At 39.5% G+C, this 72,089-nt stretch overlaps 2 protein-coding genes, 1 long non-coding RNA gene and 1 pseudogene across 3 annotated transcripts; 3 read left to right on the forward strand and 1 right to left on the reverse strand.

The window, feature by feature from the left end:
* Positions 1-4,660: 4,660 nt before the first annotated feature.
* LOC104431986 (disease resistance protein RUN1-like) lies at positions 4,661-14,466 on the forward strand. Its single transcript, XM_039303326.1, has 8 exons — positions 4,661-5,440; positions 5,563-6,649; positions 8,341-8,676; positions 8,771-10,266; positions 11,293-12,268; positions 12,363-12,513; positions 12,962-13,148; positions 13,220-14,466. Exons 1-4 carry the CDS (start codon positions 4,899-4,901, stop codon positions 10,109-10,111), a joined length of 3,306 nt encoding a protein of 1,101 aa, XP_039159260.1. The 5' UTR covers positions 4,661-4,898; the 3' UTR covers positions 10,112-10,266; positions 11,293-12,268; positions 12,363-12,513; positions 12,962-13,148; positions 13,220-14,466.
* Positions 14,467-19,360: 4,894 nt separating this feature from the next.
* On the forward strand, positions 19,361-20,238 carry LOC104430412 (early nodulin-like protein 1). Its single transcript, XM_010043147.2, has 2 exons — positions 19,361-19,544; positions 19,883-20,238. Exons 1-2 carry the CDS (start codon positions 19,361-19,363, stop codon positions 20,236-20,238), a joined length of 540 nt encoding a protein of 179 aa, XP_010041449.2.
* A 6,659-nt stretch (positions 20,239-26,897) lies between these two features.
* Positions 26,898-27,647, reverse strand: LOC120286949. Its single transcript, XR_005545629.1, has 2 exons — positions 27,570-27,647; positions 26,898-27,418 (listed from the first exon to the last, which is right to left on the reverse strand). It is a non-coding gene; the product is annotated as an uncharacterized LOC120286949 (long non-coding RNA).
* A 35,156-nt stretch (positions 27,648-62,803) lies between these two features.
* LOC104438827 lies at positions 62,804-64,967 on the forward strand (annotated as a pseudogene).
* The last annotated feature ends 7,122 nt before the right edge of the window (positions 64,968-72,089 follow it).

Raw genomic sequence — 72,089 nt, forward strand, 5'->3', positions numbered from 1 at the left:
TCTGGACCTTTGGAATAGCAAGATCATGCTAACTAGGAGAAAAGAAGGGATGGCATTTTGATATGGGACATTTAAATTGAAGACAACCGCATGTACATGTGGTTCTGATGTGAGATATGAATGAAGTGACTATGTAAAATGGACTATTTGTTATGTCACCAAGATGAATGCAGAGCTAGACGTTGTGATTGCTTTGTGAGAGTTTTAGTGTCAAGACAACTCTGAAAAGATGGAGAGTCCTCACTGGCACATTATGGCACGATTCAATACTAATCGACTTGGTGGACAAAAAGTTGATCTAATGATATAGTATCGATTTGCAGGAGTTGTTAATGCCTTTCTTATTCATAGTTTTTCAATTTGTTGAAGTAGCTATTTGAATTGACGCAATTCATGAAGGTTGCTATTATGTTAATAATTGTTCTTGACGGTTCAGGTAGCTTGAGACTCTGGAATTTTATTTATAGAACTTCCAATTTGTTGAAGGATTGACACTTCACAGAAATTTTCTTATGAACTTGAGGAAAATATCATCCAGAGATCGTGTGATTCCTTATGCCGAAGATTGAACATCATAACATTGGAAACAAAGGGCGCATTTGCAGAGTTTCAGGATTTGGCATAAACTAAGTCCATATTCGATGGTTTGAAATTCTTTTGCTCTAGAGAGAATGCATTTTGATAGCTAGTATAGCAAAAAGCTATTTGTCATCGATTCAAAGGTCTTTTTGGTTGTCGCACTTATGATAAAATCAAATTCCTTCCCCCCAATCATGAGATTGTTAGCATTAGTTAATTAAGTGTAGAAGTATAGACCAGTATATTCATTCGCATTACTTGGCGTTCTAAATTTGTACACGTATCTTTGGTCTTGAACTCCATGGCCAATTTAAGTTATTGTTTCTGCAATTAAAATTGAACTCCATGCTCAGTGTCCGTTGCTCTTCCAATTCTACAGGAAAGGAAAAGAAAGGCAATTTACAGTTTTCTTTTTACTTTTTCCCGTTTGTTGCAATAGAATAGAACAGACATAGACAAACAGCTGGAAAAAAAAATCAAAGAAGAAAGGGATGATCACGAAGTGAATAAAAGGATCCAAGTTGATATATCCGTAGAACGTGGACAGAGATTCAGGGCTTGTGGAGCTATCTCCCGGCAAGCAATGCAGCTTCCATGACAACAAAGAGGACGTCTACAACATCTCGACTTGGCATTTGCTTCCTTTAAATGTCTGGCCTGCCAAGTTCTTGAAGTTGGTCATGCAGTTCAGTAAGTTTTGGCTGCAATCTTGGCTCGAATAGTCATCTGCACAACACTGGCCAGGTCTCAATTTCACAACTCCAATATATTTGTGTGGATAACGCAACCTGCTCTATGAATAAAAGATCAAATTGAACAATCAAACTATTATTTCTTCATCATTGCCATCGCTTTGCATATTTGACGAGCCAAAGTATTTGAGGAAGTCATTGTCGATCCATGAGAAAGAGAAAATCTAGACATGCTCTTTTGTGATAAAAGCAAATGTTGATGTTATTGCCAACATGAGCGCATTTGCTCCCCCCACAATCTCCACCCCCAGACCTCAGACAGTGATTAAAGTTGGCTCATGAATGAAGAGATGGTTTAGTGACATTATGGAACGACAGAGCCCTGGCAGGCATATTAATCTTACTCATCTCTCTCCTTTCTTTTGGTCCCTTAGTCCTTTACACCATTTTCTCTATATCCGCTTCATAATATACATTTTCAGGAATGTGAATCCAGGCATATATACATGAGTAAAGCTATTGTTCACCAATGAAAAAAGCTACCACATTCATCCTTGTTAAATATGTACATGCAAATGAGCGGGGCTAATGACTAGTTATATCAATCAATTTGATGAAGAAAAGTTGAAAGAAATGATGTCGAAACTAATTGTTTTGGCTTGAGTGCAGACATCATGCTTCATGCAGCAAGCATCGAGATAGTCGCAGGATTTCTCCCCTGGGCATCAGCAGCATAGAAGCCCACAATAGTTGCCATATTCATTTCCAATAATAATTTCTTTTTTTGTTCAATAGTAATTGATCAACTACGGAAAAACTTCAAATTAATTGATAATCCTTCGTCACATTATGCACATAAAAAGTGAATTTTTTTTTTCTAGAAAAGAGTAAATATCAGTAGACAGCTGAGCAGAGCTTGAATTTTATGGCCTTTGAAGGTTCGTGATCCTACGCTACGCATCAAAAGATTATGTTGGGGATGTCAAAATTGATATGAAGGAAGAGTCCCTAATAAAGTTCTATGCTGAATAAAAATGTGGGAACGCCTATGTTATAGAGAGTGATCAATGTCGTCAAGGAATCACATAGTTGAATCTTGAATGACCGGTTCTTTATTTTTGATAGATATAGGCATCGAAAAGATCATGATAGATTGTTAAAAAGCTGGAAGTCCAGATGATTAACCTAGGACATGTCATAAGTAGTAGGTGGAAAAATTTAATACTTCATCAATGATAAACTTCTCTAATTATCTTTATCGATTTTGATGGTAATTTAGCAGAACACGGTAATAGCTAATTAACCTCAAAATCAAGAAGACATGGAAAGCAGAACCACTGAGTCCGAAGGAAATCGGGTGTTGGGAACAAAAGAGCAAATCAGGTACGGATACAAGAAAAGCCACCGAAAGACATCGTCAAGATATAAAGCCATGCGAGTAAGATTCTCTACTATGCTTTTTCTGGTCTCTACTTTGGCCAAACAAAACGTCATTTCATGCCCCCTCCATGTGGGATTGGTACGAGTATCCAACTTTGAGCTATGTGCATTGCAAAAATTATGCCATGTCTTAAAATTTTTACATAAAAAATGAGGTGGCTTATGGTTTTATTGGAAAATTGTCCTGAGGTGAACTCAGAGTGAAATTCGTTCTGAAAGTAGATATCATTTGTCATCCGTTGTCATTAGACACATGGCAATGATAACACGAAAAAATTATAATGAGCAACTTAAGACGTACTTATTTAAAAATGCAGTATAAATATGACACATAAATAAAATATGTCACCCAATTAGCATGCATAATTTATGATTGACGAAAGCTCACACTTACTATTACAATTGTTTTTCTCATAAGACACGTAAAAACACTTGGAGGAAAGAGAACTCTTTTTTATTTCTTTCCCCCACAGATAAGCTAACTCTTTCTTCTTCACCCGCAAACTTTGAAAGAACCTAAGCTTTCATGGATGACTTCAATAGCTCTTCATCTTCATGTACGTCTCCCAAATAGTTCCCTACTATTTATCCTTACTATTTCCTACACAGTAACCTCAACAAGTAAATGTTGATTTTTAATAATTTTTTTCGTTGAAGACAAGAATTACCGTATCCCTCATCAAATTTTGCGCATGCTGCACGGAAATTGAATAGGAGAGAATAAAGGGTACTTGGCAAATCTTCAGGTTGACGATTCGGGGAGTCTATTGATTGGTGTGGATGCTTTATCTTTTTCGCTTTTGAACAGCTGGAGGACACCGGCATCTTTCACATTGATGCCAGAAAAAAGAGATTCATACTGCATAGAAATTGAATAGGAGAGAATAAAAGGATACTTGGCAAATCTTCAGGTTGACAATTCGGGCAATCTATTGATTGATGTGGGTGCTTTATCTTTTGCGCTTTTGAACAGCTGGAGGACACTAGCATCTTTCACATTGATGCCACAAAAAAGAGATTCATGCTGCATAGAAATTGAATAGGAGAGAATAAAGGGTACTCGACAAATCTTCAGGTTGACGATTCGGGGAATCTATTGATTGACGTGGGTGCTTTATCTTTTTTTGCTTTTGAATAGGTGGAGGACACTAGCATCTTTCACATTGATGCCACAAAACAAGAGATTCATGAATTTGTATACTAAAAAAGAAGAGTCTCATTTAAAAAAAAAAAAAACTTAAATTTTGGATTTAATCTCAAATCGATTCCGAACTTTTTTTATAAAAAAAACTCAAATTTTATGTCCACCCTCAAATCTGTCATGAACTTTTCTTCTATTTTAGAAAAAAATCCTAAATTTGAGGTCCAATCTCAATGTATCCCAAACTTTTCGTTTGTCTTAGAAAATCCTAAAACCAAATTTAGTCCCAAATCTACCACGCATTTTGTTTTGTCTAAACAAATTAGTACACATGTAACAAGTTCATTAAAAAATTAATTTTTTAATCATGAAAACTTCAAATTAGTATATTTATGACAAATTTACCTTATATTTATTTTCGTTAAATTTTATTATTAAATTATTGAGTTAGATGAAACGTGACAACCGATAGAAGTACCAATTTTGATTTTACCCTCTTTCTATACCAAAAATATCAACTTTTATTTTTAATTAATTTAATTCAAATTTAATACTTTTATTTTTCGAAATTATTTTTTAATCTCATTTATTTATTTTTTCGATTAAAAAATCCTCCTAGAGTACACCCCACTCTCTTTTTTTCCTTCGTTCATTTCCCAGCCTTAAATTTATTTTTCTTTTCCTTTCCACCACCACCGGATTCCCTTCTTCCAAATTTAAAAGTCACGCCAGCACTACTGATGGCCAATCAGAGTCTCCCTTTTTTTTTTATAATTATTTTAGAGTTTCTTATCAAAAACCGCAGCTCCTTTACCTCCTCCTCCACGCCGCTCGCCGCACGACCCTTCCTCTCGATCCTTCTCCTCCTTCTCGCCGCACGACCCCCTTCCTCTCGATGCCTTGCCTCTTGCTTTCCCCCCTTCCTCTCTACCAGCTACGCGATAAATGTGGCGCAGAGAGAATCCACTAATTATTTCCTACTCAAACCTATCCTCAATAGTCGAGCCTCCGTGAGAGTAAGAGAGAGACAAAGAACGTGCTCTGCAATGGAAGAACGACAATTCAAGCGAGCAAAATTCACTGAAGCTTCAAGTTCGTCCACCTCTGTGACTGAAAACAATTACTACGTATTCCTAAGCTTTCGAGGTCCCGATACTCGCAAAAGCTTCGTCGATCACCTCTACCATAAACTCCAAGATGTGGGCCTGCCATTCCATCCAAAGTTTGTGTTCAGAGATGATGAGGACCTCTCCTTCGGCGAGAATATTGGTGAAAATCTCATCAGTGCAATCGAGCACTCTAAGGTTTCAATCCCAGTCATCTCAGAAAATTATGCTGCTAGCGAATGGTGCCTCCGCGAGCTCATTCATATAATGGAGTGCAAGGAAAGCAGAGGACAAATAGTCTTGGCCGTGCTTTACAAGGTGAAACCCTATGAGGTCCGAGAACTGAAGGGAGCCTTTGGAGAGGCCTTCGAATCCGAATCCCGTAAGGATCGTTTTGATGAGCAGGTCAAGCAACAAGGGCCGATGGCTCTCAGAAAAGCACTGGATCTTAGAGTATTCGAATCGGAGAAATTTGCTAATGGGTACGTCTTTTGCCTTCTTTTGATTGCTCCTCATTGGAAGAAGAATTTTTCTATTTATCATCCTCAATCCTTGTTTTGTGGAGCCATTAATAAGTTCTCGTGTGTTGTGTGTTGTTTGATAGGTGTGAAGGGGAATTAATAAAAGAACTCGTACGAGTAATAATGGACGAGCAGCAAGATGATTTCCTACCACCTCTTTCTAGGAACTTGTTTGGAATTGATGATCGTGTGGCTGAGGTAATGAAATTGGTGGAAACTGATCCTTCTGAAACTCGAATTATTGGGATTTGTGGGATTGGCGGCATTGGTAAGACAACTTTGGCCGAAAACATCTATTATAAGCTTGCCAATAGATTTGAGCGTCGCAGTCGCAGCTTTCTTAAGGATATTAGAGAAACAATTAATCGCAATGGCATGGAGCGTATCCAAAATCTACTAATCTCAGATATAACAGGAAATCATGAAAGTCGTGTACTTGATTCTATGAGAGGGATTGTAAACGTCCGATTAAGTTGTGAAAACAAGAAGGTACTTATTGTTCTTGACGATGTGGGTCATCGAGAGCATGTAGATAAATTGATTGGAGGTTGTAATTTCAAATCGGGAAGTAAAATCATTATTACATGTCGAGATAAGGCCCTTTTGAAGTCTGAATATAAATGTTATGAACTTGAAGAAATGAATAGCAAAGACTCTATGCTTCTGTTTAGCTGGTATGCATTTGAAGCGAAACAACCTCCAACAGACTTCACGGATCTTTCTAGTGTTATTATTGCCACCACAGGAGGGCTTCCTTTAGCTCTCGAGATTATAGGTTCATATCTCAATGGAAAAGATGAAGCCATATGGACAGAGGCGCTGGAAAAATTGAGGAAGGTTCCTCATATTGATGTACAAGAAAAGTTGAAGCTAAGTTACGATTCATTGGAAAATCAGGAAAAACGAATGTTTCTAGACATAGCCTGCTTTTTTATTGGAATTGACAAAAGAATTGTCACCTACCTATGGAAGGATCTCAATTTGTACCCAGCTTCTGGATTGGCAAGAATGATTCAACTTTCATTAATAAAATATGGTGATAAGAATGAGCTGAGAATGCATGATCAATTAAGAGATCTGGGTAGAAATATAGCCCGTTCAGAAGATAAGGAGCCTTGGAATCGGAGCAGACTATGGGATGAGGAAGCCATGAACGTTTCAAGACGTGAGGTAACAATTATGTTTGCCTTTGGCCTCTCACACATTATCTAATGGTGGTCCCTCAAATTATTATTGTTACTGTTCCTTTTCCTTGTATCTATGACCATTCTCAGCATCCTATTAGCATTTTCTCAGTAAAAGCTACATCCAATTTTGGCTTCTAGTTCATGAATTTTGCACTGGCGATTACGATGCTCCGAAAAGGGTTATTAAATTTGTGTACTATCAACTCTTATCTATTATGCTCTTTTGTCGTTTTCACATCAATTTCTGGCAACAACATAACGCTATTCTACCCAGCATCCATAATATATACTTGTGTTCATATTGGTGCTGTGCACAAATCTAATCATAGGTATTTTGAGCACATAATTCAACATTAACGAATGTTGTGCAAAATCAAACAACAGTAAAAATTATGACAGAAGAAACTAACTAACAACGCATATGATTTTGTAGATATTCATACAAGATAATTTTCAAAAAAAAAAAGAAAAGACTGAAAAGCAAATATAGATGTTTAGAAATTAAATGTTGTAGGAAGTAAGTGACGAATAGTGAAAGGTGAAAGAAATTGTGTTCTCCTCATTTTATATTTGGTATGATACAATATCCACTTCTATTATGTAATGAGCAAGCCTTTTTTGGTATGGATTAATTAAGCCTTTATTCACACTTACCAACAAAGAGGAGACAAATATCTTATTGTTAGACATTAGCGAAGAAAAAAATAGATAATTAACTTATCAAATAAGATAACTGGAGAGCAAAAAAATAAATGTTAGAACGCAAAATATATATATTATGAAGGATAGAATGGCAAAAAAAGCACTAACAAATTCCTAAGATCAGGTTGAATTTTATGACTGATTGGGGCAAATTCAATGATGACTAAATGAGTGGTGCGCTCATCTTAGAGAAAATTACTCAATCGGTTCTAAATCTATAGTGCGAATGTCTACTTTGTCATAAACTTATCAATTTTGCCATTTTAGTTTTAAACATTTGCACAAAATTCCAATGCAGTTATTTCAATCAATTTTTGCCATGATCCAATCATTTACTATTGTCTTACATAGCACACCACCACGTCAGTAATTATCTGCAAAAATTAGCCGAAATGACCATATTAGAATTTTATGCAAAGGAGGTTTTAAGACTAAATTGCAAAATTGATAAGTTTATGATTGATTAGATAATTTCTTCCTAGTCAAGGAGTAGTTGTTGAGCTTTGAGCTTGAATATCCAAAAATGAAAACTTAAGTTCAATAGACTAAATTCTTGGTTCCTTCCAGCCATATCCCAAAACCAAAAATATTTTATGGACGGGAAGGGAATGAGTTGCCATCCTTTATGAATGCATACTTTTGTTTTTGAAATGTGTAACAGTTCTCACATATGTCAAAGGGATACCATATTTAGTTAGTCTTCAATACTATGTATGTTACAAAATTTAATTTCAAAATCTATAAGAAAACTATATTAATTTCATATAGGAATTTCACATAAAACATCAAAAATTGTAGCATATGAGTAAAGATCAACATATTACATGATCATGTAATTGTAGAAGATTAGATATATTTCTTTTTTCCTATAAGTGTAGACAAAATGCATCGGCCACAATAACATGCAGAGTATACTAACAAAAGGAGGTTTGATGGTATTTGTAATCCTCAATTTTATTTTATATTTTGCAGGAAAAAAATGAAAATATTAAGGCACTACGCCTGGACAAAAGGGGCTCCAAAGAGTTCATGGAGCGAGAGAGCTTCAGAAAAATGCCTAACTTGGAGTTCCTTCACATAAAGGATGTGGATTTTGATGGAGATTTCAAAAGATCACTTGCTAATTTAAGATGGCTAAAGTGGGAGAAATGTCCCAACTCTTTCAAGGCAACCGACGTTCATTTGGAGAAATTAGTCATATTGGATTTATCAAGTGATGGTTTTTGGACTAGAAGCTATATTAGTGAATATTGGAGAGGATGGAGTTCAATTAAGTTAAAGATAAAAAATGCTTTTAGTTCAATTAAGGTAAAGATAAAAAATACTTTTTCTCTTGTTACATTTGATGATAAATGATTGCATATCTAACTGCTAATCTTGGAATATGTTTCTTTCTTTGTAGATGGAGAGGTTGAAAGTTCTCGATCTTTCATGGTGCTCGCAATTAGAGATAACCCCTAAACTCTCAGCGTTTAAAAATTTAGAGATGCTAATCCTGGAATATTGTGTTGGATTGAAGGAAATCCACCCTTCCATTGGAGATGTCAAGTGTCTCGTTTCCTTGAACTTGAGCCATTGTAGAAATCTCAAGAAGTTACCTGAACAACTTAGCGAATTAGAAAATTTGGAGGAACTTATCGTAGACGAGACTGGGATAAAAGAAATCCCTCCATGTATAGGATGTCTGAAACAACTGAAGAGGCTTAGTGCCATAAACTGTAGGCAGCTTATTGAAATTCTCGCCTCTTCAATTGAAAAGCCGGAAGAGTTGGTTGAGTTGGACTTGTACGGAACAAGGGTTAAGGAATTACCCGAATTCATTGGGGAATTAAAAAAATTGAAAATTCTGAGGATTGAGATTGGCAATGTAAAAAGGTTACCGAGATCCATCGGAAAATCACAAAGCCTCCAAGAGTTATATGCCAGCATGTGTAAGCTGGAAGGACAATTTTTTGTTGATAAAGGTGGATTGTCTTCTCTAAAGATCCTTCATATAAACTACACAGAATTTTCTAGCTTGCCGGAAAACTTACATCAGCTTTCTTCTCTCGAGCACCTCCATTTAAGTAGCTGTTATAAGCTTGAGTCACTCCCAAAACCTCCTTTTAGCTTATCATACCTGGAGCTCACCTGTCGGAGCAAGGAGCTGCCATCGCTCTCTCACTTGAAGAATCTAAAGGAGCTCTTCCTTTGGTATTGCATGTCTCTTCAAAGCATCCCAGAGCTTCCCTCCTGCATACAGACGCTTTACGTTTATCAATGTCCCAAAGTGGAAAGGTTGGCAAATCTTTCCGATTTGGAATTTTTGTCGAGATTAGTGCTCATAGTTTGCAATGGACTGAAGCAATTGGATGGATTGGAAGCTTTAAAATCCCTAAGAGTGTTGCAACTATCCCAATATGCCAGATTTGGTGTAGATCTAGATAATCTCCAAGATAATCTCCAAGATAATCTCCATGCGATACGAGGCCTTGAAAAATTGGGATCTTTGGAATGGTTGGAGATTCGTAGGCGCAAGCACATTCAAGTACTGGACCTTTCAAAGTCAGAGCATCTGAAGACGTTGATTGTTAGGGATTGCAAAAGCTTAGTTGAAATTCGTTGCCCTAGTAAATTCCTGGAGCTCTTTGATAGGCGTGGGTGCGAGTCACTCAAGAAATTACCCGACTTTTTACCACACAATGGGCTATGGTCGGATCTTCGTCAGTTCGATGATGGATTCTACGACTGGAGGGGTTGGTAATAAGAAGAGGAGGAGGGCGGAAAGTGAGCACAGAGATAAGGGGAAGAGATTGAGGTCCAGCATCATCTGGTGGTTTGTTTCTGTCTTCTTTGATGGACGACGATGGGACGACTTCTAACCTCACCCACTCACCGATTGCTTGTGATTCCTGTTAGGTGCAGAGATCTATTCGGTTATTCTCTTATGCCAGTTTGCTATGGTGTAATCAGATGACTATAGCAGCTTTCGATTAGGTTTCGTGTCAATGGTGGTGAATTTTCCTTATGTTATCTGAGTAGTCGTAGAGCATGTATAGTAGGATTATCGGGACTTATGAGCCTATTACAAGTTTAGGTTGATTTTATCACCCTGTCTAGGTAGCGTGGAAATTGACTGCAGAGTTGTCGGTAACTATGTGAACAAACTTGAGGTTGAACGGAAAGATTACCTTGATTTATGAGGCTCTACTTTCACAGCCATTTCTTTCCTGTTCTTGAATCTTGAAGCACCTTGAGGGGTGATGAGAAGTGGAAAGATGAACAATCTCCTGTGAACCATTTGTTTATGCCTATGATCCAAAGTAGCATTTTCTCCATGAGTATGTGGAAATTCCTTCTCATAAGATTCTTTGAGGATGTCCTTACTCATCCTAGTTAGCTAATAACGTAGTGAAATAGTGTTGAAGGCTACTAATTTCACACTAAAAAGGATGCTAGTGTCCGAATTGTTGTGATTTGTTGTGATGGTGATATTGCTTGTTCATTTTGTCCTTACTTTTTCTTCGCTAGCTTTCTAGTTTAATGAAATTGCTCCTTATCTCCTTCTGACCGTGGGAAAATGCAAAAGCTTGAGCTGCGATAATAGTGGTCCATTGGTTTCTTCTTTCACTAGGAGTTATCGGGCTCTGATATTGTGGTGTGCTTGGAAGAACTTTTGCTTTTAAATTTCATCTATACTATTGTTTTTAGCATTTGCAATGTGTCTTTTGTTCAATTCTCAGTGCTTCAAACCTTAGAAAACATAAAACTTTGCATTTTATGGCTAATAATAACAAAGTAATTCTTGTCTTGCTGACAAGGTCACTTTGATTTCTAATGTTGAAACAGAAACACCATTAAATTTGTTTCTTTTGCCATGGTTGGTTTTCATTCTGTCATCCTCTGTATGGATCCTCTATAATGTGGTGGTCTTGCTTTTTGAAGGTTACAAACTCTATGCTAGTTGATTGTTGCCCACACCGATGCAAAATTTAGAGTACAGAGCTGACTGAATGACGGCAAGTGGCTTAAGTTACCTAAAGATTTCAGTTCACAAAAAGGTGTCAAAGAATGATGTTGAGTTGTGCTTGAGAAATATCTGGTCACTGGCCAGTTCAACTATGAATTTGAGGATTGCGTCTCTAGCAGGGATGGGTTGTGTTTGATGCAGGCGTGGAGACTGTTTTGGCCAACTTATTGTCTGTTCCTTAGCTTTTCGACGTTTTTCTTCTCATGTCGAGCAAGAAGGTTGGTCCACGATTGAGTCGTGCCCTCAATTGCTGGTGCTGCATTGTTCCGTTGTGGAGTCTCCCCGATTCACCTGCAAAAACTCCATCTGTGCTATTTGGGAAGCTTGATTGTGGAATGGTAAGGAAGAAGATCAATCTTTGGAGCTTAGTTTGGAGGACTTAGACGTTGCCGCCATAAAATAAGTGACATTTGTTTTGTCCAATTTGATTGTTTCAGATAATTATGTCACTATTCAAATCTACTTTTGTTGAACAAGTATACTCTTTTTTTACATTAATACATAAAAGGTAGTTTGGGGTGTTCATCCGCAAGTTTAAGAGTTGAAGCACACTGGTTGGTAGATGAGTTACTCATTTGGTGTTAATTTTTATCCCTAGTAGTTTGGTGCAGTATGTTGTGATTGACTTATCGTGATGAAGTTATTGTAACTCTTGGGATTTGACCAAGTAAAAATGAAATTCTGGGGCCCACGAAAAGAAAAAAAAACAAACGGGAAGGTTGAAAAGTCAACTAAACAACGGAAGTGGATGTTGGCTTGAGGGGAGAAAAAAGAGACGCTCAGCTCCCTCTTAAACTGAGAGCTCATGTAGAAAGAAAATGAAGAGAAGGGAGAAAGAAAAGATCTGATTCTGGAGATCACTAACGTCTCCAACTAAACAAAAAATAGCAGGTATAGTGACATTTTCTGGATTACCTACTTCCATAAGGATTTTTTGGACGGGGCTTTTCTTTGACACGTTATCATTTCCTTGTCTTAATTCCAGCAACTGGAGGGAGTTGTTTGAGCAAAGTAAATTCCATGCTTCAGTTTTATTTGGCTCGTGATCCTGATATGAATAAAAAAGATCAGATTGCCTCCAAAAGGATACTTGATGTCTTTAGTCAAATAGTACAAGATTCTTCATTCTCAATGTGGTATGAATCTATGCTTGTTTAAATAAAGCAATACTTCTCTCCAACTTCTATGAAGTAGAGAAATTCATTGTCTGATAGATTCTGGAAATTGCTCATGCATATGTGATATTGATTGCATTTTATTAATTCGTTATTTAGTCCTGGAAGTAGGTAGTGAAGGTACCATAAACGTGTTCTGCATTAGCATTTTCTCAAAGCCAGGGCACTAATGTCAAGATGATGAATCTCCATGGATCTGTATCAAACTTTGCTTGTCGCTTAATATGCCAATGTGAAGTTTGCTTTCTCTGAAGGCAGATACATGGCCTTGATCAAGTTGAAAGTATTATCATCGACAGTCAAAACCCAGTACAAATCATGAAGCCATTCTTTCCTTGTTTTTCTTCATGCCTTTAATTATCATCTTGCAATTTCGTAGCTTAACATCATTCGCAATTTATTACTTCAGTCCAGTCATTGTTTGGTTATGACAATGTCCACACCCCAGAGGCTTTAAAAGAATAGAGGATTTCCACTGCATCGTGGATAACAGTGTGAGATCCAAACCAGAAGTATGGAGGAAGTCCTTAAATCAACCGTGTTGCTTTCATGTTTTTGGGATAAACATGACAAATAATCGATGGGTGGCTAGAAAGGTGAGTTGCTTAAGTCCTTTAATGTTTGAGAGTTGATCTCGATCTAATTGCCATCTTTTCTTGATCTACAGCTCAAATCCAAATGTTTTGTTACAGCTGGCGATGAACAGAATTGTAAAGTCACTCTTGCAATGATTGTGGTTTCAGCCAGAAATATGCACTATTTTTGGCTTGGCTGATGGTAGGGACAAAAAATCTGTTGAGCTCGAGTACTTCCTTGCTGTTTATGGCAATGAAAAGAAGTGGGAGGAGCTGTCCATGTGATTTTTATTTTTGTGGAGAGCTTAAATGAAATTGCATCAGAAACAAGCATTTCCAACTACAAGTGTAATCTTGACATAAGAATAGCTCATTGGCAATGTTAGGGGTGCAAATTGACTTGGAAGATACCAGTCATGTTCTTTTATTGTCATTTGCACAATAGTTAATGTGTGTATCTGAATCCTGATGAGAGAAATCATCTATTATTTTCACCTACACAGAGAATACCAGAATGATGGTGAACACATGTGCCCCATTTAGAATTATGAAAATTATTTGCATGACAACAGCACGATAGAGATCGGATTCTCGAGATCATCCGTGTTTGCTGTATAGCAGTTGAGAGTACCTACATCACATTAGTATTTTCAGTTTGGCATGGGGCTTTTCATGTCGATGTCTTATTGTTTTCCTCTTATTTCAAGGACTCTTGAGGAAATTGGTTGACCACGTGAATGTGATGCTTCAGCATCATCTGGCTTGTGATCCTGTGGAAAAGAAAATAGATAAGAATGCCTTTGAAGTACATGACATTGCATGTCATTATATGTCATTAGTCACGGAGTAAGACTCTTCATCCTTGACATGACATGAATATGTTCTTATGCATATGTGAGTATTACCTTTTTCCAAGTTCTATTAAAGTTGGTTTCCTAGAGCATAGGATGTTTATTATGTGATTCTTTCATTAATTCATGCATAATAAAACAGAACTTCATTCATTGTTAGAAAAAGTTCAACCCAAAAGCTTAAAGTATTAGTTAGAGGTAGACTGCATATATATAACACCTATTGATACCCTTTATTTCAACCGATGTGGAATAACACTTCTAAGGATTGATTGATCATAGCAACTACTCAAGTGTGTGTGGTTTCAATTGCATTTTTTGTGGCTTATGTCCACTTGTTCCGTCATGGATTAATAAGCCACTAGAGGCACCATCATAAGATTATTACTTTTCTCAAATCCAGGACACTGATGTCGAGATGATGAATATCCAAGGATCTATATTCCACTTTGTTTGTCGATTGAAGTGCTAATACATAGATTGCTCAATCTGATGGTGGAGTTATGGCCTTGATTCTGTCAAAAGTAACATCCTGTGCGGTGGAAATCTGGTGGGAATTATGTTGCGCTCTTTCTTATTTTTTATCATGCCTATATTTGTCTCACATGTTCATACCATCAATGTCTTTACATATTGAATTTGCATCCTTCTGTTTGTTCTTCATTTGGTGATGACAATTTCGCATGCTCCTGATGCTTTAAATGACCAGGAGCTTCAGTGTAATTTTGGCAAGTGGTGTGAGATCCGAACCAAATATCTGGGATATGGATGCAAGAGGGACATTTGATTGCATTGCGTCGTGCTTTATGAATGGGAGCTGTCCATGATAGTAACGAAAACAGGTGCTTTACTTCATTGCTGTGACGTTAGAGAACTAATCTGGATCCATGAACGCCCATCTTTTCTTGAACTATTACTTAATCAGATTAGAATACTTTGTTACAAATGCCACTGCAGCATAACAAAATTAGGAGTTTGACCTGCCAAATATGAGAGGACTGCCGAAATGACCAACTATAGTCCCAGCTAGAAATGTCTACTATTTCAGTTGTAATGTTACCCGGTAACTTCTCTATCTTTTTATTTTTTCTTGAAGGATGCTAATTTTCCTCAAAACTTTGGTTATGTGACTTATGAATTTTTCATAACTATCATGATTTTGGCTCTTAAATTGTGCTTTATGATATTTATAAACATGCACATAAAGATTGCAATTAATCTCGTGTAACTAAGACTAACAATACCTACTGGTTAATAGTTTTCCCACAAGATCCTAATCCTCCTCAATTAGCCATATGTACCCAACAATACTTATCATCAGCACCTCCTCATTCTTAAGCACAAAAATCCTTTTTCTTCTGCCGATCGTTGCTGTGTACATAAGAAGTAAGTATTTTCAGTGCAAATATTCAGGGAAAATTACGTAAAAAAGCAAAAAAGAATACGAAAGAGGGAGTAGGAAGCGGCATTGGAAGCTACTCTTTCCTTATATACGGTCAATAAACTAGCCGACCTACTCATTTTCATGAGTCTCCCGCGTTCTGTTCTAAAGTCTAAAAACTCAATAGATGCAACGGAAGGCAGAGAGAATTGCAGAGCACACCACATGGAGATAACCGCTTCAGGATCATAGCAATTTCGATGGAGTAGCTACGACTTTCTACAAAATGGTTTTTAACCCATTGAGGATAAAGCTTTGTAATTGTTGTAATGGATTCGTTTGTTCGGAAATCTCAATGGAGTAGCTAAGACTTTATTGACGATGTAGGATTTGCTGTGAGGTTCAAGGAGAAATTTGTCCAAAAATCCCAAACTTATTGCAATCATGAACTTTTCAACTTAGTTAATTTAGTCATAAAGCTTTCACTTTTTGCCAATTAAGTCCATCCAGCTAAGTATGACCCCAAATTGCTAATGTGAATGGCTAGCATTAATGTGACGCTTTTTAAACAATATTTTAATAATGTATTTTTTTAATGATTTTTTCTTCTTTTTTAAAAACTTTTTTTTTTTTTTTTTTTTTGGGGGGGGGGGTTGGGTTTGATCTAGCCGACAAGAGTTACCAACCAACCCTCACTAATATAGGTGAGGGGTTGGTCCCAGGTGAGGGTAGCAACCTCTTAGGGTTGGCGAGGGCTGCCAAGCCCTCACTTGGCCAAGGGCATCATGGCCCTCACTGTTTCTAGGCGAGGACTCACGCGCCCTCACCTAGAGCCGGTGAGGGGCAATCGGCCCTAGCCTGTGGCTGGTGAGGATCATTGGCCCTTGCCTGTGGCAGATGAGGGTTGGTAATAGGCTCATAGGCACGACACAAGGGCATTTTCCCATGTTTTTTTCATGTCGCTTATTATATCGTTAGCTTTTATTTGTTATTTTTATTGGCCCACATTGGTCTGCCCGCCCACCTGGTGGAATTCCGAGTAAACTGCAAACATTTTAATATATGTGGATTTTCTAATCATTATTAAAGCATAATTGAGGGGTCAATTTCCTGAGCAAAATCGTCAGTGGGAAAACCAAATAAAAAATTATGGAGGATTAAATCCGACCGACCTTCCAGGAATATGATATGCCATAGACCAAGACTTGTGGAGACCATTCCCGTGTATAAATTCTGGACCAATCTCTTCCCGAGCCATACAAGACATCATCTGTTTGCATAAAATCACACAGAGAGAAACTTCAGCAATCAGCAGATCATCCATGGGACACGGTCACAGTCACGGTGGCCACCACGGTCATCATCATGGCCATCATGGTCATGGTGGTCATGGTGGTCATGGTCACAGCCACGGTGATAGTCATGGTCATGGTCACAGACATGGCCACGGCCATGGCCACAGACATGGCCACGGTCATGGTGGTCATGGCCACGGCCCGCCAGCTCCAGCGCCAGCTCCAGCTCCACTGCTCCCACCTCCTCGGGTGATCTACCCGATATTGGTGCCTCGTCCTGTATTTCCTCCTCCTCCTCCTCCCCGCTTCCGTCTCTGTTAGCATCTTCGACTGAAGCTCGTGATTCTAAGTGACTACTTCTCTCAAGTTGTATCACAACTGATGCAGCTCTCATTGTCTATGTCTGCTGTCGTGTAATTGCAATCTACAAAGTGCTGTCATGATGTGTGAGTAAAACAAGTCTACTCTTATGTGTCATCACGGCTAACAGCTATCGCCTCATTGTAATTTTGTGTTGCTAGCTATTGGCATTATGGGATTTCGATTCCTTTTATTCGGTCGGTTCGAGTGATGGCTCTTATTTGTGTATATATAACGCTGTGATCTTAGAAAAGATGTGGCTTATCATGTTTTCCCTTCTCTGATTTTTCTTGGGAAAATTAGCAAAAAAGTCTTAAACTTAAATTGTGTCGATTCAATCCTACAATTATTTTTTTTTGCTATTCAGTCTTAAACATTTTGCAATTATACTAATTCAATCTATCTAGCCAAATTTGGCCGACCGGTGCTAATGTAGACACCGACAGATAAATTTTTTAATAGTTTTTTTTTTCCAAATTTTTAATTAAATTTTTTTATATTTTCTTCTTTTTTTTCTCCCCCTTCCTCCTTCTTCCAACAATTGGCCAAGGGGAGGGCCGGTTGCCGAACTTAGGCAGCCGACCAATGGCAAGCTCACCCTCCTACTAGCGAAGCTCACCTTCGTCGGATCTAGCAAGGACAATCCTCGCCAATGGATCAACAAGCTCGACCTCGCCAGATTTGGGCCATGACGAGCTTACCTGACCACTAGCTAGGCTCATCCTTATCAGATCTAGCAAGGCCTTGCCTCATTGATGCTTGCCCAGATTCGATGAGGGCAAGCCTCACCGTCATTGGGCAAGCTATAGAGAGAGATAGGGATGGGGGATCCAAATAAGAATCAAAACAAGGATTTCTTCGCTGCCATGAGCTCAAGACTATCCATATTTGACAATGCTATCCATAGATCCGTTGACAGGTACTCCTCACTCCTTCTTTGTCTTCTTTGTGTCTTGCGTAGTGATAGGGCGAGCCTTGCCAATGGCTGGGTGAGCTCACCCTCCCCCAGTGACGGCGAGGCAAGCTTGCCACTAGCCGGCCACCTGAGTTTGGCGACCAACCCTTCCCTCTAGCTAGTCACCAAAAGGAGGAAGGAGGGGGGAGGAAGAAACAAAAAGATAAGATAAAGAAAACTAATAAAAAAATTATTAAAAAATTGCCCATCAATGTCGACTGGTGTCAATGTCAGTGCCGACCAGCTAAATTTAGTTGAATGAACTGAATTGACATAATTGCAAAAGATTTAAGAATTAATTGGCAAAAAAATAAGTTTAAGAGTGAATTGACTTAATTGCAATAAGTTTAGGATTTTTTTTTGGGTAATTTTTTTTTTTCTCTTATAAGCTGTTGAAAGAACCCTAATCAACGGCAATTCCTTTTTCTCCCGGTAAAATGGATAGCAGTTCTAGCGGCTAGATAGATCAATGTCCTTTCTCGAAAAGTAGAAAAGCTTTGATAGGCATTTTTTTTTTTTGGTTGGTTTTGATAGGCAATTTGAGGACTCATAAAAGTAATTTAAATTCGACTCATAAATGTATATTTGTCAAGGAATATATTGCTTAAACCTTCTGCTTACCCACCAAATTGAATCAAAGAAAACTGAACTAGATTATTATTTTTTTTTCTCATTGAAGTCCATTAGTTTCCTGGTCAAAGAGATGGTTCGACCACATCATTAATGAAACTTTAAATTAAGCAATAAATGAGTCACCAAATTCGGGAATGGTGAACTTTTCTTATCAATAAGAGATGCCGGATTAAGTTTAGAAAAAGGTTAAAGACTTCTTCTCTCCGCTTTTGCTGCCAAAACATTCTCAAAACCCGCTGGTCAAAGAGATTATTTAAATTGCATTATCTAGTCAGCCTTGCACCAGTGACAGCCTTTATTTCAGGTAGATATGTCTCCCTATACTTGAATCAACTTCACGTTTTTTATGTCAATAAGTCCTCTAATCCTAGGTCATAAGATTGTTTAAGCTATCAAACTAAGTAATTACCCTAAGTAATATGGTCCATCATGCGGTTCAGAAATTATTCAGTAACCTAAGTAATTGCCCTAAATAACACCTGAATTCAATGAAGAGAGATGTATTCTTTCTCCAAAAGCCATCGGCATGGAGGCAGCGACTCTCTTCCTGGATTTAAGACGAAACTCTCGGTCAAGTGGTCCCACCACGTGTCATTCGTGTACACCTTCCGTCGCTCCATACCAAGGGGCTTGAACGGCTACATAGAGCCAGTAACCCTAGTAATATCAACTCTCGTCGTTGCTCTGCGTTAGCACATCTGATCTTTTTCTTTCTCTAACTCAATTCAAGCATTGCCAGTTCTCTCATTTGCGCAGCAATGGCTCCTTCGAAAGCGTCTGTGTTGTCAGTTTTGGTCTCCATGGTGATTTTTCTAAGTACCAATGTAGAAGCAAGGGAATTCATGGTTGGAGGCAAAGAGAATTCGTGGGAAGTTCCTTCGTCTCCTTCGCAGCTCAATCAGTGGGCTCAGAGTAACCGGTTCAAAGTTGGAGATGTTCTGAGTCTGTATCATCTGATTCTTTTGATCTTTTTCTCGCATATAGGTTTTTCGTTAAATACGGTAGATAATGGTAATTATATGTTCTTTATAAATATTATTGTGTTTTCTGTTGGTCTAACATTGTCTTTTTGTAACGCCCACAGGGTAAGCAAAGAGGGACAGTTTAATTTTTCAGTTTTTCATCTTTTGTATTGCATTTTCCGGTCATTTTAATCAGTCTTTCAGTTTTTTGTACTTTCATAATGATTGAGATCCTTCTACAGGGACACCCAAAATTCATATAAGCTTATGTGCTGGTTTTGTCGAAAGCCGGGTTCCTGAAATCTCTCTCTTGCGCAGTTTTCAAATATGATAAGAATGCCGATTCAGTGTTGGAAGCAACGAAGGAGGGTTACGAGAGCTGCAATACCTTGAAGCCGCTCAAAGAGTACAAAGATGGCGAGACAAAGTTGAATTTGGAGCGCTCTGGACCTTACTACTTCATTAGTGGAACCTGGGGACACTGTCAGAATGGACAGAAGCTCGAGGTTGTGGTCATGTCCGAAAAGCACCAGTCCAGGGGCATCACCTCTGCGCCGACGGAAGCGCCTGCTCCAGTGCCCCATGCCAGCAACAGCGTTGCCGGTTTACATGATGGCTTTTGGATTGTCGTGGTTGGGCTGGGAAGTTTGATAGTGGGGTTGCTTATGGCTTGAGATTAAGTGTATTTGGGAGGGAGCATAAATCCAGATCTTTGTTGAACTTGTGTGTTAAAAAGTATAATTACTTAGGTTATCTCTGAACTGCATCTTGGACCATAGTATTGTGAAATTAATGTATGCTTCTCCTATTTTGGGTAGTATAGGACCCAATTTGCATGGTTAGATTCTCCAATATGTTCAATGATATACTTGAGTGTCTCTTACTGCGTTATGCTTCTATGGCTTCTTTTTTTCCTTCCAAATACGATTGACAAACAGAGATAAATCGACTCTCTAAGTCTGAATTTGACTACAAGAGAATCATTCCAGGTAGAAATTTATGAATTACTGCCCATCTTAAGATTTAAGATTTTAGTACCAACTCAGCCACCCCGGACGTAAATTATCTTGTGACCTTTGGATTAGAGGATTCCTGACATAAAAAGAAGGTTCAGTTAATTTAAGTAAAGGGAGACGTATCTACCTAAAAAATAAAGGCTGTAACAGCTACAAGGTTGACTAGCTAATGCGGTTTAAATGATCTCTTTGGCCGAGGGGGTTTAAGGATCTTTTGGCAACAAGAGCGGCGAGAGAAAGTCTTTAATTCTTTTTCTAAACTTAATTAGGAATCTCTTAATCGATAAGAAACGTTCGCTGATCCCGAATTTGGTGACTTATTTATCGCTTGAACCATATTGTTTACCTCTTCTCATCGGTTCGTCGACATCAATTAATTCAATATTTCATTAATGATGCGGTTGAACCATCTGTTTGACCTGCGAATTTATGGACCTTTATGAGAAAAAGCAAAAACGTCAATTAGTTTAATTGTATAATGTGCATCTCTCTTGCTCCAAAAGCCCTTTATTGGGTGAATTTGTCTTTTTTCACTAGCCATGTTATTCAACGTTTAATTAAATCAATGAAAGAAGATCATTAGAGAAATAGGGTTATTAAGTACCACTAATTCAGATAGGTTTAGTCAGATTTAACACTGATAACCTAGTCAACAAAATTCGATTGCCTCTGACCGTATATTGACCTGCTGCCTTTGTCGGCTTCTTCATTTTCTCCGGTTGAGTAAGACCTTTTTTTTTTTTTTTTTTTTTTTTTTGATTCTACTCTACTCTTACTCTAACTCTCACTCTCAGACTTTTACCCTACCTCTTTGTAGGGTGTGAGAGTCAAAATCCACACTTGAAACTAAATCATCCTCACCCCAACCTCCTGTGAAGGTGGGGATTCAAACCCCCCACCTCCCCCTTCTATGTTGGAGGGTGGCCATTAGAGCAACAGACCTTAATAAGTGCGAAATGGCAAAAGTTGCATTTCGTTTGGAATTTCCAAGGTGTTTTTTAGGTATGGATCTAGAACAGATCTACTTATGTTGATTGATGCAGTTGGATTTGTTAGTAAAATCGACGGTGCTTAACGTAACCAAACTTCTCTGCTGCAAATAAGTTGCTTCTCAACATTATTATCAAAAGCATTACATTTTTTAGTAACTTGATCCTCGAGAGAATTACCAAAAAATTCTTAGACCTATTGCAAGTGTACTAATTTAGTCATAAACTTTTTTTTTAACAAATTTAGTCCTAAACCTTTATAATTATGTTAATTCAGTCCATCCGGCCAACATTGACTAGCGGGCGTTGATATGGACGCAGCCGGGGACAAATGGACGACGAACGCCGATGTGGCAATTTTTTAATATATTTTTATTTTTTTTGAATATTTAGATATTTTTTGAATTTTTGAATTATTTTTTTCTTTTTTTTTTGCCCCCACCTTCTCCTTCCTCTGGCTGGCCAAAGGTGAGGGTCGGCAAGGCTGCCGTCGCTAGATTTTGCGAGGTCGACCCTTGCCTTGGCTGGGTGAGGCCTTGCCAGATTTGGCGAGGGCCGAGCTCACCGAATTTGGTGGGGCCTCGCCCTCGCCGATGGTCGGTGAGGTCAACCTCCGGCTGGTCAGGGGAATGAGAAGATGGAAAAAAAAAAGAATTCAAAAAAATTTTAAAATTTTGAAGAACATATATATTTAAAAAATGCCATGTCAGCGTTCGCCGGACGGCGGACGTCCACGTCAACATCGGCCGGCTAATTTTGGTCGGATGGACTGAATTGGCACAATTGTAAAAGGTTTAGAATTAAATTGGCTCAAAAAATTTTATGACTGAATTGACACAATTGCAATAGGTTTATGACTTTTTTGGTAATACTCCCGTTGATCCCTCACTTGTCATCCTCAGCTAAACAATCTAGTTCAGTTTTCTTCGATTCAATTTCATGCGTAAGCAAAAGGTGTAAGCGATGTATTACTTGAAATATTTACTACGCGCATCTATTGCAAGAACACAATGTTAAATACATCATTTAGATCCGCTACTTGAACCAACCAAAAATGGAAAAAAGGAATTTGCACATCGAACAGACAAACTTAGTTCACTATCCGCAAAGATTCACTGTGAGTAATGTGAATTTGAACATTGAATGGACCTAATATTTTCCGCTGGCGGTTATTGCGAATAATTGTCCACTAAATCTATGCATATTATATAAAAAGACTCAGAATCAAGTCGTCTATGGCTTTTGTAAATCCTTTTAACTTAGTTTTTTTAGAGCGTTTATGGGTCCAGCCATTCAAAATCACAACCCCACCATTACTTTTACTAACTGCTACGCGTCCTTCTTCTGCCGTGCATCCATACGGTTCGAGGAAACTCTATGTAATTTGTCCACATGATTCTTTGAAAAGTGGCACCTACTGTCCACATCAAAACTTCTACTACTTGTGAGGAAAGACATTGATTTAATCGATCGAGATGTATAATCTATATAGATTGGAAAGTAAAATGGCATTGAACTCGAGCGGAGATTCATTTGCAAGTAACATAAATTCAGTGCAAATATGAGACTAACACATCTAATGGCACTTGCAAGACCGCCAGGAGTTTTGTGAATCCAAATCCACTATCACACCTACGCACACAACTATGATGAGGTGAGAGCTTTGACATCCAATGCAAAGAAGGCAAACATCTCTATGCTCTGACCCAATGATAAGGAAATTCAAGAGGAGAAAGCAAGTGAATTAGGTCATGAAAAACACATAATAAAAGACCGCAAGGACAATCCCCTTGTGTTCTTGAGGTTACTTCGTCACTCGTACACACGCTTCACATATAACATCACATAAAAGTAACTTGAGGGAGCTTTATTCTTTCTATGAGCAAGATAGTAGCAGCGGCCAAACTCTTCACTTGGTAGAGGCTAACGGCGATGTGGTGGGCGGGTGACCGCGGGAGGACAGATTCGACGAACCACCGTAGGTGGAGGCGGTGGCGGCTGAACTTTTGTATATCTATTTGAGATTAGAATTGGCTTTCGAGGGCCAGGCACGCTTCCAGCGGAGGCAGACCTGTCATAGATCGATGTCGATGACTGTGACCATGACAAGGACATGTGTTCATGTCCATGTCCGTGGCCGTGTCCCTCTTTGTGGACGCGTATTTGGCGGTGTTCCTCTTTGTGGACGAGGACGTGGCTGTGCTTCTCTTTATGGCCGGGTCTGTGGCCGTGGCTGTGTTCCTCTCTTTGGACGAGTACGCGGCTGTGCCTCTCTTTATGGCTGTGTCCGTGGCCGTGGCTGTGGCTGTGTTCCTCTTTGTGGACAAGTACGTGGCTGTGCCGCTCTTTATGGCTGTGGCCGTGTACCTCTTTGTGGACTAGTGCGAGGCCATGCCGCTCTTTGTGACTGTGCCCCTCTTTGTGGCCTTGCCCGTGGCCGTGTCCCTCTTTGTGGCCTTGCCCCTGTCCCTGTTTCTGGCCATGCGCGAGGCCATGACCATGCCGGGAGCCTTGATGGCCGCTGTGACGATGACTTGCTCCCGGGCTTATGATCTGCAGGTTTTCCTTGCGGGGATGAATGTTAATTTGGAGATTCATTGCGATTGTGTTTATGGCGATGAAGGAAGTGAAGGCAAGAAGGCCAGTCCTTATAGGAGAAAAGCTTCCGCAAGACGAAGTTACTAAGAGGGCCCCCTTTAGCATTCTGTGATGGCGTTAGAAAGTCTTGGTCAAGTGCATTATTTTCTTGGACGGTGGGGTTGGGACATTTCTATCGCGACGAATCTTCGTCCTTCGTTAATTTTATATTTATCTCTTTTATTAGTCCAATTGACTTATTTTGCTTGGAGATAACGCTCAATTAGCTCTTAAGGGAAAGATTATACATGTCTATATCTTCAATAGAAATATTAGTATCACCTCACAATTTCATTTTTCGTTTGCATCCATCACAACTACTGCTGGCCCATATACATACCTTATTATAGAGAGTTTTAAGCATCTCAATTTCTTGCGCATTTCTAACTTCACGTTATCCTTAATTCTATGAAATTAAATCAAGTCATTGAACTAAATACTCATAAGGGATTACATCTCATCTTGGCCAATCCAACTTAAGATTTATTCACTCCTTAACCTAACCTCCAAATCAAATTGACAAAGCAGCCATTTGTTCATCACACGTTCAGTATAGGAATATGTCTCGAGTATGAAGTCGTCGAATTCCGACCCGATCAGGGGTTTCAACCGTGGACGGGAAGGGAGACCGCGATGGTCTTTAATTGAAGGAGAAAAGCTTGTCCACTAAGAAAGGGAAAAGAGAAGATGCTGCTCAGAAAATGGGACGAAAAGGGAGAAAGGACAGAGTAGCCATCATGATGGTGTCTATTCATGACCGGCACTCAATTATCTCCTCGCTTTTACCCTTCTGCGAAATTGCTCTCTAAATACGAAGAAAGAGCTCCGAAGGCCGCAAGAAAAGAGATTGAAGAGTCCTGTCGAGAGTTTCTCAGAAAGGTTTTTGTTTAATTAATTGCTCGGTTGCTTATTTTTGGAAACCACAGCCATATGTTTTTGTGAAGTTTCAAAATTTTATCTAAGGCTATGCTGATGGGCCAATTAGATCAAATCAAATGGAGGGGATTGCTCGATTTACGATACCGGATCGATGGTGACCCAGAAATAGGACAAAGGGTTGGGCCACATCATTGTCATTGAATTTTTCTTTTGGGTAAAACCCCTCCTTCCACGAAACTTGCGGGCCACTTTGCTTTATGTAGTGCTCACAACGAGTCATGCGACAGCGACATAACTTGCTGGGCAAGTTGGAAAGATTGCGCGTTTGCCTCAAATTGATAACCGAGTGATTTGTATGAAATGCTTTTAATTCAGTAAATTAATTTGATTTGCGCAGCCGACAAAACCATGGTGAGGCTGGCCTCGCCTAGGGGAAAAAAGGAAAATGAAGAAGAAGAGAATTCGAAAAGAATTGTTAAAAATTATCATCGAAACGGTCGGCCAATCAAAATTAGTCGGATGAACTGAATTGACACAATTTCAAAAGGTTAAAATTGAATTATTTGAAAAAAAAAAAGTTAAAGGATTTTTTTGGTCATTCTCCCAAAACAAGAACCATGGGAACAACTGCTTGTGAACTTGGTAGTTAATATGAAATCAGCCTGCTTGCTCATTAAAGTCCTTCTAAGTTATTAGAGGCTCAAATTATAGAAATTCACTAGGTGTGGACAAATTATTCTCCCTGAGCATGATCAAAACTCACTAAATTAGGATGGGTTCTGCAAAACTACAGGTCAAGAGTCTGTTGCTGCCCATGCCTCCAATGTATACGTTTTAGCTGTGTAATTTATCTAACTCTTATCAGTCAAATGAAAGAGATAATCAGACCATACTTCTTAGCGGATGTTAAGAGCTCTTTAACAAGAAAAGAGAGCGAATTTTCAGTAAGGATTTCCGGAAATGACAAGTTTAAAGCAAACGATCTGATCGTACAAGCGCAACATTTGTAATTACAAATGAGCAGAACAAAGGATACTGCAAAAACATTTGTAATGTCACCAATACCTGCTAAACCATCTTACAATGATGATTTCTGCAGCCATTACGTATTCTGCATAGATGGTGTTTTTCCAAATGCACAGGCCCATCAAATAAGATCAAACGAAAACCAGCATGCTTTCTTTTACATGAACTAGCGTGAATAGACATGTAGAACCAAGTCGTTCTTGCTTCAGTACACTCTTGAAGGGAAGAGTATTGTTTCTCGCTATGGACAGTTTAGCAGTTTATCTATTTTGGCTTAGTGCAAGGCGAGTGAGAATCGAGGGATTCTCATTTTCTTGTATTAATGAGGCAAACTTTCCAATATGTGTCCATTCTCACCGTACTGTTCTCATTGCATTATTCTGATTGCTAGGTCTTACCTAACATCTTACCTAACATCTTAGACGCATTACTTTTTCGCTTCTTTAATGCTCCAGAATTTCGCACACTAGCTTAGTAGTCTAGTTCAATTTGATTCGATTAATTTTGATACCGATGGAATATAGGCTGAAGCTATATATCAATTGATATATATATGATTCTATGAAAAGTGACACCTGCTATATAGATTGAAACTTCTAATGCTTGTGAATAAAAGACATTTATCTTATTGATCAAGATATATAATCTTAAGAATCGAGAAATTCAATCGACGGTTGATGAAAATAAATGGGATTAAACTTTTGTGAGATTCATTACCGAGTAAGGGAAAAGAATTCAGCATTCACTTGAAAATAGCACATCTAATTGCATTTGCGTTACCCCATAAGTAGGAACCCAAATTCATTTATAGTACGTTTGTATCGATGCGAATAAGTACAATGAGGTGAGAGCTATGACATCCAACGCAAAGAACAGCTACACCTTTACGCTCTGACATCCAACGCAAAGAACGACTACACCTTTACGCTCTGACTCAGTGAAAAGAAAACAAAAGAGAAGAAAGCAAGAGTCAGGTTAGAAAAACACATGCTACAAGAACACAGGGACAACCCGCCTTGTCTTCTTGGGGGTAAGACAAGAGACTTCTTCACACACACTCACACTCTTCATATATAACATTACATAAAGTAACTCAAGGGAGCTTTATTCGTGCTACTACCAGATAGTAGCAGTGGCCGAAGTCATCATTCAGTCGAGGCTAACAGCCACCTGGCGGGCAGAAGACGACTGGAGGATGGACTGGATAAACCACCGGAGGTGGCGATAGAGAACCGGTGTATCAGGTCATCGGCCATTGGACAGGAAGGCTCCCATCGAGGAATCGGAATCCACTTGACGTCACTCTCCTGCGAGATGAACGATGCGTGAGGCATATATTTTTCAAAAAGGATGAGGAAGAAGACGAAGAGACTGAAACTGAGCCAAAGGAGTAATTCTGAAGATACGCTACCCTATGTGTGGCCATATTTCATGAAGGTAACAAAAAAGGGGCCTTACCTGGAAATCAACGTCATATGTAAATATAACCTCCTTCCTTTCTTCGACCTCTTGAGGGTTTGTAGAGCTAGTAACCACTGTTGGATTATAATGTCTCAAGTTGCTGTTTTCTGTTTTGTTCTTTTTTTTTACTCTGTTTTCTGTTCTGTTTTCTGCTCTGTTTTACTCTGTTTTTTTTTATTAAAAAACAACCAAGTTAAATTTAGTTATTTATTTAGTGTTTTTGTTATTTTCTAGGAAGTTAATAGCACGTTTGTGTGCAGTTATGTGTTGCACGTACGTGAGCAGTTTTTGCTTTGTTTAAGTTGTTTTGTACTTGACGGTTTCCTTAAGAACAGACGTATGCAAGTTTGTGTTCTATTTCTCTGCGCTTCTCTTCCTCGTATGAAAAATATAGCTTCTGGTTTTCTATTTTCTTGTTTACTGTTTTGATCAGTAACAACAGTGGTATTAGAGCATGTATGATCTTGAGGGGCTATGAAGTGAAGCAAGTATCGAAGTGTAAAGAAGTTAAAGGGTGATGGAGACAGGGTCGAGTGGTTTCTCTGCGATGGCTTCTCTAGTATTTACTGGAGAGAATTATCAAGCATGGGCTGTTAAGATGACAGCATTTTTGGAGGGTCATGATCTGTGGGAAGCTGTGGAGGATGATTATGAAGTTGCTCCACTTCCAGATAATCCGACCATGAATCAAATCAAACTTCATAAAGAGAGAACCACAAGAAAAGCCAAGGCAAAATCTTGCCTCGTATGCTGTCTCGCCTACCATCTTTACCAGAATTATGAAGTGTGACTCTGCAAAGGCCATATGGGACTTCTTGAAGGAAGAATATGAAGGAGATGAGAAGATAAGAGGTATGAAGGTGCTGAATCTCTTGAGGGAGTTTGAGAGACAGCAGATGAAGGATTCGAGTCGGTGAAGGAGTACTCGATAGGTTGGTTGGGATAGCTGATAAAATCGAGTTTTAGAACCGACTTGAAGGATGAAAGGCTTGTTCAGTAAGATTCTGGTGTCTCTTCCAGAGAAGTTCGAAGCCACCATAGCGTCTCTAGAAAATACAAGAGACTTACCTGATATAAAGCTTGCAGAATTGTTGAATGCTTTGCAGGCGCAGGAGCACAGAAGACTGATGAGAAGAGAAGAGTTTGTAGAGGGTGCGCTGCAAGCTAGAGTGAAGTCAAATGATGGAGGCAAAGGGAAGAAATGGATTCAGTCCAGAGAAAATGCCGGTGACTCCAAGTTTGTAGCAAAAGAAGGAAATTCTGGTGGGTCTAGCAAATGGAAGATGAACAAAAAGCCTTGTCAATACTGTGGTGGAACTAATCATGAGTTTTTTAGATGTTGGAGAAAGCTCGATGCTAGATGCGAGAAGATGTCACAAGTTGGGTCACATGGAAGCCATCTGCAAAGAAAAAAATTACCAGCAAGCAGGAAAAGCCCAGGTAGCCGTGAATGAAACTGAGGAAGAGCACTTATTTGTAGCTTCTTTTTCTGAATCTTCTGTTGGGAATGATGCATGGCTGGTGGATAGTGGCTGTACCAATCATATGACTGGCAATTCGAAGCTGTTTAGGAGTCTAGACAGTCGATCGGGTCCAGAGTCAGAATTGGCAATGGACAGTATATCGAAGTGCAAGGGAAGGGTACAGTGGCTATTGAAGGAAATCAGGAGGTGAAGCTGATAAGTGATGTTCTCTTTGTGCCAAATATTGACCATAATCTGTTAAGTGTTGGTCAATTAGTTGAGAAGGGCTATAAAGTGAAGTTCGAAGGAAGGAATGTCTTATTAATAATGCGAGATAGCAAAGAAGTGCTAAGAATTCCAATGGAGGACAAGAGTTTCATGTTCAAGCCACAAGAGATGCAACAAATGGCTTTAAAATGCAAAGAAGAAAATGCAGAGATATGGCATAAAAGACTTGGGCATGTTCACAGGAAGAGCATGTTGTTTATGCAGAGAAATAGCTTGGCAGATGACTTGCCAAGTTTCGAGGAGGAATTTCCACAGTGCAAAACTTGTCTTCTTGGCAAGCAAGCCAGATTTCCTTTCAAAGGAGGATTTGGAGAGCATGTGAGAAGCTGCAATTAGTCCACACAGATTTATGTGGACCTATGTCTGAGTCTTCTCTCAATGGTAGCAGGTATTTCATTACCTTCACTGATGATATGACTAGGATGAGTTGGATTTATTTTCTGCAAGCCAAGTCTGAAGTTGCTGATGTGTTTGTGAAGTTTAAATCCCTAGTTGGGAATCAGAGTGGGAAGAAAATTAAAATGCTCAGGTCTGATAATGGTTACGAGTATACTTTGCTCACAAGTTTAAGTTGAATTGTGAGCAAGCGAGAATTGTGCAGCAGTTCTTTGCTCCCTATTCACCTCAAAGAATGGGGTCGGTGAGAGGAAAAATAGAAGTATTATGGAGATGGCCGATGTATGATGCAGGAGAAGATGTTGCCTAAGAAGTTTTGGGCCGAGGCGGCTAATACCGCATGTTCTTGTTGAACAGATTGCCCACAAAGGCCTTAGAGAGGTCAACACCTTTTGAAGTCTGGTATGGTGTTAAACCTTTCGTGAAAAATTTGAAGGTTTTTGGGTGTTTGTGTTACACTCATGTTCCTGAGGTCAAGAGGGACAAGCTAGATAAGAAGGCAGAGCTTGGAATCTTCATCGGGTACAGTCTCTAATCAAAGGCTTACAGAATTTTTCACCCTATAACAGAGAAGGTGACTGTAAGCAGAGATGTTGTTTTTCTAGAGGAAGATGAGTGGAATTGGATGGAAGGAAAGAGTGCAGAACAGCAACAGTTCGAAAAACAACCTGCAACAGATGTAGAAGTTGATAAAGTTATAGATGGATTGGAAGACAGTGTTGATGATTTACCAGTGAGAGGCACAAGGTCACTTGCTGAAATCTATGAAAGAAGCAATGTGGCAATGCTCGAACCATCTAACTTTGTGGAAGCTAAGGAGGATCAGAGGTGGATTGCAGCAATGCAGGAGGAGATTTCAATGATCCAGAAAAACCACACATGGGAGCTTGTTGAGAGACCATCTGATAAGAATGTGATTGGGGTTAAGTGGGTGTTTAGAACAAAACTTAATCCTGATGGTTATGTTAATAAACACAAAGCTAGACTGGTGGTGAAAAGCTATGCACAAATATGGGGAGTAGACTATTCTGAAACATTTGCTTCTGTTGCACGACTTGATACAATAAGGTTACTGTTAGCTATTGCAGCAGAGAATGGGTGGCCTATATTTTAGTTAGATGTCAAGTCTGCATTTCTGAATGGAGAGCTTGAGGAGGAGATTTTTGTTGAACAACCTGAAGGTTTTAGTATCAAAGGGCAAGAAGAGAGTGTATACAGGTTGAAGAAAGCTCTATATGGACTGAGCGAGGCTCCAAGAGCTTGGTATGGGAAGATAGATCGATATTTACAGGATTTTGGTTTTGTGAAAAGCTTAAGTGAGTTCACTCTTTATGTCAAGAAGGTGAATCACAGTGTTGTAACTTTGTCACTTTATGTAGATGATCTATTAGTGACGGGAATGATATGGAATTGATAGAGAAGGTGAAGCAAGATCTATTTGCAGTTTTTGAGATGTCAGACTTGGGAAAGATGACTTATTTTTTGGGTTTGGAAGTCAAACAGGCTTCATATGAGATCTTCATCTGTCAGAAAAAAATACATGAAGGAAATTCTAAAGAAGTTTCAGATGGAAGATTGTCGAAGTGTAAGCACTCCTATGGCTGCTAAAGAAAAATTGCAGAAGAATGATGGAACAGATGCGATAGATGCTTCTATGTATAGAAGTCTGATTGGGTGTCTCATGTATCTTACAGCAACTAGACCATATATTCTATTTGCTGTGAGTGTTTTATCCAGGTTTATGAGTAGTCCTAGTCAGTTACATTTAATTGCAGCAAAAAGGGTATTGAGATATCTCAAAGGAACATTGTTCTTTGGTGTGAAGTTTAAAAAGGTCGAAGTTTAATTTGCAAGGATTTTCTGATAGTGACGGGCTGGTTCAGTAGATGACATGAAGAGTACGTCTGGATATTGTTTCAGTTTTGGTTCTGCTTGTTTCTCTTGGTGTTCTAAAAGCAAGAAATTGTAGCTCGTCCACTGCAGAGGCTGAGTTTATAGCTACTGCAGCTGCAAATCAAGCTTTATGGCTGAAGAAGATAATGAAGGATCTGTGGTTGAATTCTAGTGATTGCATTGAAATTAATGTAGATAATCAGGCTGCTTTAGCAATATCACAGAATCCAATTTTCCATGGCAAAACCAAGCATTTCAAAGTCAAATTTTTCTTTCTGCGTGAGGTGCAACAAAGTTGCGAAGTTAAGTTGGTCTATTGCAGATCTGAAGATCAGCTTGCAGACATGTTCACAAAACCACTTCAAGCTGGAAGATTTGAAGTATTAAGAAAGAAAATTGGAGTATGCAGCAGCAACTAATCCAAGGAGGAGTTTGTTGGATTATAATGTCTCAGTTGCTGTTTTATGTTTTGTTTTTTTTTTTTACTCTGTTTTCTGCTGTTTTCTGCTCTGTTTTACTCTGTTTTTTTTTTTATTAAAAAACAGCCAAGTTCATTTAGTTATTTATTTAGTGTTTTTGTTATTTTCTAGGAAGTTAATAGCACGTTTGTGTGCAGTTATGTGTTGCACTTACGTGAGCAGTTTTTGCTTTGTTTAAGTTGTTCTGTACTTGACGGTTTCCTTAAGAACAGACGTATGCAAGTTTGTGTTCTGTTTCTCTGTGCTTCTCTTCCTCATCACAAAAATATAGCTTCTGATTTTCTATTTTCTTGTTTACTGTTTTGATCAGTAACAACAACCACACGCTTTGCATGAGGATTACAGGTGATTGGAGTAGCCTTCTCGCTCCATATGCCTATATATTCATGTCCGACACTACAGTAATAAAAAGATGATTTGGCACAGTTATTGAGGTGGATGTCTAATAAACAGGACTAGCATCAACCTTTGGTGTTTTGTATGTGATCATGGAAAATCACCTGAATGGTTTAACCTCAAACCCAACAATTGTTGTGGCCCCTGTTTCATTATCTTGGTGATACTCGACAGTGAACCACAAGTGATTGTAGATAAAATATCTCTGCTCCCTACTCTGCAAAAAGTATTCAGTCGTTACGTATCCACAAACACTTGCATATTTTAAACACCTAAAAGAGAGGGAATGCCAAGATTGGTACTCACTCCAGCATAATGTGCATTGAAGCCAACAGGAAAGCCACGTCGATATGCTGTGAAATTGTTCTGGTGCAGGCCATTCTAATGGAACCACCAGAGGGAGATAGTCCAACACCCTGCCATTTATGCTGTGTCATCCAACAGTTCCAGATCATTAAGTTACAGCAGTTCTTGCTCTGCATGCATTTTATGCTAATCAGTGCTTACATGTTCACTCGATACTCGTCATCCATCTTTTTTTGAAATTTTTGGCCTCTTTTGCATCAAGAATCTTTTGACAGAGAATTTTGCACCGCTTGCCTACTCCCATTCTTATCTGAGATAAAAAGAAGCAATCAGGTGATCAAAAGGAAACGTGCTCCCTCCTATCTTCAAGCCAGGCAGTATGTAAGTTTATAAGGATTGTCTGTACATGCATATACACGTACTTATGTAACCTACCTCATAATAGTCTTGGTTATCTCAGCACAGCAAGTTAGGGGCCTACAATCTTCCAGATTATACTCCTCCTTCTTCAACTGTGAGAAATCCATTGAGTAAGGGATAGGCATGGGAATGGCCCTGAAAAAAGCCAAATTGTCTTGACAATAATGAGGAGAGTATACTTTGAAGCCTAGGTAGAATCGATCCTTCGTGGACAGCCATAATGAAAGGTCTACTAAGGATTATGCACGGACCAGAAGTTTTGGAAAGAGTTTATACTATCAGGATCAAAAAGGTAATAATGTTCTTCATTTTCATAGTAGAAAAAGTCAATATCCCTGTGATTAATTCCAAGATAGTTCGAAAAATAATGAAGAAAAGGAGAGACAACCGAGGGAACCTTCTTAGGTAAACGATTCAAAAGTCGATAGTCTAGAAGAGGTCTTATAAGTGTTGTGCTTGGCAGAGGATAATAAGGCAGGTCATGAGAAGCCAGGTCAAAAAGAAATTCGAAGTATAATGACATCTAGGCTTGTAAGATCCAGAAGGAACTGGAGATGGTACCGCTCTTTTCAGCCTTCATGACCATTGAGGCATGTACTAGCCCTCTATACAGAGAAGCAAGAACTACGGAAACAAGAGTAATGCGCTTATCACTTGCAAGATTTGCAGCCATTTGGAGATAATCCTTGTTCACTTTAAGTGTGACACATTTGAAAACGTATCTTGACAACCAGTATAGTAAGAAAACGATGAGTTCCTTTTCATCGACAGGGCCTGTCTCTCCACCAAACTGCTCGAAGAACTTACTATGCGCAAGAACATCTGAGATGAAAAAAGGAATTTCAATCGTAGGCAACTGCTCAACAGAACGGCTAAATAGCTGAAAATCGGTTATAGTATGCATGTCCTGCATGGTGATAGTCATAGGTCCCCAAGGGAAAAGGAAACAGTTAATCGAAGAGGACCAAAAGCTTACTGTAGACCCTACCAATCCACAGTTTACATCATAAGAAGACATATTGATTGTGAGTGTCTTTTCAATCCCAGCATTCATCCAAGCAAGTCAGGTTGGTTCATCATCCCTTAATCAGAGAAACCATTTATGGAAATCTGCCTCAAATGAAAGGAACCCACGAAATCGAGGAGAAGCTAAGGACCAGACATCTCAAAAGAAGCTGTATTGAAGAGCCAAAGTTTCATGCCTTGTAGGAAAGCAAGCTTTGAGTGGAGGATGGATTCTATTATAGTCAATAATACTGGGACCTAGAAAGAAGCAGCCCGTCACATCCTCGACCTCATTCAACAGGCCGAAACAAAAATCTTTAGCATGTTCCCCTGTCTAGAGAGTGATCAAATTGCTGAGGTAGTCTGCAGAGTCATACCCGGAGGTTTTCTTGGGTGCCTTAGCAGGTGACAAAGCGTAGATGAAAGAAATCGTAAAGAGAATTTGGAAATAGGGTAAGGTAAGAAGACGGAATACAATAATGGAATCCTTAAGGAGATATTAGTAGAAGATAGATGCCTCAGGGAAGAAAAGGGAAAAGTTACGAAATTAGTGGAGACATGTCGAGATAATGTGGGGAATGAAAATTTGTATCAAGGACAAGATGTCAGAAGACAATTAGGCATGATCACCTTAGAAGGCCTGTACATGTTGACATCCAAAATCACCCTCAGAACCACGTGTTGGTCACAAGAGAATATTGGGTGAAACGCTCTATTTTGGTTCACATAGTTAAAGGTAAAATAGCTTTCATGGAAGCTATTTAAGTTGAGCCTCGATAGAATTCTAGAAGTCAACTCTAGAGTCGATGGCTAGGTGACTGATTGCCATATGTCAAGCTACAAGAATAGTGCACTAGATTTGAAGATAAAGCGAAATTAGTATTAGAACACAAGTAAGAATAACTACTGCAAGAAATACACATGAAAATAGGGAGTAGTTATTTGCTTGATGAGCAAGCTGCACAAGCATCGTCGACAGGTTAGGAAGCAATTGTTAAAGTATAAGGTTGTCAAGAAGAAATGGAAAACATGGAGAATGTGAATAGTAATGCCCAAGAAATAGCAACCAACTGAGGAACATCAGTCCACGCTATAAATACCACAGCCCTACCATTGAAAACCTACCCGAACAACATATCATTTATATTTACTTTATATTTACTTTATTGCATTTTAGCTATAATTTCCAGGATTCCCATCTTTGATTAAATTCTAACATGTATCTTTATCTGGTCCAACGGCGTTGATTGAATTTCGGTGTTGTTCTACAAGCCCAGTGTTGTTGATTAAATTCCGGTGTTATGTTTTCTATCTAAAGGTATTGCTATTGATTAGATTCCACCCTTACGCCTAAAACAAACTGTGTCATGGATTAAATTCCGGCATAGTTTGAGCTCAAAAGCATAGACTATCCAGTTCCTAGTGTTTAGATTACATCATTGATTAGATTCTAGTGTGATTTACACTCAACAATAGTTAGTTTTTGAGTCACATTAGCATTGATTGTCAGGGTTGTAAATACAAATTGAAAGTAAAATTCCTCTCACATTTGACATTCTTTGTCCAAGTTCAACACAAAACTTGAGTGTCTTATAATAAAACCAAAACGCAGCGTTTGATGAAAGATTTTTCATAATGATCAAAACTGGTGAAACAGAATTGTATCAAGCTCGTTCTTGCTCTTGAAGAACTTGGAGAACCCGAAACTCTTGTCGAGGGTAGTCACCGGCCCCTCTACCTCTGCCTCACTCTCTTTCAGGCTTGCGAGGGGCGGACTTATTGTGTCTTGTCGTCGATGGCAGGGGAAAGACCGCTTGACGAACGCCAAAGCAGCAACGAGCGTAGAGTCGTCAAATCCGAGAGTGATTCATGATTTGAAAGCATTCGCTGGAGAGGAAAGAGGTTTGCTTTTCTTCATCTTCTTCAGATAAGGAAAGCACGAAGGTGAGAGAATATAAGAGAAAGAAATAAGAGAAAGAAATAAGTGTGTTCAGAGCAATAGAGAGAGAGAGCAAGGGTAGTGCGTGCAGACTAGTGAGAGAGAAAGGAAATTATTTTTTGCGCATAAATTCGTTAGCTGGTGGCCGGCCCCGCAGCCTTACGTTGCTTCACGTGTCGCTTCTCGAGTGGCTGGGAATCACGCTGACTTGGAGTCCCCAGACCACCAATATTTCCTCGGTTCTCTATATTCAATTTTTTAATGATCGTCCTGTTTCTCTTTGGAATGGTAGCTACGAGTACGCTACGTACTCTCTACCGCGATGTCTCAAAGTACAGCCAATTGGAGAACCAAGAAGAAGCCCTAGAAGAGGCGGGCTGGAAGTTGGTACACGGGGATGTGTTCCATCCTCCTGCAAACTCGGACTTACCGTGTGTCTACATCGGGACAAGGGTCCAATTTTTGGGGATGACTCTTGTCATCATGATTTTTGTCCTCCTTGGTTTCCTCTCTCCTACTAACCGAGGGGGTCCGATGACGGCAATGGTCTTGCTTTGGGTCTTTATGGGCCTTTTCGCAGATACTCTTCAGCTTGTTTATAAAAGATGTTCGAGGGAGCAGAACGGAAGAAAATTACTCTCAAGACTGTTTTCATGCTCCCCGCTTCTATTTTCGTTGTGTTCTTTATCTTGAATGTGTTGTAAAGGCTAACAGTATTATCTAGAGGAGGATGAATAACTGATTATACATGATCTAAATAAACTAAAGCGGAATTTAAGACAACCAAGTTTGATATTGCAAAAGAACAAAATCTAATGAGAAATTATGCAATAACCAGATTCTAATGTGTGCAAAATGCTATCAAATAAAACAATAGAGAGTTAAAGGGATAGAGAAATTTGCACACACTAATTATAGTGATTTGGTTCAAATCAAGTCCACATTTACTCTCCCACGTTGATTAACCTACTGACTGGATTTCAATAGAGAATCAATCAGTTTGTGTGGTCAGGTGCTTATTTCTGGAAATTCGAGAAACTTTATCAGACATTCTGCTTCTTTCAACTGATTTTCTTCCTCGTATCAACTGGACTCCGACCTGCTTTCCTCTCCTGAACGCTGCTTAAGTGCAACCATTTTAGGTTTATCTTGTATTGCTGGGACGAATCTTTTGTTATTCATCGAGTGACCATCACGTCAATGGCTCTCGACAGTCTGCTGCTTTTCAAGGACAAATTATAGGTCATGACGATACTCATATGGGGTGAGCTTGATCGTTGGCTTTATACATGAAATGGAACTACTTCATTTGCTCTTGAAAAGGATAAGTTTCATTGAAGCCAGCTATCGATCAGTAGGGAGTTCTCATTAAAACACTCGCCGTTCGTCTAATAGTCATTATTAGTAGGATTGATGGCTGATTAATCAATGCCCGTCAAGATTTCATGATAAAAATAAGGGCAAAGAGATATTGTTTGGCAAAAGCGATAAGAAAGGTGGAGAAATCACCATGGAATTAGTCGAGCGTTCATTCACGCATCCGCCATATCTTTAGACGACCAAAAGTTCCCCAAGAGCCCAAGGGAATAGGACAGCGCCAATAGCCATTTTAATGTTTACGCTGAAAATCGTCAGTTTATTGACTTAAACGAAACATTAGCGTCCTTCATTTCGGCAACTAATTCTAGATTGACGAGCACGAGAAAGATAACTTCCCTTTATGCATTTTTTAATAAATGTGCACAAAATTGAAATAAAATGATGAATCATATGTCCTGTCGTTCTACTTCAAAACATGAAAACGAATGGATAAGTTCATCATATATATCGTCTTCAAAGATCTACCCAAATAGGATGAATAATCAATAGAGATGTCTCTACCTATTGACATTTAAAAAGATATAGGGCATCCTACCGACTAACATTTTATTACTAGTCTAAAAATTAATTGCCAATCATCTTGAAAGGAATGGAGAGAAAAAAGCAAGGAAAGAAAATGAAGAATCAAGAAAAGAGACATGTATAAACTGGCGATCTTTATTGGTTCTTAACATTACAAAGCATGAGAACAATCATGAAATAGTACTCACTACTGTTATTAGCCAAGGTTGCGGAGGGCGGGGTGCCGGTGGACAGTGCCCATGTCTGTGCTCATGATAGTGGCGACCTTGTCTTGACTTATAAATTTTGACTAAATACTTAAAATTTATTTTCATAGAAGTTTAGGGACCAGTTTTGGCCCTAACAAAAAAGATTTTCATATCACCTATGTATTAATATCATTTGCTTTTTCTAGGTTTTATTTTCTATTTTATCTTCCCTATTTTTGGATAAATTAATGTTTAAAAAATTAATAATTAAAAGAAAAAAAAGAGGGAGGTTCTGGAGATAGAAACCGAGGCTAAGAGAGCTGAGATAGAGCGAGTAAGCCTCAGTCGACGCTGCGGCCGTGACATCCCCTGTCTGACAAGCTCCAGCCAGCGTTGCCGAGCCAAATCGTGAGCCCCCGGCCTTGTTTTTGCCCCGTTTTGGGCGCATCGGGGCGGAGCTCGCGGCCGTCGGGCTAACGCGAACTCTGACCCCTCATCTGTCCTTCGGTTTGCTGCTGAGTGCCGCGTGTGTTCGTCCGTCGAGAGTCCCGGTCTCCGATTTGGGTCTCAATTGGGCTGAAAGACCATCGATCCCGTACGTACACCACCTGTTCGACACAATGACTAAACGAGATCTAGTTTCCGTGTCCTCGCTTCTGGCCAAGACCAAGCGTCCTTGGCTTGATTCACGTTGTTGAGATGATGTTGTTGAGTGTAACGATTCGGGCGTCGGTCGTTTGGGTCGTTTCGCAGAGTTCCCAGTAATATAAAAGTCGGTGACAGCCCACTTGGAGGACCCGGATTCTTCATATACTAAGCATTTGGCTGTGGAATTTTAAGCATTAAAGGAGGAGGTTTGGTAAAAAGCAATGAACGAGATGTCGTAGACAAAAGGAAGGCTGGTCTTTTCAAACCCTTGCTCTTCACGAAATTCAGTCTCGAAAAAGGGCACTTTCGATATTGTTTTGCGAAAATTTACCGCCATAAATGAAATGCTCGGACAACAATATAATTTACTGCAGACGTGAAGATGCTCAAAGAAGCTTTGTTCTGAGAAGAAGAAACTGTCTCCATCACGAGTCGGGTAAAAACGAACTGAAAGACCTAGAAGACACGTTGAATTACCGAAGCAACCGGCTTCGCAAGTGAAGATATTTCAGACGTGTGCTCTAGAAAAGCCATAAAAGATATAGCCCAAACAATGTCTATCCATAAAAGGAAATTCTCATTTTAAGACTATCATTAATGAGAACTTCATCGATAAAATTGTGGGCACAATTGAAGGAGAGTGTTGAATTATGTCTCAAATTTGAGTACCCGACCCGATGTTAATTAGACAAGTCAAAGGTGCTTGTCATTATTTTATTTTAGTATTTTTTTTTTTTTTTTTTTGGGGGGGGTGTTGCGTGAGGGAGTCAGGGAAATAAGTTCCGTGTTGCAACCGGTAGTAATCTTCATAACACATCACAAAAGGAAAGACATGGATTTAATCGATCGAGATGTATCATCTAAACAACAGAGAAACCGTTACCAACTATAGATGGAAATCAAAAATAGAATGGGATTGAAGTTGAGTGGGAATTCAGTGGCCAGTAACATAAAAGAAAAAGTCGGTGGAAACATGAGATTAAAACATCTAATTGCACTTGCAACGCCACCAGAAGTTATGTGGATCCAAATCCATAAATCCAAATCCAACACGAAGACCATCTAAATCTTTATGCTCTGACCCAGTGAAAAGGAAATTTAAGAGGAGAAAGCAAGAATTAGGTCATGAAAGCCACATCTGATAATACAAGACCCCGAAGACAATTAAGTTAGCCTGCTAGAGGAGACAAGTGACTTCTTCACACGCATGCACAAACTTCAGGCAAAACATTACATAAAATGAAAGTAACGCAAACTTCACTCATAACATTGCATAAAATAATAGTAACACATGCACAAACTTCAGGAAAAACATTACATAAAGTAACAGCTTGACACGGTGGAGTCTGATGCCGGTGTGGCGGGAAGATGATGATTACCACCGGAGATGACGCTGACCTTTCTAGATTTTCAATAACTGAAACTTTGACCACGGCAAGTGGCCGTCTCCCTATTTGTGGCCCTGTATGTGGAGGTGTTCCACCTTGTGGAACTGTATGTGATGGTGTTCGTGGACGTATATGTGGTGGTGTTTGTGGACGTGTATGTGGTGGTTTTCCACTTTGTGGACATGTATGTGGTGGTTTTCCACTTTGTGGACATGTGTGTGGCGGGGTTTCTCCTTGAGGACGAGTACAGCAACGCCGTGGCCGTGGCCGTGGCCGTGGCTGTGGCCCTCTTTGTGTCCAGGCCAGTGGCCGTGTCCATCTTTGTGGACATGTGTGTGGCAGTGTTTCTCCTTGGGGACGAGTGCAGCACCGCTGTGTCTGTGGCCGTGGTCCTCTTTGTGTCCATGCCGGTGGCCGTGTCCATCTTTGTGGCCGTGTCCATCTTTGTGGCCATGCCGGTGGCTGTGCCCGTGGCCATGGCCATGATGGCTGCCGTGGTGATGACCCTCTCCCATAATTTTCCTTGTGGGCGTGAGTGTTACTTTGGAAATGTGTTGTGGCAGTTCATGGTGGCGAAGAGTGCTATTTAACCCATAAAGGGCCACCGGACCCAGCAAAAAAAAAAAAAAAAGAAAAAAAAAATTGTTAATGGGCCTAATGGTGTTTAGAAGTCTTGGTCACGGTCAGTGTTTATTTGGACGGTCACCGTTTATTTATTTATTTTTTTGGGTCCATAGTTTGGACGGTGGGAAAGTACCAAGTAGTCAACTTTGGCGGAGCATCGAGAAGCTGTTGAAGAAAGAAGAGAGCAACAAGCAAGAAGTCATCAATGGAAGCTTCATAGAAGATGAACCGGTACAGCTGGCAAGATAAATGCCAGTGGTATAAGTCTTGGTCGCGGCCACCATCTTGGAAAAAAGGACTGAACGTGAACAAGAAGATAAAGTTGTCTTTTCAACAAGAAAAGTTTATGCCAATGGTATTAGCCTTATTAAGATAACTGCTAATGGTATAAGTCTTAGTCTACATGACTTGTCGAAGAGCTGGACCAATAAAGAATAGCCAAAACAACATCGTTTTGTCTTTTATTTGAATTTTAATATAAATATTAAATAAATTTAATTTAAAACTAAAATTTAATATAAAACGACATCGTACTTTTCCTTCTTTTAATGTGGATTTTATAGAGAATATGGTGTTTTGGGAGATCTTATGTTCGTAAATTATTTATAGGCATAGACACCTATGGAGGAGAGATTCTAAGTGGGACCAAAGGCACCAGTGTTGGTGTTGATAATTTGCCTGTCCACGCTAAAATTGATTCATCTGGCATCTTTACTCGAAGATATCTTACTCTTGGCACCTCTATAGGATTGCGCATAGGCATAGCATATGTATCACACTGCTATTAGAATGCTGATATAAGTCATCGGGTATGTTCATATTCCTCGTACAAAAATTTAGAGATAATTACACAAATAATTCCTTAACTTTGGTCCTACATGCAGTGTCGTTTCCAAACTTTTAATTCTTCAATATGGTCCTAGAACTTTAGTCTAATGTGCATTATCGTCCCTAAATTTTTTATTTAGTCAACATGGTCCACGAACTTTTTGATAACATTCAATCTAGTCCACAGACTATGTGAAAACAATTAATGCTATCCTTTCATCGATTGAAGTTCAAAGACAAAATTAAATATTTTTATATAGTCTAATGACTAAATTAAACATATACTAAAAATTTATGGAGCATATTGAATAAATTAAAAGTTTATGAACCACATTACACAACGGGTTAAAGTTCAAGGATTACATTGAACAAAATACAAGTTTAATAAATAACATTGTATATTAGGCTAAAATTCATGAATCATCCTTATCATCTTCCCTTTATTTTACCAAGCATCGATAGGAAAATTGTCTAAAAATTCTTAAATCTAGTTAGTCCTAAATCTTTCAAATTTGTTAATTGAAGCCTAAATATTTTCACATTGTGTCAATTGAGTTCATTTGACCAATTTTGGCTAAAAATCGTGGACGTGGACTTCAGCCATTCTATGTGGCATTGACAAAGCTAATGTGGGCAAATTTTAATAATATTTTAATATTAATTTATTAAAAAATTGAATTTTATTTTTTTCCTTTTTTTCTTTACTTTTTTTGTGATCTTTTTCTTTGGTAGCGAGGGAGTCGTGGGTGAGTGGGGTTGGCATAGCCACGGAGGCCCTAGGTGCGGCCTCCCTGGCCCTAGGCAAAAGGGTTCACAACCTCGTCGATTGCAAGTGAGGGTGCAAAAGACATTACTCGATCAAGGCGAAGCCTACATGGCTGGCAAGGGTTGCCGGTGACCCTCACCGGCTAAAAAAAAGCAGAGAGTAAGAAAAAAAATATTGTGATATTATTAAAATTTGTCCGTGGCCGTGTCGCTCTGTGTCCTTGGCCGTGTCCCTGTTTCTGGCCGTGTGTGAGACCATGGCCATGCCGGAAGCCTTGATGACCGTGATGGCCGCGTTGACGATGACCGTCTTCCGTGCTTATGAGCTGTAGGTTTTCCTTGCGTTTTCCTTGCGGGGGTCAAAGGAAGTAAAGGCAAGAAGGCCAGTCCTTAAAGGATAGGAGAAAAGCCTCTGCAAGACGAAGTTACTAAGTAAGGGGCCCTGGCATTAGAAAGTCTTGGTCAAGTGCATTGAATTTTTGGACGGTGGGGTTGGGACAATTCTATCGCGAAGATTCGTCGGTCCTTCGTTAATTTTATATTATCTCTTTTATTAGTCCATTTGACTTGTTTTTCTTGGAGTCAATCCTCGATTGGTGCTTAAGGGGCAGATTGTATATGCCTATATCTTCAACATAAATATAAGTTTTACCTCACAATTTCATTTTAGTTTACATCCATCGCAACTACTGTTCCATAATATGTACCTTAGAGAAAGTATTTGTAAAATGATTAAGCATCTCAAGTTTGTTTACTATATCTTTAATTCTATGAAACTAAGTCAGATCACTGAACTGAATGCACGTAGGGGATTACATCTCGTCTTAGCCAGTCCACCTTAAAGACTTATTTAGGCGTTAACCTAATCTCCAACTCAAATTGACAAAGCAGCCATTCGTTCAATCACATGCTCAGTATAGAAATATGTCTCGACAATGAAGCCATCCAACGAATCCTGACCCGACCAGGGGTTGCGGCCGCGGATGGGAAAGGAGACGGCGATGGTCTTTGATTGAAGGAGAAAAGCTTGTCCGCTAAGAAAGGGAAAAGAGAAGATCGGAAAATGGGACGAAAAGGGGAAGAGAGAGTAGCCATCATGGTGTCCTATTCATGATGAGCACTCTAAATACGAAGAGAAAGCGCGTTGAAGGCTGCCTGAAAAGACATTGAAGAGTGTCGGGAGTTTCTCCGGAAGGTTGAACTTGTGGAAGTCCATTAAATACTTACGGTAAGTATTTAATTGATAGCTTTATGAGATTATGAGATTATTTTTAGTGGAATTTTAAGAAATAAAAATCATATCAGTTATTGGGTGTATTTATGGTTGAGAAACATTATGAATATTCGAATAAGTCAAGTATGATTGTAATCTCTATTATACCAGTTGATTTACAATAAAATATTTGACTGCTCTCTTTTGAATTACATAAATTCGATGTCGAATTTATTTGCTCATTCTTATAAATGGATTGCCTGATAGTTTGTTTTTGGCAACCGTAGTCATATGTACTTGGGAAATTTAAAAATTTACATAAAGCTTTACCGATAGGTCAATCAGATCAAATCAAATGGAGGGGTTCCTCTAGATTTACATAATTGGATCGATGGTGACCAGAAATAGGACAAAGGGTTAGGCGACATCGTTGTCATCGAATGTTTCTTTTGGGCAAAGCCCCTCCTTCCACGAAACTTGCGGGCGACTTTGCTTTATGAAGTGCACACTTCGAGTCTTGCGATTGTGACACAGCTTGCCGTGCAAGTTGGAAAGAGCTTGCTCGTTTGCCTCGAATTGCTAACCGAGTGATTTGCATAAAATGCTCATTTTCTTGCTTATAAACAATCTAGAGAGGGCAAGATGAAACAAGAACCAAAGTATGGCAACAGCTACTTGTGATATGCCTTCCGAGGCACTTGAACTTGGTAGTTGGTATGAAATCAGCCTTCTTGCTTATTAAAATCCTTGTCATTAGAGGCTCAAATTATGAAATTCACTATGTTTGGACATTTTATTCTCTCTAGGCATGGCCAAAACTCACTAAATTAGGATGGGTTCTGGAAAGCTACAGGTCAAGTGTGTTGCTGTCCATGCCTCCAATGTACACTTTTTAGCTGTATAATTTATCCAACTCTTATCCGTCAAATGAAAAAAAAGAAAAATCAAACCATACTTCTGGCGGATGCCAAGAGCTCCAGAAGACACAAGTGAATAGCAAACAATTTGATCGTACTCGCGCAACATTGGTAATTCCAAATGAACCAAAAAGAGGATGCTGCAAAACATTTGTAATGTCACAAATACCTGCTAAACTATCTTACAATGATGATTTCCTGCAGCCACTACGTATTCCGCATGATGTTTTTCCAACTGCACAGGCCCATCAAATAAGATCAAACGAAAACAAACATGAAAAATACTATGTTCTTCTACATGAACTAGCGTAATTAGACATGTAGAACCATGTTCCGCAGGAAAACTATGTAAATTCCTTTAAGTCGTCCTTGCTTCAGTACACTCTCGAAGGGAAGAGTATATTTTCTCGTCATGGATAATTCAGCAATTTATCTGTTTTGGCTTAGCGCAAGGTGAGTGAGGATCGAGGGATTCTCATTTTTTTGTATTAATGAGGCAAGCTTTGCAGTATGTGTCGATTCTCACCGTACCGTTCTCACTGCATTATTCTGTTTGCCAGGTTTTACATAAGATCTTAAACGCACTACTTTTTCACTTCTTCAGTGCTCCAGAATTTCGCCCTTTAGCTCAGTAGTCGAGCTTAATTTGATTCAATTCATTTTGATACCGATGGAATATAGGCCGAAGCTATATATCAATTGACATAGAAATCTTTATATAGATACAACTTGATAAATTGTACTTATATGTCCTAGAACCGTCCAACCACTGTCTAAACGATTCTATGAAAAGTGGCACCTGTGACAGAGATTGAAACTTCTAATGCTTGTGATTAAAAGACATTGAACTAATTGATCAAGATGTATAATCTTAAGAATTAAGAAATTCTATCTACTGTCGATGAATATAAATGGGATTAAACTTGTGTGGAGATTCACTGGCGATTAACAGAATAGAATTCAGGGCTAACACGAGACTAACACATCTAATTGCACTTGCAAAACCCCAGAAGCAATAACCCAAATCCGTTTATCATATATATATATAATTACAATGAGGTGGGGGCTATGACATTCGATGCAAAGAACATCTACACCTTTACGCTCTGACCCAGTGAAGAGAAAAATCAAGAGAAAGAATTAGGTCATGAAAAACACATACTACAAGACCACAGGGACAACCCACCTTGTCTTCTTGAGGTATAACAAGTGACTTCTTCACACACGTACGCACGCTTCATATTTAACATTACATAAAGTAACTGAGGGGAGCTTCATTCGTGCTACAACCGGATGGTAGTGGTGCCGAACTCATCATCCGGTCGAGGCTAAAAGCCGCCTGGTGGGCAGAAGACGACGGGAGGACGGACTGGATAAACCACTGGAGGTGGCGATAGAGAACCAGTGTATCAGGTCATCGGCCATCGAATGGGAAGGCTCCCATCGAGGAATCGGAATCCGCTTGACGTCACTCTCCTGCAAGATGAACGATGCGTGAGGCATATATTTTTCAAAAAGGATAAGGAAGAAAACAAAGAGACTGAAATTGAGGCCGAGTAATTCTGAAAATACACTGCTCTACGTGTGGCCATATTTCATGAAGGTAACAAAAAAGGGGCCTTACCTGGAAATCAACGTCATATGTAAATATAACCTCTTTCCTTTCTTTGACCTCTTGGGGGTTTGTAGAGCTATTAACCTGTTGGATTTTTTATGTCTCAGTGCTGCTGTTTTTAGACTAAAGCTTCTCTGTTCTGTTTTATATTGTTTTAGTTTATTTTCTTACTTAGTCAATTATGTTATGCAGTTGTTGTTGTGTTATTTAGGAAGTTAAGTACTTGTTCGGGTGCAGTTACAAGCTGAACGTGTGTGTGTGCAGTTATTTTTTTTTTTGGTTTAAGTCGTGTTTTGTACTTGACTTTTTACTAGAGAACTGTAGAAGGCAGTTTTTATGCTCTGTTCTCTCTGTTTCCTCTGTTTTTCTTCTTTCTTCCTCGATATCTATAGTCTTGGCATTTCTGCTTCTTTGCTGCTTTGATCAGCATCAACAGTGGTATCAGAGCATCGAATGATCTTGAGGGACTGTGAAGTGAAGCAAGTATTGTAGTGCAAAGAGGTTAGAGGGTGATGGAGACAGGTTCAAGTGGTTTTTCTACGATGGCTTCTCCAGTATATACTGGAGAGAATTATCAAGCATGGGCTGTTAAAATGAAAGCATTTCTGGAGGGTCATGATCTGTGGGAAGCTGTGGAGGATGATTATGAAGTTGCTCCACTTCCAAATAATTCGACCATGAATCAAATCAAGCTTCATAAAGAGAGAACCACAAGGAAAGCCAAGGCAAAATCTTGCATGTATGCTGCTGTCTCGCCTACCGTCTTCACTAGAATTATGAAGTGTGACTCTGCGAAGGTCATATGGGATTTCTTGAAGGAAGAATATGAAGGAGATGAGAAGATAAGAGGTATGAAGGTGCTGAATCTCTTGAGAGAATTTGAGAGACAGCAGATGAAGGAATCTGAGTCAGTGAAGGAATACTCAGATAGGCTAGTGGGAATAGCTGATAAAATTAGAGTTTTGGGAACTGACTTGAGGGATGATAGGCTTGTTCAGAAGATCCTAATGTCTCTTCCAAAAAAATTTGAAGCTACTATAGCTTCTCTGGAAAACACAAGGGACTTGGCTGATATAAAACTTGCTGAGTTGCTGAATGCTTTGCAGGCACAGGAGCAAAGAAGACTAATGAGGAGAGAAGATCATGTTGAGGGGGCATTGCAAGCCAAAGTAAAGGAAAATGATGGAGGCAAAGGGAAGAAATGGATTCAATTTAAGGGAAATGTTGCTGATTCGAAATTTTTACCAAAAGAAGGAAATGCTGGTGGATCTAGCAAATGGAAAAATAATAAAAGGCCATGTCAGTACTGTGGTGGAACCAACCATAAGTCCTTTAGATGCTGGAAAAGGCCAGATGCGAGGTGCAGAAGATGCCACAAGTTGGGTCATATGGAAGCTATTTGCAAAGGGAAAGCCTATCAGCAAATAGGAGAAGCACAAGTGGCAGTGAGTGAAGTTGATGAAGAGCACTTATTTGTTGCTTCAGCTGGTGAATATTCAGTCGAAAATAGTACATGGCTGATAGATAGTGGTTGTACTAATCACATGACTGGCAACTTAGAGCTATTCAAGAGCATAAACAAAACAGTAAAGTCCAAAGTCAGAATTGGCAATGGACATCATATTGAAGTTCAGGGTAAAGGTGTAGTTGCTGTTAAAGGAAACCAGGGGGTGAAGTTAATCAGGGATGTCCTCTTTGTGCCAAACATTGACCGAGAATACTGGTAAGTGTTGGTCGGTTAGTGGAGAAGGGCTATATAGTGAAGTTCGAAGGAAGGGAATGTCTCATTAAAGATACTGACAGCAATGAAGTCTTGAGAGTTCAAATGAGGGATAAAAGTTTTGTGTTCAAGCTAAATGAGATGCAGCAGATGGCTTTGAAGTGTACAGAAGAGAATATAGAGCTGTGGCACAAAAGATTGGGGCATGTTCATAGGAGGAGTATGCTGGTTATGCAGAGAAATGGCCTGGTAGATGATTTACCAAGCTTGAAGGAAGAGCTTCCATAATGCAGAACCTGCCTTCTTGGCAAACAAACCAGATTTCCCTTCAAAGGAGGAGTCTTGAAGACATATCAAAAGCTAGAATTAGTTCACACTGATGTGTGTGGACCTATGTCTGAACCTTCTTTAAATGGAAGCAGGTATTTTATCACTTTTATTGATGATCTGACTAGAATGAGCTAGATCTATTTTCTGCAAGCTAAGACTGAAGTAGCTGATGTATTTATGAAGTTTAAGGCATTAGTTGAAAATCAAAGTGGGAAGAGAATCAAAGCTCTCAGGTTAGACAATGGATCTGAGTATACAGCTAACAAATTCAAACTGATTTGTGAGCAAGCTGGAATTGTACAGCAATTTACAGCCCCTTACTCACCTCAACGAGAATGGGGTTAGTGAGAGGAAAAATAGAAGTATTATGGAGATGGCCAGATGTTTGATGCAGGGAAGAATTTGCCTAAAAGTTTTTGGCTGAGGCAGCCAACACTGCTGTATTTCTTTTAAATAGATTACCTACAAAAGCTTTAGAGAAACTAACACCCTCGGGGCTGGCAAGACACTAAACCTTCGTGAAAAATTTGAAGGTTTTTGGAAGTTTGTGTTATACTCATATTCCCGATGTCAAAAGGATAAGCTTGATAAAAAGGTTGAGATTGGAATTTTTGTTGGATATAGCTCTCAATCAAAGGCTTACAGAATTTTCTATCCAAAGACAAGGAAGATTCGTGAGCAGAGATGTTATGTTCTTAGAGGAAGATGAATGGAATTGGTTAAATGGAAGGAACACTGAATTGAAGCACTTTGAAAGACAACCTGAAAGCGATGTGGAGACTAATGAAATTACAGGGGAAATGGAAGAAAATATAGATGATGAACTTGTAAGAGGCACAAGGTCACTTGCTGAGATCTATGAAAGGAGTAATGTGGCAGTGCTCGAACCATCAAATTTTGCTTAAGCCAAGGAAGATCAGAAGTGGTTTGCAGCAATGCAGGAGGAGATGACAATGATTCAAAAAAATCAGACTTGGGAATTGGTAGACAGGCCATTAAATAAGAATGTAATTGGAGTTAAGTGGGTCTTTAGGACAAAACTCAATCCTGATGGCTCTGTTAACAAGTATAAAGCAAGGCTGGTTGTGAAAGGCTATGCTCAGGTATGGGGAGTAGACTATTCTGAAACTTTTGCTCCAGTTGCAAGGCTGGACACAGTAAGACTCCTGTTAGCTATTGCAGCCGAGAAGGGTTGGACTATTTTTCAGCTTGATGTCAAGTCTGCATTTCTAAATGGTGAGCTTGAAGAGGAAATTTTTATTGAACAACCTGAAGGGTTCTGTGTTAAAGGGCAAGAAGAGAGTGTATACAAATTGCACAAAGCTTTATATGGACTGAAGCAAGCTCCAAGAGCTGGTATGAAAAAATTGATCGATATCTACTTTTGGATTTAGGTTTTAAAAGGAGCTTGAGTGAGTTCACTCTTTATATTAAGAAAGTGAATCATAGTGTGGTAGTTCTGTCTCTATATGTGGATGATCTTTTGGTAACGGGAAATGATGTTCAGCTGATAGAAAATGTTAAGCAAGGCTTATTTGCTGGTTTTGAGATGACAGACTTAGGAAAAATGGCTTACTTCTTAGGTCTGGAAATCAAGCAAAGTCCTTATGAAATCTTCATCTGTCAGAGGAAGTACTTAAAGGAAATTTTGAAGAAGGTTCAGATGGAAGAATGTCGAAGTGTCGGTACACCTATGGCAGCAAAGAGAAGTTGCGGAAGAGTGATGGAACCGAAGCTGTGGATGTCTCGATGTACAGAAGTCTAATAGGTTGTCTCATGTACCTCACAGCAACCAGACCAGACATTCTATTTGCTGTAAGTGTTATGTCCAGATTTATGAGTGATCCAAGTCAGCTTCATTTGATTGCAGCTAAAAGGATTTTAAGGTATTTGAAAGGAACCATGTTTTTTGGAGTGAAGTTTCGAATGAGTCAAGAATTCAATCTACAAGGTTATTCTGATAGTGATTGGGCTGGCTCGATGGATGATATGAAGAGTACATCTGGGTACTGTTTCAGTTTAGGATCAGCTTGTTTCACTTGGTGTTCTAAAAAGCAAGAAATTGTAGCTCAATCTACTGCAGAAGCAGAGTTTATAGCTGCTACTGCAGTTGCAAATCAAGCCTTATGGCTGAAGAAGATAATGAAAGATCTTTGGCTGAACTCCAATGAATATATCAAGATCAATGTGGATAACCAAGCTGCAATTGCAATATCTTAGAACCCAGTTTTTCATGGCAAAACTAAGCATTTCAAGGTCAAGTTCTTCTTTCTACGTGAGGTGCAACAAAATGGTGAGGTCATGCTGGTTTATTGCAAATCTGAAGATCAACTTGCTGATATGTTTACTAAACCACTTCAAGTTGGAAGATTTGAAGCATTGAGAAAGAAAATTGGAGTATGCAGCAGCTACTGATCCAAGGAGGAGTTTGTTGGATTTTTTATGTCTCAGTGCTGCTGTTTTTAGACTAAAGCTTCTCTGTTTTGTTTTATATTGTTTTAGTTTATTTTCTTACTTAGTCAATTATGTTATGCAGTTGTTGTTGTGTTATTTAGGAAGTTAAGTACTTGTTCGGGTGCAGTTACAAGCTGAACGTGTGTGTGTGCAGTTATTTTTTTTCTTTTTGGTTTAAGTCGTGTTTTGTACTTGACTTTTTACTAGAGAACTGTAGAAGGCAGTTTTTATGCTCTGTTCTCTCTGTTTCCTCTGTTTTTCTTCTTTCTTCCTCGATATCTATAGTTCTGGCATTTCTGCTTCTTTGCTGCTTTGATTAGCATCAACATAACCACACGCTTTGCAGGTGATTGGAGTAGTCTTCTCGCTCCATATGCCTATATATTCATGATTGGAGTAATAGAAAAGATGATTCGGCACAGTTATTGACGTGGATGTTTAATAAACAGGACTAGCATCAACCTTTGGTGTTTTGTATGTGATCATGGAAAATCACCTGAATGGTTTAACCTCAAACCCAACAATTGTTGTGGCCCCTGTTTAATTATCTTGGTGAAACTCGACAGTGAACGAAAAGTGGTCGTAGATAAAATATCTCTGCTCCCTACTGTGCAAAAAGTATTCAGTCGTTACGTATCCACAAACACTTGCATATTTTAAACACCTAAAAGAGAGAGAGAATGCCAAGATTGGTACTCGCTCCAGCATAATGTGCTTTGAAGCCAACAGGAAAGCCACGTCGATGCGCAGTGAAATTGTGCTGTTCAAGCCTTTCTAATGGAACCACCAGAGGGAGATAGTCCAACACCCTGCCATTTATGCATGTGTCATCCAACAGTTCCAGATCATTAAGTTACAGCAGTTCTTGCTCTGCATGCATTTTATGCTAATCAGTGCTTACATGTTCACTCGATACTCGTCATCCATCTTTTTTTTGAAATTTTTGGCCTCTTTTGCATCAAGAATCTTTTGACAGAGAATTTTGCACTACTCGCCTACTCCCATTCTTATCTGAGATAAAAAGAAGCAATCAGGTGATTAAAAGGAAACGTGCTCCCTCCTATCTTCAAGCCAGGCAGTATGTAAGTTTATAAGGTTTGTCCGTACATGCATATACACGTACTTACGTAATCTACCTCATAAGGAGAGTTTTCACTGCGATCACCACGAAGAAATTGTCCAAGATTCTCCGCACCACCAACAATATGGAAAGGTCGACAGTAACCAAGGGAGTAAAAAGAGTAAGTGTTGACACCTAAATTTTGATTATGTTTTTAATTAGGCCTTAATTTCTTTTATTTTCCTTCTCTCTTTTTTTCAGATAATGAAAAACAAATAACAAAAACAACAAAAAAATAAATAAAAACAAAGAAAAACAAAAGCAGCCGGTCGGGCTGGGCCTTCAAGCCCAGCCCCTCATTTTTCTCCCGCAGGCCCCCCCACGGCCCGGCCCGTGTGACCCGGCCCGGCCCCCCTTCTCCTGCTTGTCTCCCTCCTTGCATTGTCTTCTTCCTTAAGTAGCACGCACCGGAGATTGGACGCGCGCGACGCCAGAAAGGAGGAGAGGACGGTGACGTATGACGCTGCAAGCAGAAGAGACGCGTCTTCAATACGAGGCGGCCTAGCTAGAGCCACCTCGACAGATGGGATGCCTATTTGGCCGGTGGAGGCCATTCGGTGTGTGAGGACCGGTGGTCAAAGCTCCGTCGACCGGCCACCCCCTCACCTATAAATAGGCCTCTCCCGACGATGGCAAAGGACACACTGAGAGAGATCGAAAGCGGGCGAGCGTCACAAGCTTCCCTTGAGAGACTTCAGGGGAGGCCCGAGCGCTCGCAAGCCCAGATCTAAGGGAGAGGGAAGAGATCGAAATCGGAGGAGAGGAGGTTTCAGAGGACCAGATTTGAGAAGTTGAAGACTCACCGTCATTGACCCATCGCGACCACCCCTCCCTACAGTCACTCCACCCCACGACGCCGTCACCTCGAAGGCCCCTACCACTGTGCCGTCGCTACGCTGTTGTCTCCCTTGATGCCAGCCGCTTCTTCCCCGATGCAGATCTACAGTTGTCTGAAGACTCATCTGAATCAAAACCCTCCATCGCATAATCGACTGGTACAGTCCGCCGAGATAGGTATGAGCTCAGTCGCCGCCTGCCATCGTATGCCATAGCCGCCTTTGTCGCCGTTGCTCGAAGGCTTCCCCCCTTTTTCGAAACCCTAGCCTCTATCACCGCGAAATCGGGTCGACCCCATGACCTGGTTCTCTAGGGTTTCGTCAATCCGAGTCGGGTGGTCAAATTGGATTCGGAGCTCGGGCCGGGCGCCCCATTTTGTTTAAAAATAGGCCTGTCTTGCGGGCCGAGCATATTAGCCTCCACAAGCGACCGCCCTGATCGAGTGCCAAAGAAAAAAGAGGTCGCAACAGCTTGGCAACTTCGCTGGGGACTTGAAGACTTAGGCCTTTTTTATCTTGTTTAAATGCTTTGCTAACTTGGTTTTTTTTCTATGCAGGTTAGTAGCTTTTTTTTTTTTTTTTTTACTTCGTTAAAATAAAATGTCTTGTGATTATAAACTGTTGTGCATGCTTTACTGTTTTAACATTACACATGGCACACATAACTCGGTCGCCGGATTTGGGCTGTCATAAGATATTTAGGATGGTGTTAAGAAAGATACGACTTCAAATGCAAGACAGCGTTGTAGAGGTTGCCTTTCTTTTCTCCAAATTTCTTTAGATAGAGCCGAGGTTAAAAGGGTATGCTGCCAATGCAAAACTGCAACATGTGGACACCCTTTTAATTTCAACAAGCCTTCACAGTTAGAAATTGAGCCGCACGTTCCATGTGCATGTCTTTGTGCTTGCCATTTTCTTTAAAAGTAAAGTAATTTCTTTACTTTTACTCAGTCTTTTTTATTGGCCCATGGCAATTTAAGGTAGGTTATTCGAGTTCCAGTTTATATGCGATGGGAGAAGATGATATCCAGTTTATTCTGAAGATACGCTACTCTATGTGTGGCCATATTCCATGAAGGTAGCAGAAATGGGGCCTTACCTGGAAATCAATGTCGTATGTAAATATAACCTCCTTCCTTTCTTCGACCTCTTGAGGGTTTGTAGAGCTAGTAACCACACGCTTTGCATGAGGATTACAGGTGATTGGAGTAGCCTTCTCGCTCCATATGCCTATATATTCATGTCTGACACTACAGTAATAAAAAGATGATTTGGCACAGTTATTGACATGGATGTTTAATAAACAGGACTAGCATCAACCTTTGGTGTTTTATATGTGATCATGGAAAATCACCTGAATGGTTTAACCTCAAACCCAACAATTGTTGTGGCCCCTGTTTCATTATCTTGGTGATACTCGACAGTGAACGACAAGTGATTGTAGATAAAATATCTTTGCTCCCTACTCTGCAAAAAGTATTGTCGTTACGTATCCACAAACACTTGCATATTTTAAACACCTAAAAGATAGGGAATGCCAAGATTGGCACTCACTCCAGCATAATGTGCTTTGAAGCCAACAGGAAAGCCACATCGATGTGCCGTGAAATTGTTCTATGCAAGCCATTCTAATGGAACCACCAGAGGGAGATAGTCCAACACCCTATTGAAGATCACCGCCTCTCTCTCTCCTGGAGTTCTCTAGATCTCTCTCTCTAGAGTTCTCCATATCTCCCTCCTCCAGATCTCTCTCTCTCTCTCTCTCTCTCTCTCTCTCTCTTTGGATTTCTCTAGATCTCTCCTTTCTCCATAATGTTCTAGCAAAATCCATCAAGAAAAGCTGCACCACTTCTAGACTTCTCCAAATAAATCAAGTTGTGAGGCTATAATAAAATAATAATAATACTTCTAGAATAGTGTAGAAAGCTAGTAAAGTCACCAACTTTCCATCCTATAAATAGGAGCAACTTGCTCCTCATTTGAGTGTCCAACTAAGAGTGTGTGAGTAAGAAGTCCAAGGGGGTGTGTGGGTGTGGGTGTGTGTGCAGGGGTCTTGAGAGTGTGTTGAGTAGAGTGTGCTATGTATGCACGTGAGTGAGAGAAATTTTGTAGAGTTGTCTGAGTATTGTATGTGGTGTGAGAAAATATTGTAATAGTGAAAGTTATATTTTGTAAATTATATTTGTATCACATTTCCGCAAGATTCAACAAGTGGTATCGGAGCAGGTTGTCGGAAACCATGTGAAGACAGTGGTCGGGGACCATTGTAAGTGAGCAAGGCGGTTAGGGATCGTTGAGCCAAGGAGTGAAGAAGCGAAGGATGTCGGAGTTCTGCCAGTGCACAATCTAGGAGTGTGAAGTCGATTGGTCTGGGACCAGGCTTGCTCGGTATAGTGCGAGCCATTATACTCAAGTCATGATGGCGGATTTCTTGAGTTCGGTGAACGGCATGGAGAAGCTCAACAACTTCAATTATAATAATTGGAGTACCCGCATGCGGTATTATTTTCTTGGACAAGATTTTGGAATATCATTGGGCGCAACAACACCACACCACCCACAAATGATAGTGATTTAAGAAAGTGGAACGTCAAGTCAAGGTAAGGCTCTTTACATTCTTGCCATGACTGTTGAAGATGAATTATTGCAACACATAAAGAGTGCGAAGACCCCGAAGGAGGCTTGGGATAACTTGGCGATGCTGTTTGCAAGGAAAAACGATGCCAAGTTACGATGCCAAGTTACAATGCCTGGAAAATGAGCTCCTCTCGGTCTCGCAACAAAGTATGATGGTAAGTCAATAATTTTCTAAAGTTCAATCTATTTGCGAAGAAATTTCAAAATTAAATCTTGAGAATGCCATCTTTGAGACAAGAATGAGAAGAATAATAATTCATGGGTTAAGGCCGGAATATAATGGTATTTTACGGCCACCCGTGGATGGGCAAATGAGCCAACTCTAATTGAGTTGGAAAATATATTGGCCAATCAAGAGGCCTTAGATAAACAAATTCCTAAGGTTACAATTAAAGATGATGAAAGTGCCCTCTTCAATAATAAACGAGGGTTCAAGGGTCAGAATAGAAATAGAGCAGGTGCAAGAGATGGCAAACCATGGAAAAATCATGAAAATTAGCGGAGGCAACCGGAAGAGAAGGGTTATCAGCCAAGGGGAGCTCATCAAGATTGCGACAACAATGACGGTGACGAAGACAAGAGCAACAAAAGGCGTAGCAAATGGTGCTACGTTTGTGGCAAGGTAGGACATATTGCCAGATTCTGTTGATACAGGCGAGAAGAAGGAAATATCGTCACTTCCTACAAGAAGGAGATTGAAAGAGAAGAAGAATGGGACTTTCAAGCGCCTGTTGCACTGAAGGAACGAGAAGAGCTCGCAACTGCTTGTATAATTGAGTTGGATGATTCGATGGGTACTAACACAACCCCGAATAAGAGCAAGCCAAGGGACAACTTGAAGAAGCAACTAACAATGCCAACAAATAGTCATGAAAAGAAACTGCAAGAGATGCAGGAGATGATAAAGAAGCTAAAAGTTGAGAAGGCAAAGATGGAGAATATGATGAAAAAGAGGGACGAGATGCTGAGGCAGAAGAATTGAGAGCTCAAGGCAAAAGTTAGGGAGCTAGAGAAGTTCCGATGTGAGTTCAAGAAGCTGCAGAAGCTTCAGGATCTCAAGCCCGCTATGATGTTCCCAATTGGTCATACTAAGAGAGATATCAAACACATGAAGGAGAAGAAGAAAGGTTTCTTTGAGGAAAGGAGGCCATCTACACCCTACATCCCAATGGTGCAAGGATAGGTGGAATAAGATCGAGGAGAAGAAATTTTATGAGAAAAAGGATCAAGATATCTCCACTAAAGTGCTTCGAATGGGACTAAATCGGTTGAAGCACGAAATGAAAGTCACGAATGAGAGGGTTGACCAGGTGAGTTCCAATCTCAAAATTCTTAGAGGAGATATGTTGAATACGAAGACCAAATTGAGTAAGAAGAAGGAAAATGAGACTAAAGGACAGAATGAATTAGCATTACAAAAATTCAAGAATCACAAAACTCAATGGAAAGTCGCAGCAAGAGAAGCAACTGAAGATGGAGCCATAGAGCCATCCACATCTGAGGAAAGCTTCGCAATATGCTGAATGGAGGAAGACAGTTGAAGAGTCCAAAAGCAATATCAGCACGGCTACTATATCGAGAGAGAGTAGTCGGTGAGGGGGAGTGTTGAAGATCACTGCCTCTCTCTCTCTCCTAGAGTTCTCTAAATCTCTCTCTAGAGTTCTCCATATCTCTCTCCTCCAGATTTCTCTCTCTCTCTTTCTCTGCATTTCTCTAGATCTCTCCTTTCTCCAGAATGTTCTAGCAAAATCCATCAAGAAAAGCTGCACAACTTCTAGACTTCTCCAAATAAATCTAGTTGTGAGGCTATAATAAAATAATAATAATACTTCTAGAATAGTGTAGAAAGTTAGGAAAGTCACCAACTTTCCATCCTATAAATAGGAGCAACTTGCTCCTCATTTGAGTGTCCAACTAAGAGTGTGTGAGTAAGAAGTCCAAAGGGGGGTGTGGGTGTGTGTAGGGGTCTTGAGAGTGTGTTGAGTAGAGTGTGCTATGTATGCATGTGAGTGAGAGAAATTGTGTAGAGTTGTCTGAGTATTGTATGTGGTGTGAGAAAATATTGTAATAGTGAAAGTTATATTTTGTAAATTATATTTGTACCACGTTTCCGCAAGATTCAACACATCCTGCCATTTATGATGTGTCATCCAACAGTTCCAGATCATTAAGTTACAGCAGTTCTTGCTCTGCATGCATTTTATGCTAATCAGTGCTTACATGTTCACTCGATACTCGTCATCCATCTTTTTTTGAAATTTTTGGCCTCTTTTGCATCAAGAATCTTTTGACAGAGAATTTTGCACCGCTCGCCTACTCCCATTCTTATCTGAGATAAAAAGAAGCAATCAGGTGATCAAAAGGAAACGTGCTCCCTCCTATCTTCAAGCCAGGCAGTATGTAAGTTTATAAGGATTGTCTGTACATGCATATACACGTACTTATGTAACCTACCTCATAATAGTCTTGGTTATCTCAGCACAGCAAGTTAGGGGCCTACAATCTTCCAGATTATACTCCTTCTTCAACTGTGAGAAATCCATTGAGTAAGGGATAGGCATGGGAATGGCCTGAAGAAAGCCAAATTGTCTTGACAATAATGAGGAGAGTATACTTCGAAGCCTAGGTAGAATCGATCCTTCGTGGACAGCCATAATGAAAGGTCTACTAAGGATTATGCACGGACCAGAAGTTTTGGAAAGAGTTTATACTATCAGGATCAAAAAGGTAATAATGTTCTTCATTTTCATAGTAGAAAAAGTCAATATCCCTGTGATTAACTTCCAAGATAGTTTGAAAAATAATGAAGAAAAGGAGAGACAACCGAAGGAACCTTCTTAGGTAAACGATTCAAAAGTCGATAGTCTAGAAGAGGTCTTATAAGTGTTGTGCTTGGCAAAGGATAATAAGGCAGGTCATGAGAAGCCAGGTCAAAAAGAAATTTGAAGTATAATGACATCTAGGCTTGTAAGATCCAGAAGGAACTGGAGATGGTACCGCTCTTTTCAGCCTTCATGACCGTTGAGGCATGTACTAGCCCTCTATACAGAGAAGCAAGAACTACGGGAGCAAGAGTAATGCGCTTATCACTTGCAAGATTTGCAGCCATTTGGAGATAATCTTTGTTCATTTTAAGTGTGACACATTTGAAAACGTATCTTGACAACCAGTATAGTAAGAAAACGATGAGTTCCTTTTCATCAACAGGGCCGGTCTCTCTACCAAACTGCTCGAGGAACTTACTATGTGCAAGAACATCTGAGATGAAAAAAGGAATTTCAATCGTAGGCAACTGCTCAACAGAACGGCTAAATAGCTGAAAATCGGTTATAGTATGCATGTCCTGTAGGGTAACAGTCATAGGTCCCAAGGGAAAAGGAAACAATTAATCGAAGAGGACCAGAAGCTTACTGTAGACCCTAACAATCCACGGTTTACATCATAAGAAGACATATTGATTGCGAGTGTCTTCTCAATCCCAGCATTCATCCAAGCAAGTCAGGTTGGTTCATCATCCCTTAATCGGAGAAACCATTTATGGAAATCTGCCTCAAATGAAAGGAACCCATGAAATTGAGGAGAAGCTAAGGACCAGACATCTCAAAGGAAGCTGTATTGAAGAGCCAAAGTTTCATGCCTTGTAGGAAAGCAAGCTTTGAGTGGAGGATGGATTCTATTATAGTCAATAATACTGGGACCTAGAAAGAAGCAGCCCGTCGCATCCTCGACCTCATTCAACAGGCCAAAACAAAAATCTTTAGCATGTTCCCCTGTCTAGAGAGTGATCCAAATTGCTGAGGTAGTCTGCAGAGTCATACCCGGAGGTTTTCTTGGGTGCCATAGCAGGTGAAAAGCGTAGATGAAAGAAATCGTAAAGAGAATTTGGAAATAGGGTAAGGTAAGAAGATGGAATACAGTAATGGAATCCTTAAGGAGATATTAGTAGAAGACAGATGCCTCAGGGAAGAAAAGGGAAAAGTTACGAAATTAGTGGAGACATGTCGAGATTATGTGGGGAATGAAAATTTGTATCAAGGACAAGATGTCAGAAGACAATTAGGCATGATCACGTTAGAAGGCCGTATATGTTGACATCCAAAATTACCCTTAGAACCACGTGTTGTTCACAAGAGAATATTGGGTGAAACGCTCTATTTTGGTTCATATAGTTAAAGGTAAAATAGCTTTCATGGAAGCTATTTAAGTTGAGCCTCGATAGAATTCTTGACGCAGAGAAAGCTATGCTTGGAAGGAATTCCAAAATATGGTGTTTATTTTTTAATAAAGAAGTGCAAATTAGAATATCTTAGACGCCTTTTATAAGGAGGTCGCCATCTAGAAAATAATCAAATTACTGAAATCTAATAACAAAAAAAAGGAAAAAATATTGATAAAAGGGAAAGTTATCAAAACACAACTAGAGAATCCGAAATCTAATAACAAATTAAGGGAAACGCGTGAATCAAATATTGTAACTCATTTGTAATCTCGAAGATCACGTAATCTTCTTTGATTTGTGGGACCGCCCACTCTTATGACGCTCTAGTATTTCCATAAAGGCATTTACATGTTGTTCTACATCAATTCTAACTGATTGCCATGTGTCAAGCTATAGGAATAGTGCACCAGATTTGAAGATAAAGCGAAATTAGTATTAGAACTCAAGCAAGAATAACTACCGCAAGAAATGCACATGAAAATAGGGAATAGTTATTTGCTTGATGAGCAAGCTGAACAAGCATTGTCGACAGGTCAAGAAGTAGTTGTTAAAGGATAAGGTCATCAAGAAGAAATGGAAAACATGGAGAATGCGAATAGTAATGCCCAAGAAATAGCAACCAACTGAGGAACATCAGTCCACTCTATAAATACCGCAGCCCTACCATTGAAAACCTCCCTGAATAACATATCAATTATATTTACTTTATCTTTACTTTATTGCATTTTAGCTATAATTTCCAGGATTCCCATCTTTGATTAAATTCTAGGGTTAATACACTGAAAAACCCAAAACTAGTACACATGTGACAAATTTACCCAAAACTATTTTTTTGATCACAAAAAACCCTAAACTGGTATACCTTTGACAAATTTACCATAAATCGGTACACTTGTGACAAATTTATCCTCAGTTAGTTTTTGTTAAATTTAATTGTTAAAATATTAAGTTAAATGATACGTGACGGTTGATTAATATACCAATTTAGGATTTTACGCTCTATTTGTCATAGTTTACAATTTTTGTGATTTTTGTGTGATATTAATCCAATTAGTGAATGGTATATTTGTCACAAATTTATCAGTTGTGGGTTTTTTGCGGTCGAATAAATTAGTTTAGGGTAAATTTGTCATAAATGTATCGGTTTAGGGTTTTTTATGGTCAATCGGGGTAAATTTGTCACAAGTGTACCAGTTTAGAGTTTTTTATAGTAAAAAAAAAAATAGTTTTGGGTAAATTTGTCATAGATGTACTAGTTTGGAGTTTTTCAGGGTATTAACCCTAAATTATAACGTGTATCTTTATATGGTCCAACGTCATTGATTGAATTTCGGTGTTGTTCCACAAGCCAAGTGTTGTTGATTAAATTCCGGCATTATGTTTTCTACCTAGAGGTATTGCTATTGATTAGATTCCACCCTTACACCTAAAACAAACTGTCTCATGGATTAAATTCGAGTTTGGGACACCTGGAGTGTCATAACTTGGCACGGAAGGACACTTAAGTGCCATAATTTCGAAATGGTACACTTAAGTGCCAGTTTCAAAGTTAAATGGAACACTTAGATGCCACTCCGATGAAAATCCGAATGGCTGACATGCTAATTTTTCGGCGAGTTTGGTCCAAAACGACATCATTTTGCACGTTGACATGACAAGAAAATGCAAAAACGACGCCGTTTCGTGTCGATATGTAAATAATAATATAAAAATTAATTAAATTAGATTTAAACTTAATTTTATTTAAAATATTCTAAAAAAAAAAAAAAAAAAAATAGGAGGCCAAAGGGGGTGGCTGAGGGCCGAGCCCTCACCGCCGTCGTCGGGAAGGGCCGGCGACGGAGGGGGAGGGTCGGCCGGGGTCGCCGGGCCCCGGCCAATCAGCAGCAAGGGCCGCGAGCCCTCACCGGATTGTGGCGAAGGCGCAACCCTCACCCCAGATCTGGGCGAGGGCTCGCGGGCCCACGCTGCCGCCCCCGGCCGTGGCCCGGCGACTCCGGCCGACCCTCCCCGTCCGTCGCCAACCCTTCCCGACGGCGGCGGGGAGGCGGCGAGGGCTCATGGCCCTCGCCATCGGTCAGCCGAGGGCCGGCGACCCCAACCGACCCTCCCCCCTCCGTCGCCGGCCCTTCCCGGGGATGTCGGGGAGGTGGCGGCGGCGAGGGCTCGGCCGCCCCCTTCGACCTCCCCTTTTTAAAATTTTTTTTTTTGCTTTTTAATTTTTAGAATATTTTAAATAAATTTAAGTTTACATTTAATTTAATTAATTTTTATATTATTATTTACACATCAAACACGAAACGGCATCGTTTTTGTATTTTTTTCGCCATGTTAGTGTGCAAAACGACGCTGTTTTGGACCAAACTCGCCGGAAAATTGCCACGTCAGCCATTTGATTAGATTTTCGCCGAAGTGGCACCTAAGTGTTCTATTTAACTTTAAAACTAGCACTTAAGTGTATCTTTTCGAAGTTATGGCACTTAAATGTCCTCCCATGCCAAGTTATAGCACTTGGGCTGTTCTTCTACCGTTTTAATCCGACATAGTTTGAGCTCAAAAGCATAGACTATCTAGTTCCTAGTGTCTAGATTACATCATTGATTAGATTCTAGTGTGATTTACACTCAACAATAGTTAGTCTTTGAGTCACCTTATTATTGATTATTAGGGTTGTATATACAAATTGAAAGTAAAATTCTTCTCGCATTTGACATTCTTTGTCCAAGCTCAACACAAAACTTGAGTGTCCTATAATAAAACCAAAACACAGCTTTCACGATGATCAAAACTGGTGAAATAGAGTTGTATCGAGCTCGTTCTTGCTCTTGAAGAAGTTGGAGAACCCGAAACTCTTGTCGAGGGTAGTCACCGGCCCCTCTACCTCTGCCTCACTCTCTTTCAGGCTTGCGAGGGGCGGACTTATTGTGTTTTGTCGTCGATGGCAGGGGAAAGACCGCTTGACAAACGCCAAAGCAGCAACGAGCGTAGAGTAGTCAAATCCGAGAGTGATTCATGATTTGAAAGCATTCGCTGGAGAGGAAAGAGGTTTGCTTTTCTTCTTCTTCTTCAGATAAGGAAAGCACGAAGGTGAGAGAATATAAGAGAAAGAAATAAGTGTGTGCAGAGCAATAGAGAGAGAGAGAGAGAGAGAGAGCAATGGTAGTGCGTGCAGACTAGTGAGAGAGAAAGGAAATTATTTTTTGTGCATAAATTCGTTAGCTGGTGGCCGGCCCCGCAGCTCCATGTCGCTTCACGTGTCGCTTCTCGAGTGGCTTGGAATCACGCTGACCTGGAGTCCCCAGACCACAATATTTTCTCGGTTCTCTATAGTCAATTTTTTTATGATCGTCCTGTTTCTCTTTGGAATGGTGGCTACGATTACGCTACGTACTCTCTACCGCGATGTCTCAGAGTACAGCCAATTGGAGAACCAAGAAGAAGCCCTAGAAGAGGCGGGCTGGAAGTTGGTACACGGGGATGTGTTCCATCCTCCTGCAAACTCGGACTTACCGTGTGTCTACATCGGGACAAGGGTCCAATTTTTGGGGATGATTGTTGTCATCATGATCTTTGCTCTCCTTGGTTTCCTCTTTCCTACTAACCGAGGGGGTCTGATGACGGGAATGGTCTTTGCTTTGGGTCTTTATGGGCCTTTTCGCAGGATACTCTTCAGCTCGTTTATAAAAGATGTTCAAGGGAGCAGAACGGAAGAAAATTACTCTCAAGACGGTTTTCATGTTCCCCACTTCCATTTTCGTTGTGTTCTTTATCTTGAATGTGTTGCGAAGGCTAACAGTATCACTTAGAGGAGGATGAATAAGTGATCATATACGATCTAAATAAACTAAAGCAGAATTTAAGACAACCAAGTTTGATATCGCAAAAGAGCCAAATCTAATGAGAAATTATGTAATAACCAGATTCTCTTGTGTGCAAAATGCTATCAAATAAAACAATAGAGTTAAAGGGATAGAGAAATTTGCACACATTAATTATAGTGATTTGGTTCAAATCAAGTTCACATCTACTCTTCCATGGTGATTAACCTACTGACTAGATTTAACTAGAGAATCAATCAGGGGTTTTGGCAAGTTGTGCCACTTATATGCAAGCTCTTCTATCCAAAACTGGTGCCACTTATATCAAACCAATAGGACTCATTATCTTACACCAAAGCACATACTACAACACTGTTACACCTCTCAAAAGATTACGATTATAAGCTCACAAAGACAAGTGTGTACGGTGGAAGCTCTCTTTGAACTTTGGAATTTTAGATTCACGACATTGTTGTCTCTTTAGCACTACAATCTCCTTGTATACTTCTCTAGTTCCAAACTAACTGTTGGACAAACCATTAGACGCGAATGATTGAAAAAGATTTAGTAGCTATTGAGTGACCAGATTAGAATTTCCCATTGATTCAGTTGCCCATACAACCAAAGTTGGATTTCCATAAATAGAGTTTTTCGTTTGGGGAGAATATCTCGTCTTTGGATGATTGTCAATCGAACTACAAATCCTTGCATAGAAAGGATTTCATTTTGATCCGATCTTTTAGCATTGAAAGACAATCAACACCTTCTAGGAAAAAAACTCGAGCTAGATCACTAGCTGTATATATAGACACACACATATATATTTGATATTTTCTGATTCTGAATAGATTTTTTTGATTAGATGACACTGTCCAAATATCGAATGAACAAGAATATCACGTGGAGATACTTTCGTCAAAATCGTTAAACGCTTAAGGAAGGCTTTGTCCATCTTCAAAACAAATTTGAGAGTTTTCTCTACAGAATGTCCTAATTTGGGGTCAAAAATCCTCTGGGCGTGCCTTTTGGGACCATGTTCACCCTAGTGGTGCTATGGTTCGGCATTTCAGTTCCTCTCGTGTTTGTCGGCAGCTACGTTGGCTTCAAAAAGCCCGCTATCGAGGATCCGGCAAAAACTAACAAGATTCCGAGACAGATTCCGGACCAGCCATGGTATATGCATCCCGCCTTCTCGATCCTAATTGGAGGCATACTTCTATTCGTGGCTGTCTTCATCGAACTCTTCTTCATACTCACTTCGATATATTTGGGTTCCTCTTCATCGTCTTTCTCATCCTCATCGTAACGTGGGCTGAGATCATGGTCGTCCCATGCTACTTCCAGCTGTGCAGTGAAGATTACCAAAGGTGGTGGAGATCCTATCTCACTTCGTGTTCCTCAGCTCTATACCTCTTCAGCTTTCTACTTCTTCACCGAGCTCGATATCACGAAACCTGTTTCTGGGGCCCTCTATTTTGGTTACATGCTCATTGGGTCATATGCTTTCTTCGTGCTGACGGGAATGATCGGTTTCTATTCATGCTTTTGGTTCACGAGGCTAACCTACTCGTTATTCAAGATAGGCTAAACTTTAGCTCCACATAATTAAAAGGTAAAGAGCTTCAATTGATTTCTGTACAAGTACTTTTGGAGGAGGCATGCGGAGTAATCGGCATAAAGAATCCCCCGTGGTGTGATTGGCTTATGAACCCAAAATCGCATGCCATTTGAGACACCTCCTTGATGTCGTCCCGGTTTCTTTTCTTTCTTTTTCTGTTTTTTCAGTTTTAGTAGCGGTCATTTTTTCTTATGATATGTAAGAAAGGAAAACATTTGAGGGCGTTGGTAAGCAGTTTATGCGGTCAGGTGCTTATTTCTGGAAATATGAGAAACCTTATCAGACAATCTGCTTCTTTCAACTGATTTTCTTCCTCGTATCAACTGGGCTCCCACCTGCTTTCCTCTCCTGAACGCTCTTAAGTGCAACCTGTTTAGGTTCATCTTGTATTGCTGGGACGAATCTTTTGTTATTCATTGAGTGACCATCACGTCAATGGCTCTTGACACTCTGCTGCTTACTCAAACAATGAAGTCTGTCAGATTCAAGGACACTCATGGTTTTAAATGTTTAATGTGATGGGTCTAAGCTGGCCCGTCCGTCCATGTTGGGCCTAAGAGCCTGGCCCACAAGATTAGGGCCCATGGATAGAGGGATATGTTGAAGAGTTGTAACTTTTGAAGGGACGTCTTTTGCTGAAAGGACACATCTTTTGGAGAAGACGTATTTAAGGGGAGAAAAGAAAAAGAGAACGTACCTTTTGGAAAAAAAAAAAACATACGCTTTTCTTTTCTCCCTCTCCCAAAAACCAACATAAGTCGTCCCCCTTGAACCAACAGTAGGCTCCTTGATAGACCGGAATCAGATTCTTCCTCGAACTTCAACGTTGGTGTTTAATCTGTGGACAATAAGGTACGCTCGATTATGTAGTGTAACTTTCGATCGGTGATACATGTTATTCCTGAGCTCGTCTTCCCCACAAGTTTTAGAGGTTCGATTTAGTGTTGAATCCGGTTTTTGGGAATCCGATAATCCCAAAATTGGTATCAGAGCCCTAGTTCATGTTTTCCCGACCCCTTTCATGTTTATGAATGATTTTTTATTGAATTTTCGTGAAAAATCGGCCAACACCAATAAGGGGCGAAAAAATCCTGACACCCGATTCTGTTCGCCCCGTTTTTTGGTTTTCTGTAAGTCGAAATTTTTTTCTAAAAGCGTAGGATCGAAGCCCTCGTCGAGACGAGAAAAACGAGTGGCGGATCACCACCGGACGCGCCGCCACGCGCGGTCGAAACGAACGGGGGTCATCGGCGCGTGCAACACACAAGCCGATTCGGTCCCCTGCAATCGCGTGCGACGCACGGTCGGAAGCCTGGTGTGTGCCGCGCACCCACCGGTTGACGTCTGCATGACGTCAGCCCGCACACGGCGCACGCATGTGTCGGTCGATTTGCCCGACCGGCCTGACCGGGCTGTCCGGTCCGACCAGTCCAACCGGCCCTACCCGCCGCCCGTTGACTCCAACTATTGACAGTTGACCCGTTGATCGGAAAAAAAAAATTCAAAAAAGGGAAAAAAATCTGTTTATTTTTCAATTATGTCTATGTGGGTTATAAGTAATCAATTGTTTATTCTGCATTTGTTGCATGAATCATGGAAAATTATGTATTTTCCCTTATATTCATTATGGATTATAAGTGATCCATTTTTAGTTCTACATTTATTGTAGGAACTATGATGCGTTATGCACGGATACATGCATTCCCGAGAACGGACAAAGGAAGTGCAAGACTTAAAAGGCTGATAACAGAGTTAGCTAATTATCGGTGGCATGATGGTGCTTTAGTATCACATGTGGTCAGGGTCAATTAGATGATACATGAAATCATCTGAAATGATTATCTTATGCTGGATTTTGAGAATGTGCCGGCCTTGATGAACACTATTCCATCTGAATGGCAAGTAGTGTTAAATCGCCTATGGAAGGTCAACGTGGTCCCGGGTTATAGGAGGCTAGTAGTAGCTTTTGTAAGAGAGTACTATAGGATTGAGTTAACCAAAACTTCAACCCTTAGATTGAGTGCCACATGGCGCAGAGTAAATGCGCCTTGGAGGCGACATGAAAGCTCTTCAAAAGTTTATCCATGGTTGGCAAATGTGCCTTCAGATTTTTTAGATATTTTAACTGATAGATTAGCAGAGACTTTCCCTATTTATTACCTAGATTAATTTGGAAATCATCTAGAATGGTTATCTTATGCCGGATTTTAAGAAGATGCCGGCCTTGATGAACACTCTTCCACCTGAATGGCAAGCGGTGTTAGATCGCCTATGAGAGATTAACGTGGTCCCAGGTTATAGGAGGCTAGTAGTAGGTTTTGTAAAAGAGTACGATAGGATTGAGTTAACCAAAACTTTAACCCTTAGATTGAGCGCCACATGGCGTAGAGTAAATGTGCCTTGGAGGCGACATGAAAGCTCTTCAAAAGTTTTTCCATGGTTGGCAAATGTGCCTTCATATTTTTTTAGATATTTTGACTAATAGATTAGCAGGGAATTTCCCTATTTTTTTCCTAGATTAGTTTGAGATGTTTTTGATGTAAATATCTCTTTCTATGTTGATATTTTCCTCTGTATATATTACTTAGTGTAGTGGATAATTGTATTATGTGAAAGTATTATTATTCTATTGATGTCAAATATTATTTTCTTTTCGTTATTGTTGACTGCTTTGTGGGTAGTTCATAGAAGTTTTGTAACTTCATAAAATTTATTTTGCATAAGATAATTATATTAATAATAGTTTTAAGTTAGGATTTTTGGAGGATGATTGGAAACATAGTGACCTTTTGATTCTAAAACCTTACTTGATGCATTAATGCCTATCATTTATTATTCGTGTATATATGTCTGATGTGTTCAGATCGATGGTTTCAGCAACTAAGAATGTAATTGTTGATATGAACGGCAACAATTGTGAAACATTGAATATGAAGATTCAATATGTACTGGAAAAGCAAGAAGCATTAGAAGCTCTTGACCATGTTATGGAAGATCTTGAGGATGCTGTGCGCCACCTTGAGCTAGTAGAGGACTGCCTAACGGCATTTGAGCCGAAAATAAATATTTGCAATGCTGGTTCTAGCTTAGAAAAGGCTTTGAGCTCTAAGCGCATGCATATTGATTTGTTCAATATGTGGGAATGCAAATGATCAAGTCCTTATTGCAAGAAATCAAGAGTTAACCAACACAAGAGAGGAAAACGTCCTCAAGTGAAGAAAATATCAAGGGTGAGGTGTTACAATTGTGACAAGAAATGTCACTATGCTCGCAACTGTTGTGAGCCAAAAAAGGTAAACATCTCTTGTACATTTGAGAACTTTGCTTATGTGTCAAGTTCTATATTATTGGCTGAATCCAATCCTTTGTGGACTGTAGATTCAGGAGCAACAAACCATGTAACAAAGGATAGAGAATCCTTTGTGGAATTCCAACGAGTACCAACTGGAATTAAGTGGATCTATGTGGGAAATAACTCTAAAGCTGAAGTTAAAGGGAGTGGCACCTGCCAATTGAACATGCGTGGTGGATGAACCTTGTTCCTACATGATGTTTTATATGCTCTGGGGATTCGTCGAAATTTAGTGTCAGTTTTGGTGTTGGTCAAGCTTGGTTTTAATATGAACTTCCATAATAGAGGTGTAGATTTGTATTTGGATACAAACTACTATGGTTGTGGTTATTTTCTGGATGGTTTAAGTGTATTAGATATTGACTATGTTAATGCAAATGTTTGTTATTCCCTTCTCACGTCTCCTAATTCATATGATAATGATGTGAATGTGTGGCATGCTAGACTTGGTCATATTGGCCAACAACGTATGAATAGACTAGCCAAAGAGGGCTTGTTGGGCAACACTGAAAAAATCGATTTGCCCATATGTGAGCGTTGCCTAGTAGGAAAACGACAAGGAAACCATTTGGAAAATGTAAAAGAGTTGAATTTCCTCCGCATTTAATCTATTCTGATGTATGTGGTCCAATGAATGTGAGAGAAAGGCATGGGGATATTTATTTCATCACTTTTATAAATGATTATACTCAATTCAAATATATCTATTTGATTTCTCATAAATCTGAAACATTGTGTTATTTCAAAAGGTTTATGAACTTAGTAGAAAATCAATTAGACAATAAAATAAAAGTGTTAAGATTCGATCGAGGTCGAGAATATTTATCTGATGAGTTCAGAAAATTATGTGATGAAAAAGGAATAGAAAGACAGTTGTCTATTTCATATACTCGTCAACAAAATGGTGTTGTGGAAAGAAGAAACAAAACCCTATTGGAAATGGTTAGGTCCATGATAGTGCATGCTAACTTACCTATCACTTTTTGGAGTGATGCATTGTTAACTGCTGCCTATATACTTAATCGAATGCCTTCCAAATCAGTTACTTCCACTCCATATGAGTTATGGACAGGTAGAAAACCGGATTTAAGTTTTCTTAAGCCATGTGGTTGTGCTACCTATACTCATAAGCCATCTCACAAGTTTGGGAAATTGGGTCCCAAAGGAAAGAAGAATATTTTCATAAGATACTCCGAACACTCGAAAGGGTATGTGTTCATAAGTGAGCAGGAAAGTGGGAGTATAACTGAATTTGAATCACGGGATGTCACATTCTTAGAGGATGAATTTCCTAAAAAATGCGAAATAGGTGAAGATTACTCCCTATTTGAAACCTTGGATCAAGATAATGATATTAGTGGAGTTCGTCCAAGTGGGAGTAATATGAAAAATAACGAATTAAATTCAACTCATTCTCAATTACAACCATATGATGAGACGACATCATCATTATCTAATCCTAGTGGGAGCATTATGGGGAATGATGTGCATAGTGTACAATCTCCCATACGGCGAACAAGTCGTAAAAGTATTCTCCGTCGACGTTTTGACATTGAAGGGAAACTTTTATGATTGCTTCGCAAGATGAAGATGAGCCAAGAATATACATGAGGCTCTAAATTGCCCTAGTAAAGAAAAATGGATTCATGCAATGGAAGAGGAAATTGAGTCAATGAAGTCAAACCAAGTTTGGGAACTGGTTGATCTTCCAAGGGATGCAAAACTATTGGGAACAAGTGGATTATCAAAATAAAGCGAAAAACTAATAGCTCGATAGAAAGGCATAAGGCTCGCCTTGTGGCGAAGGGGTATAACCAACAGGAATGAATTGATTATGAAGAAACCTTTTTTCATGTAGTGAGATTTACCTCGATTTGCATTATTTTGGCAATAGTGGCTAGTATGGATCTTGAGTTACATCAAATGGATGTAAAGACTACTTTCCTCAATGGAGAATTAGAGTAAAAAATATATATGGAACAACCTGCTAGTTTCATTAGAGAATGCCAAAAAGGAAAGGTATGTCGACTTTTGAGATTGATATACGGCCTTAAACAGTCATCGAGACAATGGTATATACGTTTTCATAATGTCATAATGGCATATGATTTTACAATGATAAATGAGGATCATTGTGTATATATCAAAAGATCCAATGATCAATTTGTGATCATATTATTATATGTTGATGATATACTAATTGCTGGAAACAATAGGGAGTTTGTAAATATTGTGAAGAGTTGGTTATCTTCCAACTTTGAGATGAAAGATATGGGTGAGGCTGCATACATTCTTGGAGTTAAGATTTCAAGAGATCGTTCGAAGAGATTGTTATCTCTTTCGCAAGAAACATATATAAATAAGGTTCTTGAACGATTTTGTATGCAAGATTGTAAACCCATAGACACTCCTATTGCAAAAAGTAAAGGATTGAGCCATAGACTGTGTCAAGGATTCAACAAGAGAAGGAATAAATGAAACATATTCCTTATGCTAGTGTTGTTGGGAGCTTGATGTATGCTATGATGTGTACAAGACCTGACATATGTTTTGCAGTTTGAATGGTGAGTAGATACCAATCCAATCTAAGTCAAGCACATTGGAAGGCCGTTAAGAGAATACTGAGGTATCTAAAGGGAACTGCTAATTACAAGTTGAATTACCAAGGAAATGATTTGCGACTTGAAGGCTATTCAGATGTTGATTGGGGAGGAGATTTAGATGAAAGAAAATCTACCTCTGGATTTGCTTTCTTACTGAACAATGGTGCCATATCATGTAGCGGTAATAAGCAAATGTATATAGCCTTGTCCACGATGGAAGTTGAGTTCGTGGCATTATCAGCAGCGGTACAAGGAGTTTGGCTTAAGAGATTTTTGGATAATTTAGGTGTTATTGAGAAAGCTGCAGATCCATTATTGGTTAACTAATGATAGCCAAGCAGCTATAGCGTACACCAAAGATCCAAAATATCATGGCAAGACCAAACATATAGATACCAAGTATGACTTTGTCAAAGATATGGTTACACGAAATGATGTGAACTTACAGTACATATCTACGCATAGAATGGTAGCAGATCCTATGACAAAGCCAATACCTAGAGATGTGTTCTGTGGTTATGTAAAATCTCTAAGATTGCGTAAAGTCTGATGTACCGGATATTGTAATTTCCTTAAGTTGTTTTTTTTTTTTTTTTTTTTTTTTTGAACCTAATAAACCCCGGAGCGGACCCGACCCACCAATTTAGCAACCGGCGAGTCTCGAACCCTTCCCCCGGCTGGGGTACCAAGAGTTCGGCCACCGCGGGCGGTGGTAATTTCCTTGAGTTGTTCACATTTATGAACTTGTGTTTTTTCATTATTAATGCCTATGAATTTTATTTAATTTTTATGCATCTTAATGCTCAGTGCATTACTTTAAGTTGAGAAAGTATGTCGGTAAGATTGGCTCACTCACACGGGTAATCGCATCTATTTATTGTATGATAAATAGATATAATACTATTTTTAAGCTTATTATCTAGGTGATAATCGAGAGCTCAAGCTTAAAATATATTTGTCCCATTAACTGGGTGTTAAGATGAGGATATAATATTTACTATATCCGAAAGTAAAATAACCCGCATATTTTACTTTATCTATTTATGATGCTAGATGTGAGTACTGATGAATTTTGTGAATGAGTAAATACGTGAACTCAAGTTAGACATTGGGAATGTCTGACCTATTATCTGTACG

This window comes from Eucalyptus grandis, chromosome 1 (assembly GCF_016545825.1).
Source record: "Eucalyptus grandis isolate ANBG69807.140 chromosome 1, ASM1654582v1, whole genome shotgun sequence".
Lineage (NCBI taxonomy): Eukaryota > Viridiplantae > Streptophyta > Magnoliopsida > Myrtales > Myrtaceae > Eucalyptus > Eucalyptus grandis.

What these genes read in the sequence shown, in the direction of transcription:
- LOC104431986 (XM_039303326.1), top strand. Translation starts at nt 4,899, where the DNA reads ATGGAAGAACGACAATTCAAGCGAGCAAAATTCACTGAAGCTTCAAGT. An exon ending in TCGGAGAAATTTGCTAATGG is followed by an intron (nt 5,441 to 5,562) that starts GTACGTCTTTTG and finishes GTTGTTTGATAG; the next exon opens with GTGTGAAGGGGAATTAATAA. An exon ending in TGAACGTTTCAAGACGTGAG is followed by an intron (nt 6,650 to 8,340) that starts GTAACAATTATG and finishes TATATTTTGCAG; the next exon opens with GAAAAAAATGAAAATATTAA.
- LOC104430412 (XM_010043147.2), top strand. Translation starts at nt 19,361, where the DNA reads ATGGCTCCTTCGAAAGCGTCTGTGTTGTCAGTTTTGGTCTCCATGGTG. An exon ending in CAAAGTTGGAGATGTTCTGA is followed by an intron (nt 19,545 to 19,882) that starts GTCTGTATCATC and finishes TCTCTTGCGCAG; the next exon opens with TTTTCAAATATGATAAGAAT.